This window comes from Peromyscus californicus, unplaced genomic scaffold (genome assembly GCF_007827085.1).
Source record: "Peromyscus californicus insignis strain IS unplaced genomic scaffold, ASM782708v3 Scaffold_21__1_contigs__length_65335640, whole genome shotgun sequence".
NCBI lineage: Eukaryota > Metazoa > Chordata > Mammalia > Rodentia > Cricetidae > Peromyscus > Peromyscus californicus.
The window spans coordinates 11,165,505-11,236,725 of record NW_026294514.1 but is presented as its reverse complement, the minus strand read 5'-3'; the positions used below and the strand labels follow the sequence as shown (position 1 = coordinate 11,236,725).

At 42.1% G+C, this 71,221-nt stretch overlaps 4 protein-coding genes across 5 annotated transcripts; 1 reads left to right on the top strand and 3 right to left on the bottom strand.

The window, feature by feature from the left end:
• Positions 1-21,860: 21,860 nt before the first annotated feature.
• Positions 21,861-30,194, bottom strand: Maip1 (matrix AAA peptidase interacting protein 1). Of its 2 annotated transcripts, none has more exons than XR_008220836.1 (5): positions 29,731-30,194; positions 26,166-26,237; positions 25,702-25,828; positions 24,198-24,299; positions 21,861-22,115 (listed from the first exon to the last, which is right to left on the bottom strand). XR_008220836.1 is itself a non-coding variant. In XM_052749491.1 (5 exons), the coding sequence occupies exons 1-5, from the start codon at positions 30,181-30,183 to the stop codon at positions 22,037-22,039; spliced, it is 879 nt and encodes a 292-aa protein (XP_052605451.1). In that variant the 5' UTR covers positions 30,184-30,194; the 3' UTR covers positions 21,861-22,036. The 2 variants fall into 2 exon arrangements, 1 of the variants encoding a protein (XP_052605451.1); XM_052749491.1 differs by having other exon boundaries at positions 24,198-24,345.
• Positions 30,195-30,461: 267 nt separating this feature from the next.
• Tyw5 (tRNA-yW synthesizing protein 5) lies at positions 30,462-48,226 on the top strand. Its single transcript, XM_052749489.1, has 8 exons — positions 30,462-30,575; positions 34,995-35,149; positions 39,467-39,536; positions 42,169-42,213; positions 43,010-43,147; positions 44,923-45,010; positions 45,676-45,792; positions 47,875-48,226. Exons 1-8 carry the CDS (start codon positions 30,498-30,500, stop codon positions 48,129-48,131), a joined length of 948 nt encoding a protein of 315 aa, XP_052605449.1. The 5' UTR covers positions 30,462-30,497; the 3' UTR covers positions 48,132-48,226.
• A 4,620-nt stretch (positions 48,227-52,846) lies between these two features.
• On the bottom strand, positions 52,847-60,397 carry CUNH2orf69 (chromosome unknown C2orf69 homolog). Its single transcript, XM_052749487.1, has 2 exons — positions 60,061-60,397; positions 52,847-53,973 (listed from the first exon to the last, which is right to left on the bottom strand). Exons 1-2 carry the CDS (start codon positions 60,361-60,363, stop codon positions 53,149-53,151), a joined length of 1,128 nt encoding a protein of 375 aa, XP_052605447.1. The 5' UTR covers positions 60,364-60,397; the 3' UTR covers positions 52,847-53,148.
• LOC128117534 (cytochrome c oxidase subunit 7A2, mitochondrial) lies at positions 54,783-55,227 on the bottom strand. The gene has a single exon (XM_052749488.1). It carries the CDS (start codon positions 55,183-55,185, stop codon positions 54,934-54,936), a length of 252 nt encoding a protein of 83 aa, XP_052605448.1. The 5' UTR covers positions 55,186-55,227; the 3' UTR covers positions 54,783-54,933.
• Positions 60,398-71,221: the final 10,824 nt, after the last annotated feature.

Here is a 71,221-nt window from a genome sequence, read left to right as displayed (position 1 = left end):
TCGCCTCTACTTCTATCATTATCTTTTTATATTCTATATAAATATATATTTGTGTGTGTGCCAGCCAAGATCCCAGTAAAAAGAACGACACTGGTCCAATTATTTCATCTGTGGGAATCTAGTATAAAGACACATTAACTAGGCAATAAAGATTTTTAAAAGGCAGAAGTCGGTCACTGCGGTGTCAAGAAGAAACAACGGCAAAAAACAGTGACTGCCTCGGGCCAGGGGCAGGGGTTGGGACCCCTGAACTGTAGGGGCCTTGGAGGATAGTCCACCTAGTTCCGGTGCATCCTGGGCTTAGGAGAGCATCAGTGCTCTGGTGTGTGTTGGGGGGCGGGGTCTGTAAGCACTGCAATCTGGAATACGCTGCCTCTGCTGTGTCGGAACAGGAAGCAGTTCATCCTTCCTCTTCCTTCCCCCACTGTCTCCTGTGGCACACTACACCCCATACCCTCCCCTGCCTCTCCCCCCCACCTCCCCGCCTCTGCCACCGCCACCGCCGCCACGGCCACCTCAATGGAGGCTAATGACTGTGTTGCTCTCTCAGTCCCAGGGACACGGATACAGTGTGTCGTGTGTCATAGTGACCCATCCAGTTAAGCTGTGCTGTAAACTCCGCCAATGTTGGCGATGACAGAGACAATTCAAACCGGGTCCAGCAGCCCACGCCAATAATCTCAGCCACCAGGTAAACTGAGGACGGGAAACCTCAAGTTGAAGGCCTGTCTGGACTACATAACGAGTTTGAAGCTATCTTAGGCAACCTAGTAAGACTGCCTAGCAAAAGAAAAACCTAGGGGCTGGGAAAATCTCTCAGTAAAATGCTTGCTCTGTAAACACAAAGACCTCAGTTCAGTGCCCAGAATCCTTTTTCAAAGCCTGGGTATGCTGGCAGACTTTGTATCCTAGCACTGGGGTGGATCCCTGGGGCTTGCTGGCCAGCCAGCCTAGTCTACTTCAAGAGTTCCAGGCCAGTGAGAGACTTGTCTCAAAAAAATTAAAAAGTGGGCTGGAGAGATGGCTCAGGGGTTAAGGGCACTGGCTACTCTTCCAGAGGTCCTGCGTTCGATTCCCAGCAACCACATGGTGGCTCACAACCATCTGTAATGAGATCTGGTGCCCTCTTCTGGCCTGCAGGCATACATGCAGACAGAACACTGTATACATAATAAATAAATAAATCTTTTTTTCTAAAAAATGAAAAGGGTGGGCCGTGCCTGAGGGAAGACATCCAAGGTTGTTCCCTAACCTCCACAAGTATGTCCATACACATGCATATGTACCCTCTCCCCACATGATACAAATTTAAATTTAAAAAATGGGCAATAGATACAGCTTAGTGGTCAAGTACTTGCTTGGCATGTGTGAGGCTTTGTGTTCAAGCCCCATCGCCACGGAAATAAACAGGTAAGTCCTACACAATAGAAGAGGAGCAGAACCAGCTCATCACAACACAGCATCGGCAGTCGGCATCAAAGAAGCTGGCCCTCAGCCAGTCATGCCTGTGTGTCCAGGTACCTTGGTTTGGTAGAACCTGTTCGTGGTAATGAGCCAAATGTGTTTAATTCCTACTCTCTTACTAACTGGCCACTCACATTAAAAACCACAAAATCTCTTCTAAGCAACCATCAGCTGTGGTGGTATTGTGTTCCCCAAAATATTGTGCACCCTAATAAACTGTCAGAGACAGAACGGCCACAATATTAAACATAGAGGATAGGCAGTGGTAGCACACACCTTTAATCCTAGCATTCCAGAGGCAGAAATCCATGTGTTCAAGGATACAGCCAAGCATGGGGACTCACGCCTTCAATCCCAGGGAGTGATGGTAGAAAGCAGAAAGGTATATAAGGCGTGAGGACCAGAAACTAGCAGCATTTGGCTGGTTAAGCTTTTAGGCTTTGGAGCAGCACAGTTCAGCTGAGATTCATTCTGGATGAGGACTCAGAGGCTTCCAGTCTGAGGAAACAGGATCAGCTGAGAAGTTGGCCAGGTGAGGTTAGCTGTGGCTTGTTCTGTCTCTCTGATCATCCAGCGTTCACCCCAATAACTGACCTCAGGTTTGATCTTATGAATAAGACCTTTTAAGATTCCTGCTACAATCAGCAAGTACTGACCAGGTGCCAGGCCTCGAAGGCTTTGTGTGCAGTAAGTGATTTAGCCCTTTCAGAAACATGTGAGGAGCAAAACCACTGAGAGCTTCACCAGCACCACAAAATAGCCCCACAGTCTGAGAGTCTCCTCAGTACCAAGCCTGGCTGCTCACACACCGACATGGGCCGAAGTGCCAGGTGCCATTCTACATCCTTAAAACGCAGAAGAAGGAACGGTGGGGGACTACCTGGAACCCCTGTCTACAGGGGTGGGGAGGGAGACCTAGCAAGACATTCCTAGCCCTCTGCTTCCTCCCTGTCAAGAGGAGAAAGGAGACTAGCCAGTGTTGCTTGGTGGCCTCTGCTGCTCCAAGACGCTGGCACGCTATGACACAGCACAAATGCCTTGGCTCACCCACTGGAAATAAGCACTCTCTCATGTGCTCATATGTCCCTGACTGCATAAGATTAATATAAAACAATATTATGTGATGTACTGTAAAATGCTGGCTCAGCATAGACTTATCGTCTCACCTTATATTTTCCCGTTAAGCATTAGATAGGAACTGGAAAGAAGGGAATCATTGAGTTCTTTTTTTTTTTTTCCTCATTTAGGAAAATCTGCTGCTTCTTGTTTGGGGAAGGTAGCTCTCTGGTCACATCCACATCCAATTATAACCCTTTGTATTAAATTTGGAAAAAGACAACACATTTTTTTATTGCCCTGCTTTCTCTCATTTTTATTGTGTTTCCTGTTTGACTGAAACGTTAGGTCTTGAAGAAGCCTTTGAAATGAGCTAATATTGTCACAGTAGAAGCTCGGGTACTTGCCAGAGGACACCCACCTGGTGAGACCTGAGCAGCCATCTGAACTGGAACGAGCTTTACCTAAAGTGACAGTCTCGGGGACTGCTACAGCAATCACTGATCTTGTCGCAGAAATCCTATTTTTTCAAATGAAAACCCCGCTGTCAGTTTGAAGCAGGTAACTTTTGACAAGCTGGGGACAGGGACATTGATAGACTGCCAGCCCCTGAGCTGTGTGACCTGACATCATTGAATCCCTGACACTCTTACCACAGCAAGTCACAGGCCAGCCATACAGCGTGTGGCCATGGTTTGAAGTTGACTGTAGAGGGGACTCTCTGGGACCCAGACACCAGAGGGTCAGGCATGTGGTATGAGTAGGACCGACCTGAGCCACAGGGAATGGAGTGATTTGATAAGGACGGTGCTTCATTCTATTAGAAATGTCCCTATGAAGAGAAAGAATTATGCACCTGGATTAAGCAGCACCCTCCACTCTTGCAGAGTAATGCCTGTGCCAGCACACCGTGGAGCCACTCTGGCTTATGAAAATGCTCCCGATATGCTCGGCTGGGGAGTAGGGGGCTGTCTCTGAAGATGAGATGTTTGCCTCAGAGCGGGCTCTCTCCCCTCATCTGAACAGCTGTGGGTCCTGGCAACAGCCTGAGCAGGAAAGACAGCGAAGAGAAGAAGAGATGACCCTGGGAAGGCACTGGCATGCAGAGCCCTGTGGCTAGTGGGACGTGGGCGGAGCTCCCTTTTTCAGTCTTCCCTCCCACAGGTAAGCGGTCGGTCCGTTGGAATTCCTTATTCCCTTGACAGCACAGCGGCCATGGGCTGTGTCAAATGAGCCCCTCACGCTTGAGTATGAAGCAGTTTAATCAACATGCACAGTCAACAGTGAACTAGATCCAACACCCAGGGGCAGCGGAAGGTATTAGGGTTGTTCAAATCCTGCTACTCCAAGCGCTCAGCCTGACTGCTTGGGTTTCTTCTCTTGACAGGTGGGAAGGGTAACCGTTGTCTATCAGTTCACTGTGTTCGTGTCACTGTGTTAGCTCCCCCCATATGCTGTGACAAAGTACCACGAATCAGTGGCTCATGGTTTGAGGGCCTGGGAGTCCAAAACCATCATCTGAGCAGGGCCATGTTTCCTCTGAATCCTCCTTTGCCTCTCCCAGCTGGTGCCCTCCCCCGCTCCCCCCCCCCCCCCCCGCCCCCGCCTTCTCGGCTCACAACAGCATCACTCCAGTGACCACCCCATCTTCTTAAGGTAGCCTTCTCTCTGTGTCTTCTTCCTTTCTCACAAGAACCCCAGTCACTGGACTCAGGACTCACTCTAATCCAGAATGCTCTTTTTTTTTTTTTTTTTTTTAAATGTGATACATATGCAAAGACCCAAAAAAGATCAAGTTCTCCGGTTCCAGGTGGATGTGGATTTGGCAGGCACTACCATTACGCAATGGCTGGTTGAGAGGATCCGTGGAAAGGGACAGTTAAAAATATTCCATGCGGTACTTGCTCCTCATCAGTCCGCAATAAATGAGACGAGATCTTGCTGCTTTTGTTACTTTGCTGGTGTAGATGCTGTTAGTGTCTTTTTAGGGAATATGGGGGTGTATTGGTTTGAATGAGAATGTCTCCCATGATCCTAAGCATTTGACTACTTGGTCCCCAGTTGGTAGCACTGTTTGGGGAGGTTTAGGAGGTGTGGTCTTGCTCCAGGAAGTATGTCACTTTGGGTGGACTTTGAAACTAGGAGCCTCACCCAGCCCCGTGGGCCAGGGTAGCAGGTGCCACTGTGATAAACAAATATATAATGGAGAGATGGGAAAGACAGAGTACATGGTGGAGAGATGGGAGATGGAGGGAGGTGGAACTGAGGATGCAGTGGCGAAGAACAGGTCGATCTGAAGAGCCTGAGCTGACACCTAGGGCCACGGCTGGGTCTGTGGCCCTTATGGTGGCTGGAGTCTGTGTTGATGACTGTGTCCTGTGTTGCCACCAAAGGCCAAGTGGATGCCTGTGGTCTGGGCTGCCACCTGAAGCCCTGTTGATGTCCAAGTGCCATGCTTAGCTGGTCCCGCCCCTCACCGGCCACAGGAGAGCCTCTCCTGCTGCATGATATGGGTGTGGAAGAGTTGGCCCTGCCCCTCATCAGCTGCAGCACCTGGGAGAATGGGCCACACACCTCACCTGAGTGGCACAGTAAAGCTGGCCCTGGTGGCATGGGCACTGGAGAGCCAGGCCCAAGGGCTTGAGAGTGTGAGAGCTGGCCCTGGTGGTATGGATGCAGGAGAATAGGCAGACTGACCAACTCAGCTACCACCAGGCCCAGATCCAGTGCTTTGAGTTGGCCCTCCCCAACATCTACACCATCTCTGAACTGCTGGAGCACATGAAGGGGCCAGTCCTGCAAAACCATAGCCACAGGATCTCCATGACACAGGGCAACAACAGGATGTCCAAGAGGAGTCCCACTGACGACCCAGTATTGATAGCGCAGCAGAAGCCAGAGGCTTTGAACCAGACCAAAGGCTCATTGCAAGAACATTTTCAAGTAAAGCTGTTCAGGCAAAAGGGTATATACACTGTGTGACACACCGAGACACACTGCAGCTTCTACAGCATGGTTGTTGTTGTTGTTGTTGGAGGTTTGCAAGGGCCAAGGGTGGATATGGAGGGATGGGGAGATGAGTTGGATTGGGGTGCATGATATGAAATTCACGAAGAGTCAAAAAAAAGTTTTTTAAAAAGTTACACACACACACAAAGAAAGGAAGAAAAAAGAAAGGAAGGAGGGAAGGAGAGAGAGAGAGAGAGAGAGAGAGAGAGAGAGAGAGAGAGAGAGAGAGAGAGAGAGAAACGCCTAGTGAAGTTTCCAGTTTCCATCTCTTGGTGCTTATGGTTGCAGTTCCGGATGTGAGGTCTCAGCTTCCTGCTCCTCCGGCCATGCCTGCTGCTTCTTGCGTGGCTCCTCTTTGCCGTCTGGGACTGTTATCCCTCTGGAAGCCTGAGCCAAAACAAACTCTGTCCCTTAAGTTGCCTTGGTTGGGTACTAGATCACAGCAAAAGACAAGAAGCCAGGAGCTGCCTTTGAAGCGGGAAGGGCAAGGCTGGAGAGCAGCAGGGGACAGAGACCGTAGGAAGGCCGGCTGGGAACAGGTTCAGAAAAAGGGAAGATCACAAGAGTTAGGTAACATTCCTCCAGTGGACGTGTTTGGTTCCTGTAGTCTCCATGACAACACTCAGGATAAAGTTGCTGGAAAAGAGACCCTGCACCTGGCCCCTGGCTGGGCCTGCCCGATCAGTGTGGTTTTCCTTACTTGGGAGAAAGGAAACACAGAGACAGGAAAAGAAAGTGTGTTTAAGATCTCACGTCTTCCTCTCCTGTTAAACACATTTCAGAATTTCTTCAAGGAGGAGGAGGAGAGCAGATTCCTGAAGCAACGCCGCCAGGGTGCCCAGGGCTTCTTGCTGAAAAGGAAGCGGTCCTCTGTGCCTTTAGGAGATTCCTGAGTCGTGGCAATAAATCAAACGCAACAAAAATGTGGAAGCAACTGCCAGAGCGGGGCCTCTTCCTTCCCAAGGCCAGACTTTAGTTAGTAATATGATCTGAATATACCCAGATCTCCACCTGAGGTAAACTGTGCTCTGCCAGGCATCATGGCTAGCAGTTTTGATACAGGTATGGCACATGCTGTTGGAAAAGACAGAAAGATAAGATCTGAGTCACAGTTCCTTCTCCAGAGACCAATCGGGTAGCCTGGTGACTGGATGCTCTTGATACTGTTTGTAAATTTTGGATCTGTTGACAGTGTGGTGAGGTCCATGGATTTCTTCCCATAGAAATGCTTCAAAGTAAATACACTTAAAATGAAATAAAACAGCTCATAACGATTCAAAGCGAGCCAGTGATATGAAAAGGTAGTTATTAAAATGTCAAAACAAAACCAACAGATTTGTGATACGGTTCTACGTGTACTTCTGTATTAATGTCCTAAATAACAAGAACCAGCAGCGAGGTTTACAGCTACTGCAATTTTAAAGCAATGAGAAGTGCGAGCAGTATTTCTTGCTGTCCAGAGTGGATCTGCAAATATCTGTGACTTGCCACATTCACAATTGAATCAAACTCTAAATTTCAACTGGAGGTGAATGAAAATCAACACGGTGTTTTTCCCCATGTGAGTACTCAGAATTCTATCCATGGAGATTTGTGCCTCGCCCCGATTTAAAAGCTGCCCCATGGTAAACTTCCCAGGCAACCAATTTTTGGTGGAGTTCTGCCAGAGAGGAGAGCACCAATCATTATGTTAGCAAAGGCTGCCTCTGCTGGCTAAAAGATTCAGGCTGTGCATTTAATTGGCTGTGTTAGAAAACAATGGATCGGGCTATTAATTCCCATCAAGAAAAGGAGCGGGGAGGCAACTTGTCAAGCCGGCCCCATGGCATCCAATCAGTACAGATTTAAAAGCTCCCTTTGGCTTAACGGGCAAGTGCTGATGGCTGGTACTGCTGGTCATTAGCAAAGTGAGCCAAGGTGCCAGTTCGTCGGGCTGTTTCTGAGGAGGCCGCCCTCCTCAGTTCTGAACAGTAACAGTGAAAGCACAGCTTGCTATAAGGTTAGATTTCCCAATGGGCTTGTCTGACCAAGGTCTTCAGGATCTGCTTTCTGTGCTTGGGGCTTGGGGCCATATGGAGAGGAAGGAAAATGAATTCCAAACTAGCCGAGTGCCAGAAACCAGCTAAGTATTTTCACATGTGCTGTGGTGCTTAATTCCTAACTGAAGGCTGCTTGTTACTGTTATAATGAGGGTTGAGAGTGGTAACGAAGGCTTAAGAAAGAAAGTGGGCACAATCACTCTCAGTGGCTGCATAGGTTAGGGAGCCTGGCTGCTCCCCAGTCTCTGCACTAGTGGGTAGACCAAGATTCTCACAGCAATGCCCACTCCTATTTGCACAGTGTTCTGCAGCCTGTGGCCTGGTTTGAACCCCAACTTTACCAATGGCACGAACCTAGACAAGTTTATAGATCATTTGATGCTCCTATTTCCCTATCTGTAAAATTAGGATAATGATGACCCCTCTGTAAAGGTTGTTGGAAATAGTGAGTGTAAGTCAATAGAGCACTATAGGCACTCTCTACATGGTGACGATTATTATTATAAGACAATGTTGCTCCCTAGTATTGGGAAAAAGAGTAATCTCCCTGTCATATAAAAGGAACACACTGACCCAGCAGAGTAATTCAGCAAAGTAATTTCTTTTTGTAAAAGAGGGTGCTAACTAACCAACACTCTCGGCCAGAATGGCTTCTGTTACAACAAACTTTTATCCCCAAAGTAAGTAGTGACTGTGTCTCACCACATTGGTGGAAGCTGGGCTTCACAGTCAGACATGATTGGCTAATTGCTACAGAGAGGAAGGGGGAGGTTGAGGAAATGTGAGTCCTTGTTTGGGCTGACTACCTCTCTTTTGGTTTGGTTTGGTTTGGTTTGGTTTTTCGAGACAGGGTTTCATTGTGTAACTTTGGCTGTCCTGGAACTCACTCTTTAGACCAAGCTGGCCTTGAACTCATAGAGACTCACCTGCCTCTGCCTCCCGAGGGCTGGGATTAAAGGTGTGTGTTACCATCACCTGGCAGGGGCTGACTACCTTTAATAGAAAAAGAGAGTTTCTATTAACAGCCACAACAGCAGCTAATGTTAATTTCACTGATCCAGAACAAGACCATGGGGCTGGAGAGATGGCTCAGCAGTTAAGAACACTGCTCTTCCAGAGGACCCAGGTTCAGTTCCCAGCACCCACATGGCAGGTCCCAAGTGTCTGTAACTCCAGTTCCAAGGGATCCGAAAACCATGGCAAAACAATAATGCACACAAAATAAAATAAAGTAAAATAAAATAACAAAGAGAATAAGAACACTACCATAGTTTAAAGCCAAATTTGAAGCAAGCTTTAATTAATACTGGCCAGGTGGATGGGCTCTGGCCAGGTCCATACCCAGGTTCCTGGGAAATGGCCTAGATTCACAGTTTGCATTGGCGTAAGAAGGAAACTCATAATTCACAGTATTTCCCATACATCCTGACATATTTCCTGCTCATGTACCTCTCGCCCACATGTGATTAGGCACATTCAGTCTAGATGGGTCAAATAAACTCGTTTAGGGGAATTGTGGGAGCCCACAGAGGTGTCTTAGTGAAATCTATGCTTGCTTTACCCAGCAGGACTGCATAAGAGAATGATTGGCCCACAGGCCTGGGTACCAGGTGTCTGGAAGGGTCAACACTTGGTTCTGTCAAGCAAGGGGGAGGTCTTTTGCCTTGTCCTTTGGCATTGTTATAAAAAGCCCTTTTGAATAAAGTTCTGGGCCAGTGGATAAGGATCCAAGCCCTCCCAAGCTGTCCTGTGTTTCTATCTGTCTCTCTCCCCTCTTTCCTTCTATATTTCTCACTTATCTCTCCTCAAGAGTATCCTGGAGTGAAAGTGGGAGTGGGTCTCCCACAGGAAATGAAGACATGTGATAACATATTTTATCTCCCATAAACAGTAGCCTCAGGCATTTCAGGAACTATCTGTCCTTGAGCAAGGGGCTTGCAAATCAGGAGCATTTTTGTTTTATCCATCTCTAAAGTAATTAAAACTTAACATGTAACTTTGGCTCTCATACTAACTGTTCAGACAAACACTTCTTAACATTTAGGACTGTCCGGTCTGGAGGTTTTTGGTTGTCGATAGAAAGGTATCTAATGGTCAAAGACTAGAACACTGTTAAATATTCTACAGTGCACAGGACAGCACTCCCTGAAGCCCCCAGTGAAGATTTATTGAAGGCTTCTAGTAGGCCTGAGCTTGGCAAACATGGCTCTGGCAGGCCTTGCCCTCCCCCATTCCCTCTCGCTTGCTAAACCATAGATTACATCCCTAAAGGCAGCCACCAAGGTCTCTTTCCTTATTTGTCCACTTCCTCCTCCTGAAGCTGACCACTAAGGTCCAGCTATCAAAGTACTGAAGTCCAGCAATCAAAAGTCCCCCTTTGGCTGCCCTAATTAACATGCTCAATTAAAACCAACCAACTCATCCTAACACAGGTTTCCCTTTATAAACTGCCATTTGCCTATGGGCCACATCAGTCTCCTTTCTATCCAAAGACAGACCTTTGTCCCTCTGGGGCAAATACTCTTCCCTCCCTCTCCCCTGTTCCTTTTCCCTTCTCCCTCATCCGCTGTCTCCTGCCTTTGTCGCTTATTCCCTGGCCTTTGTCCCTCTAGGGCAAATAAATCTCCTCTGCGCTGAGAACTTGGTCTTGGGGTGTCCTGTGCCGACTCTGGTCCTTTCAATGACGTATTCTCAAATGTCAATAGTCTGAGGCCAGGTAACCCTGCCCTGAATGGAACACTAATGTAAGTAGGACATATACAGTGAGGCACTAAAGTGAAACTCTGATGGGCACAGGGCAAACAAGGATAGATAACAGATAGAAAGGACAGATAGGTGGGAAGTGCTTCTGTGTGTCAGAATGGAATGATGGCTGGGATTGCTTTCTCTTGGATGACCAGGAAGGTCTTCTCAGAAGAGGTGGAAGGACAGGAAGTGACCAGCCCTTGAAGCCCTGGACAAAGGGCAAGAGGACATAGTTCCCAGCCAAGGAGCCCAGTAGGGACCCGATATGATTGAGGCCCAGAAAGAGGGAGATGAAAAGTCAAAGACACTTCCAACAAGGCCCGTGCAATGGCATCCATTGGACAGCACTTCTGCTTGACGTGTGTCCAAAGACAGAAAGTGCCTCAAAGTAGTCCATGCTGACTAGAATATGTGGACTTGATATAACTGTAAATTTTTTTTAAGTTTTTTCATTTTGGTTTTTCTGTTGTTTTGCTTTAAAAGGCAATCATCAGAAATCTCTTTCCTAGCAATGGATTGACTGACAAGGTCAGTCTTTGAACTACTCGGTTGATTCTGGATTGAGATGAAATCACGTTGTCTGGAATGCACAGGGCTATCCAGATACTGTAGGATAAGAAGGATGTTAAAAAGAGAGGGACCGGACCACAGTCTCATTTGCCCTGTTGAGGCTTCCCAGCGGTCACGGGCAGAGGCGATACTGCAGTGCACACTGGAGACTCGGCAAGACCGGGATGGAAGCCGGAGGACAGGCCAGGACAGGCGTTCTCTCAGACCCGTAGAGCCTTTGCCATGGCTGCTCGGAAGAGCAAAGGCAGCCTTCCACCACTGTCACAGATTCCCAAAGCAGGAGGAAAGACTAACTTCGGCTCATCGTTTTGGAGGTTTCTAGCCGCTGTCAGCTGTTCATTTCTATTGCGGCTGTGGTAAGGCAGATCTCACACGAAAGTGAGCGAGAGATGCAGTTTACCAAACAAGTAATTAAACCCTGACAGATGTGCAATACACTGAAGAGTGAGGTTTCCTTTTCTGTTTGTTTGTCCCTTTTCTTCTTCTTCTTCTTTTTTTTTTGAGACAGGGTTTCTCTGTGTGGCCCTATTTGTCCTGGATCTCACTCTGTAGACCAGGCTGACCTCAGACCCACAGAGATCCCCCTGCCTCTGCCTTCCGAGTGCTGGGATTAAAGGCGTGCGCCACTGCCACCCAGCTGAGGTTTCCTCTTCTGAAGATGGAATGAACTATATGGTGCATTTCCAGCCAAGAGGTGTTCTTGGTGGGAACAGAAGAATATGAACCCCCAGAGCTCTGGTTCTGACACTGGGAATGATATTGAAACAGCTCTGGAAGGAAGGGGCTCTCTTTGGGTACTCTATTTTATCTGAGCTTTACAAATTATTTGGCTATATCAGGACTCTGCCCAGACTCCAGCTAGAAGACACCATGGGATCTCTGCAAGCTGCTCTTAGTGAAACTTACGGACACAAGGCTGCTAGCCAGAGGTCAGGATCTGCACTCACTCATGATTCAGACAGCCCAGCCAGCTGTCAATGCCAGATAACTAATCTTTTTCCTACCTTCCTTCCTTCCTTCCTTCCTTCCTTCCTTCCTTCCTTCCTTCCTTCCTTCCTTTCTTTCTTTCTTTCTTTCTTTCTTTCTTTCTTTCTTTCTTTCTTTCTTTCTTTCTCCCTTTCTTCCTTCCTCCCTCCCTCCCTCTCTCTCTCTCTCTCTCTCTCTCTCTTTCTCTCTCTCTCTCTCTCTCTCTCTCTCTCTCTCTCTCTCTCTCTCTTCCTTTGTTTAGTGTGTGTGTATGTGTGCGTGCGCGCCCATGTGCACCCATATGCACATGGGGTAACCAGATGAACAACATTAACTATAATTCTCATAACCAGCAGGATTTTCTGGCATATGACTAATCCCTAGGATTAATTATGGAGATTAAGTATATGTTTTTGGATGGATTCTAGTCAGTATCTTATAAGACAACTGGTATCCTTTCTTTCCTTGCCTCTGTTATACACCTTGGACCATGGGGTTCTGTCTGTTGTTTTGTACTATGAGAACAGGGGTCCTACCTTAAGAAAGACTACAGTTACTAAAGGGAGATGGGGTCCCTGAGGACTCAGTGGAGTTGGTACACCAGCCCAATGCATCTTCTCTCTGGACTTGCCCTAGTACCAGAGAATGACTTCTATGTTACTTAAGTCACCATTGTGTGTGTGTGTGTCTGTGGTGGCGGTGGTCTTTTGAGATCAGGTCTTGCTATGTAGCCCTGACTGGGCTCAAATTCAATATGTAGTCCAGGCTGACCTTGAAGTCATAGCAATCCTCTTGCCTCAGCCTCCTGAGTGTGGGATTCCAAGGATGAGCCAACATTTCTGGTTTCAGTCACCAGTTCGAAAAGCTTCAGTTTCGGGCAGTCACAGCTAGCACCAACTCTTTGTACAATCCGCCCATATCGGGAGAGTAAGTGACCAAGATTAAGCACTCGCATAAGGTCTAATTTACCTCAGTTTCTCAAATCATTACTTTGAAACAATGAACAATTCACGATCAGATTGACATTATGTAAGGTGTTACATGAACAATTTTTGCGTCATATGGTGCTCCATAAACCCAAGGGTGGGATTCAAGTTGCTGCGGCCTTTTCTTCAAAGCGTTGAGGAACTGTAGTGCCTACAAATTATCAGCTGGAATTACCTAACAGATCTAGAAGGTTCCATTTGTTCCCAAGACTCCTGCTACACCTGGGGCAGTGGTAGCTTCCCAGGAATGTGGTAAATTGTTCTTCTTGGAACCTCCTGGTTGATGGAGTCATGCTCTAGTCAGGGAACTTCCTCACTGCCCAGTTCAACACGTAATAGCTCATGGGAGACCCTTCAGAGCCGGATGTTTCATTTACTGTGGTGCCATGTGGTGACTGTCCTTTAGGCTGTGTTCACAGTGGCAGATAACTACTGTACATGAGCCCAGGTGTCTCTTCCCAGACATACAGTATGGCAAAAAAATAAAACTTTACTTTTGTTTTGATCCATTGGTTATTATTGTATGTGTACTGTTCTGACATGCTTTACAGTCCAAAAATAGCTTTCTGAGAGGGGGTGCACTCAGAGAGATGGAATGCTATAGACTTCGTTTCCAACCACCACAGAAAAGGTGAGGAAAACCTCCTCTACTTCGCCTCCTCATGCTAACCTTTTCACATGAAGTGAACTTTCATCAAACCTTTTTAATGAAACAATTTATTACATATCTTTGATACAAAAGTCTGTCAATAAGCAAAGCAAGCCTCCATTCTTCAGTGACTTAAGATCTTACCAAACCCAGTGCCAGTGTCAATATTTAGATTCCACACACAATTAGCCCCACCATGTGGTTATTTGGAATAAATGACATTTATTACCAATCACAAAGGCAAGATCACATATTCAATACCACATACTCCTTGAGAAGGGATTACACATAATTTTTAAAAATCCCATCCAATTTTCTAGGACACCAAAGCAAGAGTGAGAGGGAAATTATTCCTCTCATGTGAACTAGGATGTTCAAGAAATGAAGGGTCATAATCTGTACACTCAGCTAGCATCTACTGAGTTCTACTCTGTAGGGCCTGGCAAGACAGCGGCTTACAAGTTTCTGCTTCTCAGTTAAATAGACAATGGGATGATAAAATCAGGGTCAGAGTATAGGGAACGATGGAGGAGGGGTTATTCTAAATAAAGTTAACAGAAATACCATCTGTCAGTCCACATTTTCTCTCCATGTGAACAGTCATTCTCTTACAGACTTAAGAGATTGAAAGGCATCAGGACGTGTATATCTTGTTTTTCAAATGTTCTCACACTGAACAGAACCCAGGACTCATTAGAGAAGTCACCTATTCCAGGTCTGTGACAGAAGGAAAAGAAAATCGTGGGATGTGTTTATCTGCCAGAAAACATAGTACCACTCAAAAAAAAAAATCGACATCAGTTCACATCAACCTTTAATTTGTGTACAGGGAGGTCCCAGGGGCTCCCACTTGGAAAACTGGGAAATATGTAAACATCAACATGAATAATAACTATAATTGATACTTTGTTTATTTAAAACATTCAAAAGTTTATAGTAATAATTAAGAAAAATCAAGAGATAGGGCCCTGTTTTATTAAAAAAAAAGACCATGAGTCATTATTTTGCAAACTATAACTGACACTGATCTTGTATACTGATTTCTCACTGCTGAGGCAACAAAGTCTCCCAGTGTGGCCATTTATCATCACATAAACCTATCTTTTTGCTGCTCTGGAGGCTAGAAGTCCAAACTAGGTTAGCATGTTGCTCCCTTCAGGAGTCTTCAGGGAGCATCCTCTTCTATCTCAGCAATGACGTCTACATGCCTTGACTCTCGATGTTCTACATCTTTCTAGCTTGCGCCTGGATCATCACACGTCCTTTCATGCTGATCCTTCCCCTTCCTCTTGTAAGAACACCACTGATAACACTGAGCCCATAGACATGAACCAGGATAACACAAGACAACTAATGTAATCACACCCTTGAAGTCTCATTTTTCAATGGAATGCATCACAGTCATGAGTACCAGGGATCAGATGTGGATGTCTTAGGGTAAGATGTGGGCATTATTCCCCCAACACAGCTTTGTCAAAGGTTGCCAGCGAGTCTAAAAGATGTCAAACTAATAATTACAGACTGTTAGTTAATTGCAAAAGAGAAAAATGGCTTTCACAATTAAGGATTCTCACTATTACCACCTTAAACAATGCAATAATGAGAAATTATGTAGCACTTAACTTGATCTAGTATAAGGTGCACAAATAGCTTGCAAGATATTCTTGCCAGATTTTTAAATGTACAAGTTAGCTTTAGGTCTAACTTCCAAGTAACAGAAATGGTTTCATAACAGAATGATCATGTGCACTTATTCAGGAAGTGAGGCATGCCGTAGGCCTGCAACTCCAGAGTCCTCAAAATTGTAAAGTCATAGAAAGAAAGATGAATATTCTGAACTTGTTAAAAGGACTGAAGGGACATTGTAATTAAATGCAACACGTAAATCTTCCATTTTAAGTCATTTTAAAGATAGTGTAATTTTAAATGATTTAAATATTAGGGAATATGGGATTATTAATTTTCTTATGCTATGCAGGATACCACCCTATTCTTGGGAAATACAGGTCTAAATATTCAGAATTGAAGTATTTAACAAGATTCTATTGAAGTCAGGCAGTGATCAACTGTGAGAAATCCTATTGTTCTGGGAATTTAATCACAGTCTTTTCTAGTTAGCATAGTCTGCTCTATTTGATCCACTGAGGCATCCAGGAGAGACCTCAGAAATGCTATTTCTTAATAATGAGACCATCTTAGTTTCTTTTCTATTGCTGTGATAACACATGATGACCAAGGCATTTATTTGGGACAGGGGGGCGTCACCATTTCAGAAGACAGTAGAGTCCACGAGCATCATGGCAGGGAGAACGGCAGCAGACATGGTGCTGGAGCAGAAGCCAAGTGCTTACGTCTGATCCAGAAGCCGGAGGCAGGGAGAGCAAACCGGGGATGGCCTGAGTTTCTGAAATCTCTCAGCCCACCCCTAGTGACACACCTCCCCCAGCAAGGCAACACCTCCTCATCCTTCCCAGACTGCTCTACCAACTGGGACCAAGCATTCAGACATGCTCCCATAGGGGCCATTCTCCTTCAAGCCACCAGAGAGATTAAAATGCACAGGGTGAGAGCTGGCTACTCTAGACCCTAACGAACAAACCGACTCAGATGCCTAACGGGTGAGTAGGATGAATGGTACAGCCTTAAGTGTCTACAACACGGAGCTGTTATGTGTGATGGTTCGCGCTGTCAGTGTGATAGGCTCTGGAGTCACCTCTGAGGGATTGTGTTGCCAAGTTATTAGGGTGGAAATGCGCATCCTAAAAGTGGACAGAGTCACTCCCGGCTTGGGTCCTGGAGCGAATGAAAAGGAGAAAGTGAACTGAGCGCGGGCGTTCATTCTGTTGGCTTCCTTCTTGTGTTTGTACTGAGACCAGCTGCTTCAAGCTCCCACGAGAGTGATAATACCTGTGATTGTGATAAAATATTCTGATGAAAGCAACCGAAGGGAGAAACGGTGTAGTTGTTGGTTGTTTTTGTTTGTTTGTTTGTTTGTTTTGTTTTGTTTTACTCTTTGGGGGCCCATCACCTAGCTCCCAAACAAATACACTGAGTCTTATTCTTACTTATGAGTGCCTGGCCTTAGCTTGTCTTATTTCTACCCAGCTTTTTTTAGAGTTATCCCATGTACCTTTTGCCTCTGGGCTTTTACCTTTCTATATTCCCTATTCCTTTCTTTCCTTTTTACTCCGTGGTAGTGTGGCTGGGTGGCTAGCCCTTGGCATCCTTTCTTCTCCCTTTTTCTCCTTTTTCTCTCCCTTTTCTCTTATTCATTCTCTCCACCTGCAAACCCTGCCTACTTCTCATTCCTGCCTTGCTATTGGCTGTTCAGCTCTTTATTAAACCAATCAGGTGTTGTAGACAGGCACAATAACACAGCTTCAGAGTTAAACAAATGCAACACAAAAGAATGCAACATATCTTTGTATCCTTAAACAAATGTTCAACACATAAAGGAATGTAACACATCTTAAGCTAATATTCCACAACAAAAGGGTTTATTTGGGTTCACAGTTCAAGGGTATGCTTCACCACCATGAGGCTGTCAGGAAGGCAGAGCTCCCGGCTCCTGGTTACATTGTATCCATAGTATGAAAACATCCCACTCTCTTTATTCGGTCTAGAACCTCAGCCCAGGGACTAGTGTCTTCCCACCATCATTAATGTACTTTAGAAACTCCCCTACAGGTGTTCCCGAGGCTTGTTACTTGTGTAAGCCTAGATTCTATCAAGTCCACAACAATGTTAACCACCACAAATGCTTCTTCATTCTGATCATTTTCTATAGTGAAATTAAATACCAGTGGTGTCCCAAATATTCAAAAAAAAGTTCTTATGTTTGAAGAAACTAATGGTTTCTAAAACTGATGTGTTGTGGTCCGTGAGATCCCTGATCTCACTGATGCTCACACTGGCCCATCTTATCCAGTAGCAGCCCTTTCATGTCTGTCCTTTGAACATCATTCTAGGTATCTTTGATGTTTTTCTCATACAAGACTATCTCGGGTAATCTTGTTTTCTGCACACCAGGAATTTATTGATCCTAAAGAATTCTTCATTTTCTTGAAATCACAAAGACCATGATCTAAACATCAGACATTCTCCCCACCCTGCCTCCAGCTTTACTGAAGTATAATTAACAAAAAGAAACACATGATTGTAACTCACTTTCCTCATCCATTTTAAAAATCTTTGGGGATATATCTTAAAACTTGATAGCAAGTGATAATTGGCTGCAATTTTAAGTCCTATCTACTTTAGCTATTATCTTTTCCATTTCATCTAGGTGTATTTCATCTATGATGTATTAAATGAAATTACATGAAGATGAGATCTAAGTTTAGAGGGAATATAGATTAGGTTTTTAATACTTAACAAAAATAGAATCATTTTATCTTAATTTTGCATAAAACACGTTCTTTCTATAGACTTTAGTTATAATCTGCACAAACATAAAATAATATAGCACAATTCTCCCATTTTAAGCTGACTTTGAGTCATAATTGTATAAAATCATGTAACCATCACTAGCTGATATACAACATTTTTAATCACATTCCCAAACCTCCTTTGGATACATTAGCAATCAAGCTCCACACTTACCCTTGCACCCCAACTCTGACTTCATAGTTCCAAGAATCCACTGAGTTATGTTTTGTTTTTTTTTAACTTTTTGCGGGGCCCAGCTCCAAAATAAATACATGGAGTCTTATGCTTACTTATGAATGCCTGGCCTTAGCTTAGCTTAGCTTGCTTCTAGCCGGCTTTTCTAAACTAAAATTACCCCATCTACCTTTTGTCTCTGGACTTTTACCTTTCCCTATTCTACATGCCTTCCTTTCTTTCTTACTCCAGGGCTTGCTGTGCAGCTGGGTGCCTGGCCCCAGGAGTCCTCCTCTTCTCCTCCCTTTATCACTCCTTCTCTTCTCTTTTTTTTTCCCTATTTATTCTCTCTGCCTGCCAGCCCCGCCTATCCTTTCTCCCGCCTAGATGTTCATTTCAGCTCTTTATGAGACCAATCAGGTGTTTTAGGCAGGCAAAGTAACACAGCTTCACGGAGTTAAACAGATGCAACATAAATGAATGCAACACATCTTTGCGTCATTAATGTTCCACAACATAAACCAATGTAACACATCTTACACCAATATTCTACAACCCTGTCATTATAGACTACCTTTGCTAAAATTCCTCAGAAATACAACCATACAGTTGAGTAAGCAGTCCTCTTTGGCTTGTGTAGCTCTCCACTTGTTGTATACTTGAGTATACAACACATTTGTATACAAACTTTCCAGTGTGGAGGCAATAAGAAAAACAAAACAAACAGAAAACCCTATACAAATCATTGTGTAGGAGAGAATCTGTTTTCACTTTTCTGGGGTAAATGTCTGAGAATAGAATTGAGGGATCCTGCATTACTTTTCGTTGTTGATATGAAGCACCAGGGCCAAAAGAGACTTCTACAGGAGTTTATTCTGGCTTACAGTTTCAGATGGAGAGTCCATAATGGCAGTCCATAATGATAGGGGGCATGACAGCAGGCAGCCAGAGCAGGAAGATGAGTGATCATTTTCAAACACGAAGCAGAGCGAACTGGAAGTGGAATGATGTTATACTCTCAAAGCTGGCCGAGGTGATGTACTTTCTCCAAGGTTCCACACCTCCCTTTGTTCCATGGTCTTTACAAGCATCACCAATCAGGGACCCAGTGTTTAGTGTGTGAATCCATGGTGGGGAGACTCCTCATTCAAACTCCCACAGATCCTATGGTAAGTCTGTATTTAATTTTATAAGAAGCTACCAAGCTCTCTTCCAAAGTACCTGCACTATTTTTGCCCATTGATCAGCAATGTACAAGAACTCCAGTCACTCTGTCTTCAACGGTTGGTAGCAGTTTTGTTAGTTGGCACATGGTCTGAATACTCGTAGGTTGTATGTATGACAACCCCATTGCTATTGTGGTTTATGAAGAGAGTTTAATCTCTAGTGTTTGGAGGTAGGGCCTTGATTAAGGACTTTGGGTGGAACCCCCATGACTGCCTGGTGGCTTGTAAAGGATCCACACACACACCTAGGTGCTTCCGTATATCTCGACAGGTAAGGTCCTCTAAGCAGGCCATCACCAGGTGCAGACACCTTGTACCTGCCAAACTGACCCCAAAGTAAAGCCTGAGGACTCAGCCAGTCTGGTGGCTGCCACCCACATATCAAGACTGAAGGAACAGTTGTCACTAGCTATCCTGGGGAGTTTGTGGTGGTTTGTGTCTTTTTGTATTCCCAGTGCCTGGGGTGCTGACTTAACTTTCATAGAGTAATCCACTTCAAACTGGCCAAGCTGTTCAGCGTTCTGTTATTGAACTCTAAGGATTATTTGCTCATTCTGGTTACGCCTTTGCAAGACACAAGTATTCTGAGTATCTCACAACCTGGGAACTGCTTTTTGATTCTTACTGTCTTCTAAAGAGCAATGTCAACTTTGTTAAATTCCAGATTAAAAATTTCTTTCCTGGTTATGTTTACTGTCACACACTCAAGGAAAAAAACCCAAAAACCAGAACAAAACAAACTCTTCCTATCCCAAAACAGCAAAAATTTCTCCTGCTTCTTACTAGAATTTCTACTTTTGGCTTTTTAGCCTATCACCCATTTTTTAATCTGAACTTTGCACCAAAATTATGAGCCAAGAGCTTAAGCTCCTTTCCTTTTTCCATTTGTTGAAAAGATCCTTTTCCTTATTGATACTTTTGTAAAATCAGTTGTCTAAGAATGTGTGGTTCAGTTTCTGAACTCCATTTTGTCCAATGGTCCATAGCAATTCTTATGAATTGTGTCTATGAGTAACAAAGTTTGTTCATAGTTTCTCTCTGAAAGCCTTTTGTCACATTTTCTATAAAGGTCGCATGTGTGTCAGTGTTTAAAGATTTTATCCAATATCTACCACTGCAATTTGAGAGAAGTCTGTATTCACTTTCAGCTCGGCCTCTGTGTTAGAAACATCCATCCCCAGCCCCCAGCTTCTGCATTCCAGATGTTTCTGCAATATTGTCTGGCTTCTGATAATTTTATTGGTATATCATATGAGGTTTATAAATATATACTATCTCCTACTCAATGATATACAAGCAACTGAGAAATGCTGAATGGGAGAAACAGCCTTCTCCAAGGAAGAACCCATTAACTGGCTGTCCAGTGCCAAATGGTCAGCACTGAAAATATACATACACTGCAAGTAACAACAATTAATGAAAAAAAAGACCGTGATTTGAAAGAGAGCAAGGAGGGGTATGTGGGAGAGTTCAAAAGGAGGAAAGGGAAGAGAGAAACAACGTAATTCATCATAATCTCAAAAATAAAAGAAAAAATCATTTAAAAAATGTGTTATCTTGCTTGTTGAATTTCTTGGCTCTGTTGGTTTACAGTTTTCATTAGGAAAGCCTTTAGCCATTTTTTTCTTAACATGTTCTTTTGCCCCCTGACCCAGCCTTCAGGAGTTCAAAGTCAGGCATGTAAGACTGTCTTCATGCAGTTGGCTGGAGCCCTGCTCCACTCCTGATTCTTAGTTCATCCCTATGCTTCAAGTTCCCTAAGGAACATTTAGTTCATTTTTTTAAAAATTAATTTTTTAAGTTAACATACCAAGTACTGAGTTTCACTATGGCATTTTCACACACACACACACACACACACACACACACACATTTATTCGTACTCATCTCTGTCCCCCACTACCCTGATGTACCCTCTCTAGCCCTTTTTTCCCCAACTTAAACTTCCCTTTCAGTATATCCCACGTCATGTGTGTTCTATGATCCTCCTCCCAACACCTCCCTCCCGTCTGTGAACACCCTTTCTACTTTCATGGTCTATGCTGACACACACAAATTTCAATATAGACTCTGCATATAAAACATCCAATTTTTTTTGTCTGAATCTGACTTATTTTACAAGACACAGTGGTCTCCAGTTCCATTCATTTTCTTGCAAATGTCATGAATTCATTCTTCTTTACAGCTACATAAAATCCCACTGCGTGTATGTACCACATTTCTTCATGTACTCTGGTGTCGGTGGACATCTAGGCTGGCTCCATTCATCACTGGTGTCAACAGGAACAAACAAGGATGTTCTACAGAGGGCAGACTGCTATGGTTCTACCCAGTCTTTCTTATCCGGACAGTGATGGAAAGAAGTCAGGCAGCAGCAACTTAAAATCTCCTAGAAACTTGGATTGTTAATTTAGAGATATATAAGTAGTTTCAATAATTCATGTCTATAAAATTAGTTCATGACATATACACATATAAAACACGAGAACAACACCAATGCGGTGCTATAGTTCTGTTTTACTTTGACCTCCTTTAAAGAACACTATCAATCTGTGAAAATGCTTTATTGTATCATGTTGATATACTACAAGGAATATTTCTAAATAATACAAAAGTAATCCACAGACTTAATTAAGTGAAAATCAAATGATCCAGAAACGTTTCTTCCTTAGTTTTTCACAGCAATTATTAAAAGTTCACACCCTGATTTTCTTCCAAGAAAGATTATTCTAGTAACTTTGAGTGTTCAATCCGTGCAATAGTCCAGTCAGGCTTTACTCCTTGTGTGAATTCCCTCTGAAATCTAGGAAAAACATAAATACTGTGATCTTCCACCAACTCAAATATTCTCAGATAACTATATAACTGGCAAGCATGAATTACAAGCAGTACTTAAAAAGAACCTAATTCAATGGTTAATGGTTTACTCTTTTAATTTAATCAGAATACCATAATACTGAAGGACACTCTTAACTCCCAAATTTTTAATGGTCTGATCTATATTCAACACCCACTAGTCCCTGAAAGACACCTGATCTTGTTACTAACTACTCACTAAAGTGCATGCCCACTATGAGCAGAAGGGAACTGGACTCCGGGTATACAGATAGCACTTTAGATATCAGCACACAGGGCAGACTGTAATATCACAGTTACCAAGTTAGTGAAAAATCGTGGAATTTGGTTCAGTTCATATACATTAAATCAATCTTTTAAGTATCAGGTTTTTGAAAAGGATTTATTTTTATTTTTAATTGTGTGTGTGTCTGTGTGTAAGTATGCGGATGTGGATGTGGGTGCACATGGGGGCCAGAGACATTAGCTCCCCTGAAGTGGATTACAGGTGGTTGTGGGGCCTAGAAACTGAACTTGGATCTTCTACAAGAGCAGTATGTGCCCTTAACCACTGAACCATCTCCCCAGGCCCCAGTCTTAGCATTTTGAGCCACCCTGGTCTTACAAGGAATATTAGAAGAGACAAAATTTAGTATTGATGATACAGCTCTTAACTATAAACAGACATTTTAAAAGAGGCAATTAATAGATTTAAATTAAACAAGTATTGAGTATCTAGAGAATATTTTGGATAATTATAATCAAAGCATAAAAACAAAACAAGAACAAAAACCAATGTTTCCCAGGCCAGAAATGATGGCAAGCTAATCCCAGCACTCAGGAGACAGAGGCGAGTGGAGCTCTGTGAGTTCTAGATCGGCCTGGTCTACAGAATGAGTTCCAGACTAGTCAGAAATACATAGTGAGACCCTGTCTCAAAACAAACAAGCACTCACAAACAAAAAACTTTTAGACAGGTGAAAAAAAGAGGATATGATTCTTGTGAGACAGAATATATCTTCCTTCCTAGGACATTTTGGTATTTGTTTTGTTACTTTAAAACAAATTTATATATTACTGGCAAAATAACAGCAGTATTCTCTTACAAAGTGTGTCTCCACTGACTTGCTTTAGCTGCTCATCTTCCCCAAAATTACAAAATAATGTTTCTTCTAAGTCTCTTTAAGGGCAGGCAGCATCCCTTCAATTCTGCATCTGACTTGGAGTGTGTAGCATATGAAAGGTTATAAATAAATGTCTTCTGAATGAATAATACCTATGCCAACTATGGCAGACCTGAAGTTCTAAAGATGGGGGCATCTTATGTTTCCTCCCATACACACCTCTGTAATGTGACACTGCTATTTATTGTTCATCAAAATGGGGACTGGGGTGTCTCTAGACACCCTTTAAATTGAACAAATCCTGGGACTAAATGTTGCTTTAGTTCTGTTTATGGGCCCATCACTTTCCAAGTTCTACCTCTTGGCATCCAGTCACCAGGCAAATGGTGTCATAAGCTAAACTGAAGCTGCAAGCCAAGCTGTGAAAGTCCTGGAGAAAGAGATGCCAGAGAGAACAAGATGCCACACAGGCCAGCTGAAGCCATTGTGGGAATCCATCCTCCTGTCCCCGAGACCCTCCCTGATGCCAGTGAGGGCAGAGGAAGCCCAGATCTCATACAGCAGTGAAGTACAGGCAAAAGAATGGCTGTTAGAAGCCACTGACTGCGGGTTATTTTTTTTTTCTGAAACAGTGTGTAGTCCTGTGTAGCCCTGGCTGGCCTGGAACTCACTGTATAGACCAGGCTGGCTACGGAGATCCACCTGCCTCTGCCTTCTGAGGGTTAGGATGAAAAGGCTGAGTCACCATGCCCAGTGAAATGCTACCACTTTCTACTTTTAACAATTGTATTTCATATTCAGTTTTTCTTCATAAAGAGCTTGTCAAATTTCAATCCTTTTCTTTCTAAAGCTCTCTTCAGTTTTCATACTTTTCCAGTGCCTTCCATTTTCTGGACAATGGAAACAAACCACACGATCATACTTACTCATAGCTTGCACTAAGCAGTTGTTTAGTCTCCACGTTCTGGTCCCCCAACTTCACCTGAAACACACTGGCTCCACTTAAAGTCTCACTGGGGATGTCGGCACTAGTCAGATACCAAAAGCACATCAGGATGTTAACGAACTTCCTTCCTTAGAGAGAAAACACACACATACACATACACACACATACAAATCAGAATCATCTATCAGCTCCATATCCAAAACAAAATCAGAAACAGGCAGTCTGCTTGTCACAGATCAGCCTTTGTGCATATTCCAGAGTAACTGAAAATACATGAATTAACGCCATTTTCTTCTCCAAAAACTGACTTAGGGCTCTGTCCTCTTTGCATCTCAGTAACCATCTACTGTTTGTTAGACACAGACTTTACAGAGTGTACCACATGGATTAGTCTCCACTTACACCATTTCCTAAAGTTGAAACACTCTTAAGGCAAATACCTGCCCCCCCCCAACAAAAGAGAGAGGCCACACCCACAATTCTGCCCCTACTCAACTGTTCCAAAGAAAGGCCTTTCTTCTGTTACTATTGTGCCTTAAGTCTCACAACGTAAGTATAATTCAGTTAATAACTAGGGTGCTAAAATGGACTCGGAAATGTTAGGGAAGAATAAAGTATCACCCAAGATACCTTCCAATATTTCAAAGTAACTCACATGTGAGCGTATCTATTCAAAGTCCTCCACTGTCACGGCCTTAAGGATATAAGCAGAGGCTACTGCTCTTGTGTGCCCGCCTTGTGATGCACACATACGAAAATCTGTAAATGGACTGAGTGAGCAATAAACTTTTGGTGTGCTACTGGAAAAGGACCAGATAACCAAAGTTCCTTCCAGCTTTACACCGTTACCTAATGCAACCTGGGAGCTTTGTAATCTTCTTTCTTAGCCATCTTTATCTGATACTGTTCTGGTTTTCTTTTATACTTTAGTCCTTCTTTGTACCACACAGCTAGGAATGTAAAATACTCAAGTTTTCTACACTTCAGGAAATCTGATATATAAATATTTTTATTTGAAACATGGGAGCAGCCTGTTCTAAACAAACTATTTTCATCAACATTTGTGAGAATTTTCTTTTTGTTTTTGAGATAGGGTCTCTCTATGTAATCCTGACTGGTCTTGAACTCAAGAGATTCTCCTGCCTCTGCTGGGATTAAAGGTATGAGTCATCACACCTGGCCTTGAGTTTTCCTGCTGTAAACAGTAACCAGGCAGAGATCAAGCCAGAACTCACTACCAGGCACCAACTCTTGCAGAGTTAGGTATTTAAACAGCAAATATGGTATATTTTTCTTTCTTTTTAAATTCATATTTTTTATTTATTATGTATATTGGGCTGGTTTTGCAAACTAGAAAAAATACAGGCTTTGAAGGGCTACAAACGTCGGCTCACACAGACATAACTCCTTTATCCTGCGGTACTCACTGCTTTGGTTTATTTGAACAATTAATGGTCATGTACAGTTGCCTCGGCCAGCATTACCTTTCTCATCATAGTAAATGGAGATGTCCCCTGTTGATGTATAGACAATGTCATCGATGTTCGCAGCAAGGGCACTTTTATGGTTATCAGACAGTGAAGCGACCTTTTCTTTTAATACCTGTAGCACCTGAGTAGGAAAAAGAAAATCAGCAATTTACCCATTCAAGTTTTTAAATTATTTTATTTTTTATTTTTTCAATTATTAATTTTTTCATTTATTTTGCATACCAACCAGTTTCCCCTCCCTCCTCTCCTCCTGTTCCCTCCCCTTTAAAGTATTTTAAAAAGTGATGTTTATCATGGGATTTTCTAAGACCTATTTTTAAAATATTTTACCTTATCTACTCATCCTAAAAAATAAAAGTTATTCAACTAGGTAATTCCTGACAGCACATAAGTGAGACTATGTTTGTATCATTCTATTCCAAGAATCATACACTTTTGAAATGAAAAGAACACTTTACCTCTTTGGCTACAAGTTCTTCCAGTAGATCAAATTTACACTGTGACAGCAACTTAGATACATGAGCAAAAGCCTTGAAAAAAACAGAAGGGTAAAGATGACAATTATACCATACAACATACATATGTCAACAGTTAATTTAACAGTGACCTGCTTTATGGCAAATGTGATATTAAAAACTATTATAATAACGTTGACCACGACTGCTTTTAAGTTGGTTGACTTTTTTCAGATAGCATGACCACATATACAGCTGCAAACGAGCCAACTACTAATTATGAATCCATTTTTAGGTCCTGGGGAATGACAGTGTGCGGCATATATAGACTAGATACTGCAATAAAAAATTACTGTATATTTTATTTTGAAATGATGATGTAAATAACTATGATCTACCTCTTAATCATTTCTAGACAACAATTAGAAAGGAGGACACTTGGGAGGAGGGATGAGAGGGGGATCTGTGGTTGGTATGTAAAATGAATAAAAAAAATTTTAATAAAAAAAAGAAAGAAAGAATGTAGGACAATCTAGAGTCTAGACTGTACTGGAAGTTTAGAGAGCTGGATTATAGACAGCACCTCCCTAAGAGATATAAGGTAGGTTTAGGAAAGTGGGAGAAAAGAGGAAGAGTTTATCATCAACAGTGATCTCCACCTGAAGTATGATGTATTATTTTAAGGAGAGGGAAGAGAAAGCACAATTCTCCACATTCCCAGCAATGAGGAAAAAAGTTAGTACATTTTAATCCTGTGTGTATTTCAGGAGCTCTCAGTCTGTTGAGAGAAGACAAGTTCAATAAGCACTGGATGGTAAGAACAGTGGGGTAGAAGAAGTGCACAAAGAGCCATCTACTCTAATCCGATAGGACCACAGAGGGTTCCCTAAAGGAAGTAGCTGAGATCCAAAGAACTGGCCAGAGAAAGAAGATACACAGGCATGTCAGACAGAGAACACTACAAATCACTGGTTCAACTGTCCTCTCTGTCATGCTTATGTTAAAGCCCAAAACTGCTTTGGAATGTGATTCCATTTGGAGACACCCCTTTAAAGAAGTAATTAAATGAAAAATGAGGTGGTTAGTGTAGGTTCTAATCCAGTACCACTGGTACCTTTATGACAGTAGAGATGCCGGACATAAACAAATGCAGAGGCCTCGGGAGAAAGCAAAGCTTCGGATACCTAGACACTGAAGTACTTGTGTTTAAGCTATTCGATCTGTGGCCTCTGCTCTGATACCTGGCACACGACTACAATACAAGGCAGAGGACTTTTGAGAGAATGCGCATCTACAAATGGATTCAAGGTCTCCCTGAACACTTACAGAGGTGCTCAGGGTCACAGATCCTATAACGTGTGGTGAGCTCTCACATGCAATAGGAGGGACAATCTGGACAGAAGGAACTATAATCACTATGCAGAAACTGCATCTCTAGTTTGTGTGGTTGAGATCATACCTGAGAAAGTTGCCCTAAAAAGTAATCATCATGAGGCCACCCTGCTAAGATCGCAGTGACATAGGAATGTCTACCTCAAGACACTTCTGGAAACAGCCTTCTTTTTTCACAGAAAATGCTGAACAGCTGTACAAGAAAGCTCTAAGAAACAGTACATGGCTCAAGGGTAGTTAAGAAGATAGTTATACATACCAATGGCAGTGGGTGCATTAGAACATGTACGTCCTTATCTCATGATAAATATTTGCCTAAATTATCTGTACCCATTTCAACTGCTGGTGACTCTGGAGCACCAAGGCTGCTTTTATTATTAGAAATTTATTTCTTATTTTATAAGTGTTTTGCCAGAATGTATGTCTGTGTACTACATGAGCACAGTGTACCTCCTGAGGCCAGAAGACAGGGTGAGATTCCCTGGAACTAGAATCACAGACATATGTGCTGCCATATGGGTACTGGGGATGGAACCTAGGACCTCTGGAAGAGTAGCCTGTGTTCTTTAACCACTGAGCTCTCTCTCCAGCACCAAGGCTACTTTTTATGGTTACTAGAACACTAAATTTAACCTTTTAAAACTTGACTTCATCACGTCTAAAAGAGGATTAGATAAGAGGCCCTTTCAATTGCATGTGATACGATGATTTCCATTCCTGACACATAAAGTAGTGTAGTCATGTACAGATGACAAGGTAGACTCACACATGGGCACTGCAGAGTGTAGGATCACACCAATTTATCTCTACAAGCACAAATGACACAGAGAACTACAAGCAGTAAATTTACCCTTCATCATGACACCGAGGTAGGCATGATTACTCAAGCTTGCTCCTTTCAAAAAAAGATTTATTTATTTAATATGTATACAGTGTTCTGCCTGCAGGCCAGAAGAGGGCAACAGATCTCATTACAGATGGTTGTGAACCACTATGTGGGTGCTAGGAATTGAACTCAGAACCTCTGGAAGAGCAGTCAGTGCTCTTAACTGCCAAGCCATCTCTCCAGCCCATATTTTTGTGAAAACACATGTACTGGCCAAGAGTTGACTCAAGGAAACAGGAGTTAATACTGACACTTGATTACATGAAGTTGAAAACACTAATTTATAACTAATATATCACATGAGTTGATATAAATGGCTACAATTTGGGGGAAAAAATCTGAAATAAGCCAGGAGTAAAATTATAAATATCAGCATATAGTTAATTATAGTCAATGTTATTAAATTATTACGCTGATGGTCTTTGGTGATATGAGCTGGGGAAATAAACTATGACTTATACCTTTGTTTCAGTCAATAGTTCTGAAATACTAGGGATTGACAAGGAAAACTGAAGGGGAAATTAAAATAGCCTTCCATCTTAGAAAGATACATGGACACACGAAGTCTGTAAATAATCTCCGGATTCAAAGCGACCACTCTAAGGTGGTATCATTTGTCCTTCAGCAAGGTCATGACTGGCAAAGTCAGAGCTAGGAATCACAAACACCCGAGCATCCCAGTTTGCTGGGTCTGGGTACTTAGCAGACCAGCAGCCTCAGCAAACTCTTTGAAAGGGTACAATTGCTCAGTCCCATCTCCAGCCTCATGATCCTTGAAGGAACCTGCAGGTAGAGGAGGAGGAGGGCAATGCAGCTCTGTCAGAGAGCTCATACCTAAAATGATATTATAGCACTCGGGCAGTGTTATCTTATTCCTCACATACCTTATCCACTCAGTTTCACAAATACTTATGAAGTGCCTACTCTGTGTGCTAGGCTCTGTCTCTGATTTTCTAATTCTGGGGGGAAAAAAGTCAACCAGGAAAAGGCTACATAGCTTTCAAGTGGCAGGAACAAACAGGCTTTGAACTTACTTCTGATTCAAAGCCTGAAGTGAAAAATACTGGGAGGCCACCTTCACCCTGGTTTCTTACTTGAATCCCTCCCTCTTGACGACCATGCAAACACAGCTCTATGCTTATTAATGTCAAGAAGTGGCTGACAGACTCACTGTCTGCGTCACTACCATCGTTGAGTAACTTGGATCGTAATGATGAACTTCAAAACTTAACACCTGAGCATGTAAGCGCTGAAACGCACGAGGCGAACAGGTTAGAGAAGCCAACCAACCTGCTTCGCCCCCTCAGAGAACTCAGCGATACTGAACTCCTTGTCGAAATAGGCCCAGATAAGGAAGGCGTAAATTCGAGTCCGGACCCAGTTGATGGGGTTGGAGAAGCCCAGAATGATCATTCTGGTTTTCTGCCGTTGCTGGGGCTGCTCCTCGGTGCTGTAGCTGCGGCTGGGACCAGCGGGGAAGGAAGCGAGGGCTGGAAGAAGTTCTGCCCGGCCGAGCAGGGGCCGCCGGGGGCCCCAGGAACGCAGCGCCGGGGTCGCCCAGGCCCAAGTGCAGCGAGGGGCCGGGACCGCGCTGGAGCCCAGGCAGCGGCGGCGGCACAAGCAGCAAAATCCAGTCAGCGACAGCCTCACCTCGGTGGCACCGAAAGTCCAGAGTCGGGTGGCCCGGCCGGGCAGCGGCCGAGAAAGTAGGGGCAGAGGCAGGAGACGGGCGGCCAGCGCCATGTTGGTGACCTTTCACCTCTGCATAGCTGTGCAGTACCGAAAGGAGGCCGGAGGGAAACCAGCGCGGCGGTGCCGGGGAAGCGGAGCAAAGGCCGCCTGCTGCTGCCACCTCTGGTGGGTCCCCCCATCGCGGCTGTGCCACACGCCGCCCCGGCAGCCGGCCTCGGGCTCCTCGCCCCGCGCTTCGAACCAGCCGCCCTCTGGGGTCCGTCCCCGCTCGCGGCCCTTTTCTTCTGGGGTTGTGTTTACGGGAGGATCGGTCGTGACGGACACGAACGGCTGCCCAGGCCTGTGCAAACTAACCTGAGCCCGGCATGGCGGAGCAGCGCCTTCCGGTGCCCCGGCTCCGGGGCGTCTCGCGGGAGCAGTTCATGGAGCATCTCTACCCACAGGTGAGGAGGCCCGGCCGCGGGAAGCCGGTGGGGGGGACACCCCGGAACCTCCGGGAGCTCCCGTCGGTTTTCTTGGGTCCCCGAGTGTGGGAGGAAGAGACGGCGGCGGACAGCCGCTGCACACCGGGTGGCTTGCCGCCCGCGGACAGGGCGGAAGGGACCTGCAGACCGGCTTGGCAATTCAAAGCCCTGGAGAAAAACGGCCCCTCGTGTCTGGGGAGCAGGATGACCCCAGAAAGCTGGGTGGCGTGAAGCATTTTCCCAAAGCTCTGAGATGAGCGGCCTTGGAGGGAGTCCTGTTAAAATGACGAGTGTGGCTGTTCTGGCCTCGCGTGCGCCTCTTCCGCGGGGTTTCCTAAAATTTAGTACAGGATCCCCCCCCCCCCCACACACACACACCCTCCCACCCCCGCCTTGGTCCTCGCAGTCCCTGTCTATTCCGAGAAATAAATTTTTGAAGCGCAACATTTTAGTCCAGTGAGAGATTACTACAGGGAAACCAATGGGAATCTATCTTCCCGTGCGTTTCCTCTGGTACAGGTCTTTGATTTTTAACTTGGACCGTAATTAAGGCATTATAAACCCTTTAGTTTTTTAAGGGGAAAAAAAACTAGCAGAAAGTAGGTTTTAAAAAAGAAAAAAGTTTGCTTTCAGGACTTTGCAAGATAGTCCAAGTTTCAGGACAAACAGGAAGGAAAATTCGAAGGGAAAAGGTCTCTAAGGTTGTGTTAGTGGCATTGGGGTGGGATCTGGAGATACAGCTACTCCACCACGCTGCTAGTGCAGCCTGAAGTGTACCTTTGAGAGCTCCTGATTGCACTACAGATAAAAATTTCTGATCAAGTAAATAGGAGGCAGAGTTTACTAAGAGTTTTTAAGGCCATGCTTCAACAGAGAAATGCTTTGGATAATATTACAGTTTTATCGGATAAAACCGTGGGTCACTAAGGTTGCACCAAGAGATTGAGACCTGCCCTTTACTGCAAGTGGAGTTTTAGTCTCGCTCATGAGAATCTCAGAAAATGGGTGGTTTACAGGTTCGGGAAAGGAGAAAAGCCAGACTTGGTTGTATATGCTTTGGCCTTAGACATCATTTGTTGCTATAATATTTTTACTTGAAGTATTTCCTTATAAAAAGGAACATTGTCTCCATGTAGGCAATCTCCCAGCAAATTTTGTTAATTGTGCTGGAATTTTTTTGGTGGGGGGGTTTCTCTGTGTACCCAGGGCTGTCCTGGAACTCACTCTGTGGACCAGGCTGTCCTCGAACTCAGAAAACCACCAGCCCCTGCCTCCCCAGCGCTGGGAGTAAAAGTGTGCACCACCATACTGGTTAGTTGTGCTGAATTCTTACCTCTCAGCTGGTGAGAAGAGACTTGAGACTGCAGGGTGAGGGTCTCCCATCCTTTCCCGTGTATTTCATTCTCCCTGTCTCTCTACCTAGCCTCATTTACAGTAAGTCTGTTTGAGATAGAGCACAACGAATCAACAGAAAAACACAGCAGTTTGTCATCAACGTTTGTGTCTGTGAACCAGGCAGGGCTGCCCGCTCCTGCACTGAGATACTAATTCAGGCCACATACCTTGCCTGAGAGTAAGACACTGATAACTCGCCCTTGCTGAGGATGTGTTGAAATAGCAGCCAGGTGATTTATACCAACTGATTCAACCATTGGTACAGCTCACAAACTATGTGTTTACTTTATAATCCAGCAGGTTTTAAAATTGTGTATTGTTGTTCTCTGACAACTTTGTACATGACATAATGAATTTTGCTCATTTTCACTCCTGTCCTGAAGCAACCTTTCTTGTCAACAAGTCTCTCCTACTTCGTGTCTTTGTGAGTAGTGTCCCCCTGAGTTTAATTATAACCAAACAACTTCTTATTTAGGATTTTACTTGGCAGATATTTCTCTAAATATATGATAATATTTACAGGGTTCTATTATACTATTAATTATTAGAAGTAAACTAAGTATACATGAGAGGGAAATTAGATAAATTATAACTCATTTATTCTTTGATACACTAAGCTATAAAAACGAGTAACATGGAAACTGATAGCAATAATTTTCAAAGTATATGTTTTTAAACTTTTAAAAAGAAAATATGTAGTCTTGGGGGGAGATCAAATGTGTGTTTGGGGGCACTTTGAATAAAAGAAATACAGGCAGTGGTGGTGCACGCCTTTAATCCCAGCACTTGGGAGGCAGAGGCAGGCCGATCTCTGAGTTTGGGGCCAGCCTGGTCTACAGAGTGAGTTCTGGGACAGCCAGGGCTACAGAGAGTACAGAGAGAAACCTTGTCTCGAAAAACTGGAAAAGAAGGAGGAGAAGAAGAAGAAGAAGAAAGAGAGAAATTAATTGACTGTCTCTAGAGGATGAGTGAGGATGAGATGGAAGGATGTGGTAAGGTAGCTGGCTTTGAGGGGAATACAATTAATATTTTACATTCTAAGGTAATAATTAAAAAAACAAACAATAAGGAGGCTGGGAAGAGGCAGGTGGATTTCTGTGAGTTTGTGGCCAGCTTGGTCTACATAGTGAGTTCTAGGCCAGCCAGGGCTACATAGTGAAACTCTGTCTCAAACAAAACAAAACAAACACAAAAATTCAACAAAAGGGAAAAGTGATTAAAAAAAAAAAATCCTAAAGTAGAAATAGCTGGGTGGTTGGTGGCACATGCCTTTAATCCCAGCACTTGGGAGGCAGAGGCAGGCAGATCTGAATTCGAGGCCAGCCTGGTCTACAGAGTGAGTTCCAGGACCACCAAGGCTACACACAGAAACCCTGTCTTAAAGAAAGAAAGAGAAAATGAGCAACAAGTGAGCCTACTTGGGGGTGAGTTACCTTTAAAGGATGGAAGGACTGAGCAGTTCAAGCTAGGAGACTTGTGTTGTATGGCCCTGTTAATGAGCAGTTAGGAAAGTGTTTGCTGGAAATTCTGGAATTTGGCATATGATTAAATATCAATGACGGGAAATAAGTTTTTCATTGTTGAACAAAAATAGTTGCAAAGATACAAACAAAGGCTAGATTTAACCTTGACATATGTATTATTCCTAGTACATTAAGTTTATGTGTATGTATACATAGTACATACACGGGGAGAGGTAAAGGTAAGTAATTGCATGTCTAGATTTGTCTATTTGGGAGTTACACACATGTCCTTACATGTTTCTCAACTCTCACCATTGAGAAGGCAGAAGTTAGGATACAGCACTGAAAGAGCCCCTTTGGGGTAGATAAATATAATAATTACACACATAAGTAAAATGCCAAAAGAAAAGTTTCCACTTAAAAGAAACTAAGGTTTCTTAAAGAAATGGTGGTTTGCAGGGCTGGGCAGGGAAATGAAAAAGATACTTAGATTGTTTTATTTTGTTATAAAATAAGGAAATGTTTAGTTTTAAAAGTCACAGGAACCAGCCCAAAGAGACCTACTAGTCAAATCTGTGATAATGTGAGCATTAAAATTATGCCAGTAAACGCGGAGGCAGAGAGACTGAATAAATGTCAGGGCAGAATATCACGTGGCACTTGATGTGACTGGAGGACCACTCCATTCCTTCTGTGGAACATTCCTTACTCAAATTGCATAACCTAAAATCTAATCATGAAGAAACTAAATAAACCCAAATCCAAGGGTATCCAACAAAATAATTGGTTTATGTGCTCAAATATTAAGGTCAGGAGACAAAGAAAGCTGATGAACCATTCCAGATGGAAAGAGATGTGATCACTGAATCTGAGTGGCATCTCAGCCTGAATTCTGGGTCAGGGAAAGAACTCTAAGGGAAATTATTGGGATAATTAGTGAAATTAAATGTGCATGGTGGATTACATAATACTGTGTGAGATACAACTTTGATAATTCCTCTGTAAGAGAATAACCTTGTTTTCAGAAAGGCTACTTCAGTTTTAGAGATGAGGCCATGTTAACAATTTAACTTTGAAATGGTTCAGAAAAATGAGGTTTAATAAATGTCTGTCTCTAAACACTGAGTGTGTGAGCACGTGATAACACAAATGGGACTACATATTGAAAAGTTGGTGAGTCAAGTAGAGAGCAGATGGAAATTCTTATGTTCTTGGATTTTTTAGAAAGCTTAAAGTGATATCAAAATTAAAAGCTACAAAAATGAAGTAAAATTTAAAGATATTTCTGCCATAAATAACATGAAAATACTTTAATATTTGAATTTCTTGTATCTGTTGATGAGACTATTTTGTTTTCCTAATCTTGGGTTTGTTCTTGGTGTATGATGGAGGTAATCTGCATGTTTTAGTCATAGCACAAACTGTCAGATGCTTTTCGGTTGGAGCATCTTAGGCTAGCTCAAAGCCACACTCCGGTTCCGGGTGGCTCCTGATGGACTGTTCGTTTTCACAGTTGTGCTGTGTTTTCCCTTCTTTATAGAGAAAGCCTCTTGTGTTGGAAGGACTGGACTTGGGATCTTGTACAAGCAAATGGACAGTGGATTACCTGAGCCAAGCTGGAGGGACGAAAGAAGTGAAGGTTCACGTTGCTGCAGTCCCACAGATGGACTTCATTAGTAAGAACTTTGTGTATAGGTATTTTCTTCTGAGGTTACTCTGGGGACACAAATAACTTTTTAAACCTTTAAAAATATTTTTACATCATTATATAAGACCATCTCAGCTTTAGTTTATGTAACATGGAATAGCTTACTGTTTTTTAATGAGTGGCTTAAAGACAAGAATTCTGAGTTTACATAATTGTACAGAGACATTTCCACAGTCTTATTCTTTAAATATAGGGTGCACTCTGTATCCTTTGGAGTCATGGAACAGAGCATCTCTACTCTTGGAGTCCGGTTGCCTCTGAAGTTGTGTGCTGTGTTCAGTCTTTACTGACCCATTTCTGCTGCCATTGCCCGGCGCAGGTCGGTGTCCGCAAGGCTGATGTTTGTTTCTGCCTCTCAAGAAGCACAGGACAGCCTGTGTCTGGTGTGCAGTCTTCCTTTTAGTAACATGTCAAACCCGAGCTGAGCTGTGAACGCCCATAGCTTCTTCCACCCCTGTGTATGCTGTGCAGTCTCTGGCAGGTACATCAGCTGCTGAACGTTTGAATGCATTTTATGGCATCTTGCAGATCTCATGTGTTATTTATTCCCATGAGAGTCACAAAAAGTGTTAGATTAAAAAACAAACAGCTTTCACATTCTGAGCATGTGCAGTTCCCAGCAAATTAAATTTATTAAAAGGCCCTGTTATTCACAGGAGATTTAGAGATGAGCTAAACGAGGTTTCTGGTGTAAGGCCATTCCTCTCTCCAGTGCCTTCCAAGCTTGTGTGGTGATTGCCAAAGCACTCCTCAGTTTCCGGTTGAGTGGTCACCAGTATAGTTTTGGGTGACTTCACAGGCCATGGATTGAACTTTATTGCCGTAAGTTTTTCCAAGTGTAAGAACTTTGCACCCTTTATTCAATCAGAAAAGTGGAAGAAAGTGCTGGAGGGATGAGTATTTTTCAGCCTGTAGTTAATAGTATTTATTTTCCAGAATCTAATGCCATAACAAGTGGGTATTGAAATTTCATCTTCAATGGTTTGGATTTTTTTCATGTCTTTCAAACTTTTCAGAACTTGCTTTTAAAACACATATTATGTAATAGTTTCTATTCCAGCCTCTTCAAAGCCTTTCACTAGAGCTACTAAAAACATGAAAAATTATTTTTGTGCAAAGAAAAAAGTAGACGTAGTTTGAGGGTTTTTTTTTTTTTAAGCATTTACTAAGCAGTAGGAAAGAAGGAATTTAATCTAGAGATATTGAAACATCAGAAATCCTGTAGCTACATCACATGCATTGATATATAATCACTTCAGTTTGAGTTGCTTTTATCCTTTCTCAGATGTCTATTGGTCGTGCCTGAACAAGCATTAGTGTTTCCATTTCTCTTGTTTGCTACCGCTAATTCCTAATCCTTCCCAGTCAGGATGTTCTCAGCAGGAGCACCACGTAAGCCGAAGCCTAGCTCTGGAGCCTCCACTTACTGCACCACCTAATTCTGTCTCCATCCTCCTCTTACCCTCTCAGCAAACCTGGTGTTGCTCTCCTAAAGCAGCCATTCCAAAAACAGGACCCGGCGATGTATTGAGGGATTTTGTTGTCTTTTGTTTTTAACGATAGCTACTTGTATGTTGCTAAAGGTATATTGTCTCTGTTGTTACAGTGTCTTAGGTACTGTGGCAATACTAGGTTGTAGTTCCCATTTAAACTATAAGATGGTCTGTAATACAGATGTTGTTCATAATGATTTTACAGATGAGAAAACAAAGGTTTAAAAAAAGTAGCTTGGGGGCTCATGACATGGCTCAGGGGATAAAGTGCATGTTGCAGCTTTGATGACCTAAGTTTGATGCCCTGCACACTCATGGTAGAAGTACCGACTCCTGCAAGTTGTCCTGTGACCTCCACACACATGTCCTGGTGTTAATACACCCACCCGCATCCAGGCCCCCCCACACAAATAAATGCATGTAATAATTTTTTAAATTAAATTAAAAATGTTAAAACTATTTGTTGTGGCTTGAGTTTTCTCTCTGGGTCCAGCCAAGCCCCAGCTGTCCAACAGCCCACTTATAAAATAAACACACAGACGCTTATATTATTTAAACTGTTTGGCCTAATGGCTCAGGCTTCTTGCTAGCTGTTTTTATATCTTAAATTAACCCATTTCTATTAGTCTGTAAGTTGCCATGTGGCTCGTGGCTTACTGGTACCTTACATCTCGCTTGTCATGGTGGCAGCTGGCAGCGTCTCTCTGACTCAGCCTTCCTGTTCCCAGAATTCTCTTCTCTGCTTGTCCCGCCTATACTTCCTGCCTGGCTACTGGCCAATCAGCATTTTATTTATACAGAGCGATACCCACAGCACTTCCCCTTTTCTTTTTTTTTTTAAAGGAAGGTTTTAACTTTCACATAGTAAAATTACATATAACAAAACAATTATCAAGCAAGAATTACAGTTACAATATTAAAGAAGATATCCTATCTATCCTCCTATATTGTAGCTGGAGTTTTTCTGGTTCTGCCTGGTCCACGGTCTCTCACCCGCCAGTCCCGCAGCTGCTCAGACCCAACCAAGTAAACACACATAGACTTGTATTGCTTACAAACTATATGGCCGTGGCAGGCTTCTTGTTATCTAGTTCTTCTATCTTAAATTAACCCATTTATATTAGTCTATACTTTGCCACGTGACTCATGGCTTTCTGGTACCTTACATCTCGCTTGTCATGGCGGCAGCTGGCAGTGTCTCTCCGCCTCAGCCTTCCACCTCCCAGAATTATTCTCTCTCCTTGTCCCGCCTGTTCTTCCTGCCTAGCTACTGGCCGATCAGTGTTTTATTTATTAACCAATCAGAGCAACACATTAACATACAGAATATCCCACAGCACTATATTTGTGAGTCTAAGGTTTTATATCTAACTTATCTTTTATCATAACTGAGGAAATTTATAACTATCTAGTCTTCAACTACATCAAAGACCTCAGAAAGATATATTACCTGAGAAATGGGAGAAGGACACAAACAACTTTTGGGAGTCTTTCGAGAGTAGACAGAGACAGCTGGCAGCCTGGACAGTCATCCAAAGTTCTTTCGTAAAGTTGGGTCATCTGTCTTCAGCCCATAGGCCTAGAGTCTCTCAGTCACTTTTCTCTGTGTCCTGTAGAATGTCTGGCAGTTTCCTCTGCGAAGCAGGAACCTGAAGGACCATTTTGCCAAGCAAAGTTCAGTGGTCACCTTCCTGTGGGTCCTGCATGTCCAGTCGATCAAGCAGTCCAGGCAAGAACAGTTTCTTGCCCAAATGGCTATTTTTACCAAGAACAAGATAAACTCCATATAGAGTGTCTTCAATCCCAGCCTCCTCTCTGAAGTAAATCGGTGCTGCCAGGAGCAGACATGTCTCACTGTCCAGAAAGTCTAAATTTTTAAAACATTTTAAATGCCATATTCTGTAGGTCTTTGAAATCCCTCAGTCCCTGAGCTACATCTAGGAAGTGCTTTTGGTTCTAGAAGGTACTAGGATAACAAGAGCAAAGGTAACCCTCTAACCTGAAGAGTATGGCGTAATGGAAACAAACATTGTTTCTAAAATGTCTGACCATTTTCTCCAGAAGCTGTACGATGGCAGGTAAAGCAGGAGGGGAGAGCAGTATTGTTGCCTCCTGTGCTGAGTGGTGACAGGCAGGAGAGGGGCTGGACTGTCTTCACTAGTCATCTCGTCACACTTCATTGCTAGTGTGAGACTAGGGGTTGTCCCTTCACGAGAGTTTCTTGGCCACGGCCCATAAGGACAGGTGGCAGTCAGAACCTCAAAGTTGGTGTTCTTCATTCTTTTAACTGTATTTTGATTTTATGTGTCTGAGTTGTCCGCCTGTATGTAAGTGCACTGCATGTGTGTCTGTGCCCATGGAGGCCAGAAGAGGGCATCGAATCCTCTGAACCTGGAGTTGTGGATGGTTGTGAGCCACCACGTGGGAGCTGGGAGCTGACTGCCCATTGTCCTCGAGAGTAACAAGTGCTCTTACACACTGAACTCTCTTCAGCCCCAGTTTGTATTTTCAGAGTACTCTGATACCATGGAAACATCTCCCTTAGTAACTTGGAAGGAAGGATATTGGCCTTTGAAGATCCATCTGAACCATAAATTTAAAATCTTTAAGTCTAAAAATTCAGGTAATAGGTCAAATTTATGTATTGCTAAATGAATTTTGAATATTCAGAATTCCATCCACATGGATTATACTAAAAACTGGATATTTCAAAGCACATGGCACTCAACTGTGCCAAGCCTACGTGCATTATGATGGCATCACTAGTTGGTATGTTATTTTTATGTCTAAGGATTCTGTTGTTTATTGCAGAACATTACCATTTAACAAGCTGGTCCAGAGAGCAGCCGAAGAAACGCATGAAGAATTCTTTATTTCAAAGGTAATTTTTTTTTAGAAGTTGTTAATAGCCATATACTAAATGGATTTTATGTGTATGTGCATGTGTGTGTAGGCCAGAGGTTGGCACTGGATGTCTTCCTCAATCACACTCTACCTTTTTTTTTTTTTCTGTTTTTTTCTTGGAAAGATCTCTTGGAACCTGGAAGGCTGGTTGACCAACAAGCTCTAGGGTGTCTCCTGTGTTTGTCCCCAGTACTGGGATTATAGGAATATACCGCCACATGCGGCTGTTTTTATGTGGCTGCTGGGTGTTGGAATCAGATGCTCATATTTACACAGCAAGCGTTTTATCAACTGAGCCATCTTCCCAGACCTCCCTAAATGGACTTCTTTTGTTTTGTACAAAAGATCTTAAAAACTACATGTCCCAGAGCTCTAGTCCTGGTACCCTTCTTCAACTTTGGGCAGCTGTTCTACAGGCTGTAAGCTCTGATCATGATCAGCTCTCAAGCCTTGGCCAAACTATTCTTGCTTAAATATATTTATTTCTATGTGAAGACTAAAAACTACTTATTTCATAAAGATTACCCAAATAAAATAATCATTACTTGTAGTGTGCCTGACACAGGAACTACTCTTCAGCTATTAATCATTAATCCTACTCTCTTTGAAAATACTCTGGTGTTGTACACCAAATACAAATGTTAATAGAAAACTTTATTTTCATATCTTATATTAGAATTTCTATGTTTTATTGTTATCAGTATTGTTTCTTTTATCTGTGTAACATTTGTTCAAAATTAAAGCAGTATTCTTACATTAAAATGTGCCTCTGAGTAATTCAGTTTAATACCTTGATTAGGGCATTAAGTAGGGCTTACCCATAAATAACAGTTTCAAGTTAATTACGTTAGCGTTGGAGTGGTGTTTCAGTTGGTAAAGTATTTGCACAGCAAACATGAGGATGCAAGTTTGGTCCCCCACATACATGTAAGAATGCTGGGCATCCTGGCATACACTTGCAGTCATTCTAGTGCTGGGAGGCAAAGACAAAAGGATTCTGAACTCACTGGTCAGCCAGCATAGCCAAATAGGTAAGCCTATCTCAGAAAACAAGGTAGATAGCCATCCTGGGAAGCAACAGTGTTGACCTCTAGCCTGACCATGATTATAATGTCTCTTAAAACCCATCTGCATTAGTAGCCATTCTTTGGATGTATACTCATTGCTTTTAGGGATTTTTCCCATCAAAAGTTAATGAATGGCATAGATTAACTAGCCAGTGAAGTGTGCAGTAAAATAGACAAAGGGTTAAATTGAAATAATTATGGGATGTGTGTGAAAAGATCAACATGGATTCTCAGTTAAGTCATGGGAAGCTAAGACTGAGATGGAATCAGAGCATCAGGGAGTAGTGGCTGTGGAAGGAAGGAAGAGGAATCTCGGGAGAAGTTGGCGTGTGCGCGCGCGCGCGTGTTGGGGGAGCCATCAGATACATCTATACACACCTGGCGGTCTACCAGTTCTCCGGAACCCTGAGCAAAGAGTCCATCAGAGGACTTCTGCATAGGTGGCAGCTTCTAGACCGCTTGCCCTCTTTGGCTGTTGCTTGGGTCTACCCTGTGTGAAGAATGTAATCCTGGGTCAGATGCTGAGGTGAACCTGAAGAAATCGACAGCTATAGCCCTGGATTAAATGCATTCTTTGTAAATAAGCAAAGAGCCCTTTCTTGATGAAGAGTCTGAGTAGTGTGTCTTGCTGAATGACAGTTCAGATTTTGAAGAACATACTTTGAAACCTATTTAAAGAATCATTTCAATGTGTCACTAAAGTATGAAAACAACTGAGTTATTAATTTATGAGTGTAGATTAATAGTTTATTTTAAGGTTAAATAAAATGCAAAGTTTATGTTACAATAGTCTGTATTGGTTTCTGGAAGGCAGAATTCTTGAGTTGGATTGTGCCTTTACTTGACCTGCTAGATCTCAGTTCTAGGAAATGCACACAGTAGTGGGTGGTTTTGTGTTGTTTGTGGAGCTAGGGAATAGAGTTCCAGGTGTCGCAGAGGCAGGGCCAGTGTTGGAACAGAGTCTGACCCCCAGCCCTGTGGTAACTGTTTCATAATCAGTTCTCTTAATTAGCTACTCAGGTAGTCAGAAGTGTAAATGATAGCTTATGCAATTTTGCTCTCATAAATTGATGCATTTCTAGATCGTGCATGAGCTGACTCTTAAGGATTTGGTGTGGAAATGTAGGTTGTTGGGGGTAGGCATGTTCTGGTGTAATGCAGTCTCCCTGTTCGTTTTGTTTTTTAATGTGCCAAAGGATAAGGGTTTTATTTATCTCATTTCATAGCTGCATTCAGTTTGTTGTTGGACTCATATTGATTTATCAGATGTTAAAACAGTGAACATTGAAGTATCAGTTAATCGGTTGGCTTCACGCTTGCTTATTGTTGCCTTTAGAATGTCTTTTATTTACTGGATCTAGTCATGAGCAACATATAAAGACATTTCTTTATGTGGCCACCAGGGAGCATCAGTAGAAAGGGTAAGACAATTGAACTTTTTAGATTAGACTTAACTAGGCCATATTTTAAGATTTACTCCATTTCTTATTTCTTACTATTTTTTAATGACTACTGATGCTGTTTTTCTTTGGGGTGTTTAAGGATGAGAAATACTACTTACGGTCACTTGGAGAAGACCCGAGGAAGGTAAGAATTATGGATTTAAAGCAGTTACTTAAAATGTCTGTGAGCATTTTCACATTAGCACTATAAATTTTCTATTATTGTTGGATACATAACCCATTTCATCCTCTTCTGTTTCTTTAATGATTTGTGTCCCTGAATGAGGAATCTTTAAAAGTTGATTATTTAATTACTCTGAACTATAGAATCTTAGAGTCATCTAATTTCTATTCAATAAGAATTCCTGTTGCTATATTTTACAGATGGTAGTTCAGCTAATAAAATACTTACCTAAAATTACTGAAGACTTTTTAGATGAGCCTTTATGTGTATTCAGAGCCAAATGAATAAGGCTAGACTGGATATGAATTATGTGAGTCTTGCTGTGTTGGTGAGTCTATTCAAGATGACAGTAGTGATACTTTAGTCTGTTCCCCTTCACTCGAAAGGTCACAGCAGTGGTTCTCAACCTTCCTGATGCTGCGACCCTTTAACAGTTCCTCATGTTATGCCCCCAGCCATAAAATTATTTTTGTTGCTTTTCATGACTGTAATTTTGCTACTGTTAGGAATCGTAATGTAAATATCTGCTATGACCCCAAAGGAGTCGTGACCCCCAGGTTGAGAACCACTGGGTGGGCTGTTGGTGGTTGGTCACGTCACTGGACTTTAAAGCCCTGAACAAACACTTGCCTCTCACGTCCTTACTACTCACTATGCTGTGCCTTACAGTAATTGTTATGCCAGTGTTGCTTATTACTGAAATTCTTTCCAGATATTATTCTGAATCTAAGGATGTTTTGTATGTCTGTCAATGCAGGATGTTGCAGATATCAGACAGCAGTTCCCATCGTTAGGAGGAGATATTAAGTTTCCAATATTCTTCGAAGAGGAGCAGTTCTTTTCCAGCGTTTTTCGAATTAGTTCACCTGGATTGCAACTCTGGACTCACTATGACGTACGTTACAAAATAAGAAATGGGAAGGTTCAGAAATCCATTGCTCTTAGGGTCTAATGTTCATAGAGTGAGCTTTATGGCTCCTTTAGAGATCTGTGCAGTGTCATTGACTGAAACATGGAGCCGTGAGAATAAGCCATCTGTAGGACAGTGGTAATATGGAGTCAGCGGATAGCAAAACCTAGTTTTTCTGTTTCTCTGTGGTCTTGTTCTTGACTATAGATGGGAAATGAGTTATGGCTTGGTGGGGGGAGATGTGGAAACACAGTGTGGTAGAAAGTGTCTTAATGAAACATTTGACTGGCCATCAAAGTTGTTAGTTAGGGGAAAGGTAGAGATTGTGGGAATGACTTGCAAGAATAAGAATTTGGGGTACCTGAAGGCCCGAGGATATGTATCCCTTGAGAACACCAAATGTTTGCTGATTTGTAGATGAGTAGGATGTATAGACTGATCCTGCTTCTGTGTTCTCATTGGCTTTATTTGCTGACTATGTGTGTAAGCATAGTAAAAATTTAAATGATGTTGTTTATAGTTTGGTATTGGCAGCTGGAGAAACAAGAAGCTATGCAATACCTGTTATATTTCCAAAAGCTTTTGCTGTTTTGAAATAGGAGTTGTGTGTTAAAGCCCTGACTGGACTTGACCTTAGATCTTTCTTTCTCTGCCTCCCAGCTGGCAGGAATTCAGACAGATGACAGCACACTAAACTGTTATGCCATGTACGTGGTTCTTCTAGAACATTTTAAAATTTACAGGGGATTTCAACATAGTAACTCTATAGTTAGATGAGACATAGATGGAATCTTAGCATTTTTTCAAAGCTTTATCTGAATGATTGGTGAGAAATGATGTGCTTCATAGGTTTTTAACTTTATAGATTATGCTTTAAATTTTAAGTAGTTTACTTTGACCTTGAGTTATAATAGAATATATAATACTTAAGAAAAAGTCAGAGGAGTAGTAGTTATAATTACAGTTAGTGCTTGCTAAGTAAAGGGTTACTGCTAAAGGAAGCAATGTGTCAGTAGTGATGATTGATACCTGAATGACCGTGCACACATCTTGCTCAGTGTATGTCTTTATTCTTTAACTGAATCATGTGCCTTTTTGGCTTTTAACATTTTTCACAGTCTGTACCAAGAGAGGATTCTCTTTGTATACACAGGGAAAGTTAACATTGATTCATTGTAGAGCATACTATGGGAATTTGCCTGATTGTAGTCCTATCTAAATAGTCTGATAATGACAGTTTTCATAACCACGGTGTGTGTGGGTGGACGTGTATGCAGTGTTGAACAGTAGCTACATTGGTGCTTTGTCTGGCCCAGGGCATTTGTGACCACTTAGTAAGACAGGGTAACCTGAGGTGTACTGACACTCTTACTCTACTTCACGTTTTCCTCATGTGCTGGGCTTTCCCATGTTGAGAAATATGGGAAGAAATGTCTTTAAAGATAGTTGTGTATGGAGTACAAACTTTTCATTGTTAGGTTTGAATTACAACTCTAAGAGTCTTGTGTGGGTCAGATCTCACAAGAGGAATAGGGTCTAACATGCAGTGACACATACCTGTGATCCCAGCTACTCAGACACTGAGGCAGGAGCATTAGAATGCCAGTTTGAACAACATAATGAGACCCTGTGAACCCCACCTCACCCCCCCTCCAAAAAAGAAAAAAGGACAGAATAGGTTTGAAGTTAACTATTTAGAATGCCATTAGTTCTGTTGATTTGAATTTTAGATACTGCTTACACATTTTATTGATCTTTAGGTAATGGATAACTTTTTAATACAAGTAACAGGAAAGAAGCGAGTTACACTGTTCAGTCCTCGAGATGCACACTATTTGTATTTATCAGGTATGATATAATTTTGTTTCTACAGTTTTATTCTATTATTTTTAAATAATATAAGAAGATCACGCCGGGCGGTGGTGGCGCACGCCTTTAATCCCAGCACTCGGGAGGCAGAGCCAGGCGGATCTCTGTGAGTTCGAGGCCAGCCTGGACTACCAAGTGAGTTCCAGGAAAGGCGCAAAGCTACACAGAGAAACCCTGTCTCGAAAAACCAAAAAAAAAAAAAAAAAAAAAAAAGAAGAAGATCACATTGTAGGATACTTCTTCCTAATTATGTCCCGTATTCTCATTGTATATGTGTCGTGATGGTAGGCAGTATAAAGAATGTGTTTTCAAAGCAAGGCATGGTGGTGCTTGACTTTAATCCTAGCACTGGGAAGGCAGATCTCTGAGTTTGAGGCCAGCCTGGGCTACAGAGTGAGTTCCAGGACAGGCTCCAAAACACCGTTTTCAGATTCTTTATTTTATTACACGGATGATAGATGTCAGTTGTTATGTTTAAAGAATGGTCATTGAAAATTACCTTAGGTTTCAGAAGAATGGTTAGTTCTCAAAGTGTGAATTCAGTAATTGAAAAGAATTTTAAGTTTCAAGTTTATATTTGTGATTACTTTTTAAAAAATGCAAACTTGGTTCAATCTGTATGATATCTCTTGGGAACTTTCTAGGTTCTAAATCAGAAGTGCTGAATATTGACAGCCCAGACCTGGATAAATACCCACTCTTTGCTAAGGCGAGGAGGTATGAGTGTTCCCTTGAGGCTGGTGATGCTCTGTTCATTCCTGGTAAGGTTTCTAGACCACACTTATGTGTTTTCTGTCTTTATTTGTGTCTAGATATACTGGACATACATTGTGGCACAGCTGTCCTCTGTCTTGTCTTCAGGACAGTAAACTGCTGTACAAGCATATACCCTGCAATAGGCTGTACCATCTAGTAGTAATTCCATCCGTGTTACTAACACAGTGATGTATTCTCAATGTATTCCTGTCATAACCTATTAAGATAGTATTCTAAGTTATTTTACGAAATAACATGAAGTGTAATATACCTTGTATTGGGGGAAAGTTTTTACCCAGTTGTTTTTTAAAAATCATTCTATTTCTAAAGTATATAGGCATTTCAGAAATGGTCAAAATTTTCTAAGAAGACTATAGATTTGTATTAAATATGAAAATATAATATCAACATCTGAAAACTTTTTCTATATATAGTTTCTATGTTCAATAAATAAGCATTAGTTTGGATGCTCATAAAATTTCCATGTTGTTAGTAACATGGTGATATAGTTATTATCTGTTATTAACACTTAAGTGAATACCTTAAGATTATAAAGATCAGCTGGGCGGTAGTGGCACACCTTTAATCCCAGCACTCAGGAGGCAGAGGCAGGCAGATCTCTGTGAGTTCGAGGCCAGCCTGGTCTACAGAGTGAGTCCCAGGACAGCCAGAGCTGTTACACAGAGAAACTCTGTCTCCAAAAACAAAAGCAAAACAAAAGATTATAAAGATCATAAATAATGGGGTTTATTGACCAATTTTACTTATGTAATTCTATTTGCGGTAGTTCATAAATTTGTTCATAAACTATTGATACTTTTATTCAGTGATAGAATTAACTTTTGAAGCATCTCTAAACAATAAAAATCAAGTGACATACTTGAGGTTAGATTGTAAATTCCTTGAGCACAAGGATCACATTCTTGCTAATCTTATATTCCTCAAAGGGCAGCGCCCTTCATATAGCTGATCAAAGCCTGATGCACTGACTTAGTACTGTACTTTGTCAGCAACTGCTCCTTTATCTTAATCTATTGCCATTGTATACATTCAGTTTTTGGTGTTTGTGTCTTTAGAACATGATTAGAGCTATGTAGTTTTCTCTTACTGTATTCATTTTATCTAGAAATTAAGTATTTACATATATTTTAATGCAAAACAAGATTTCCATCTTTTGAGTTAATTATCAGAATGGCTAGCTTTTTCTGATATATTAACAAGTGAATAAAGATTCTGAAAGACCTTATAACTAAAACAAGAACATTGAGGACTACTTTTATAAATAAAAGTATTGTTCTTCCATGAACTCCGTTAGAGTGTGTGTCTCTAGGATTTAAACCCCCTTTCATAAGACTAACACTTCTGGCATGATTAGCATTCCATCTGTTACATTGAGGTGTTCTTTAATATTCTTCCAGCACTTACATTTTGAAAATGTTAGTTGAAAACAGTAAACTTTCTAGTGAAAAGGAAAGAAATAGCTAAATAACATGATCAAGTTTCTTCTGTACCACCACCGAAGGATTTGCTGTAGTGTTTCCTGACTGTGGTAAAGGAGCTGAAGCAGAGACTGGATCTAAGAGGCTTGGAAACCTAAAACCTGAAGCTACAGTGTGTGCTAGCTTAAGTAAGGGAACCAGATTGCCTTTGGAATAGGAAGTTTCTGAGAACAAGTACTGTATTGAATCACAAAGGACCAGGCACAGTCTTCAAATAATTAAAATGCTCTGTGTACAAAGATACTCCATGTTCTGATGTGGTTGTGTGAGTCAGAAAGCGGAACGTGTAACACAAAAGACTGCCCCAAATCGGAGAATCACAAAGCTATTACAACTTTATTATGTCTTTCAAGCTAGACGGGAATAATGAAAATTCCTAAGGAGTTTAGAACGAGGGCAGTGCTCTGGCACTGCACTGGCTGGTCGTTCAGAGTGACTGGAAAGCAGGGATGGGCAAGCGGCAAGCTTGCTGCAGAGGATGTTTCTTACATTGGTGTATGCAATTCGTGGTATTTCACTGACATTTGTTTTTTTTTTTTTAACTTGAGGTTTTATTTTTAACTTGTTTTTTTAAAAAACTTCCTACAGCTTTATGGTTCCATAATGTAATTTCTAAAGAGTTTGGCGTGGGCGTGAATGTCTTTTGGAAGCACCTTCCATCGGAATGCTATGACAAAACAGATACCTACGGCAACAAAGACCCTGTAGCAGCATCCAGAGCTGTGCAGATCTTGGACAGAGCTTTGAAAACACTGGCTGAACTACCGGAGGAATACAGGGACTTCTATGCACGCCAAATGGTCTTACGCATTCAAGACAAAGCCTACAGCAAGAACTTTGAGTAAAAAAAATGAACTAAATGTAGTAAAAATTTAAAAATAAATAAAAGCTTAAGTATTTGAAACCTATAACAAGATATAAACATTTAAAGATGTTTTTTCTCGAAAAAACCAAAAAAAAAAAAAAAAGATGTTTTTTAAAAATAGGATAAATCAGTCTCAGATTTATTGTATAAAAGGAGATGCATATTTGATTTCTACTTGGTACAGATTGAGAATGCTTAGTAGACCCATTCTTTAGCTCTAAGATGTAAATAACTAAAATTCTGACAATAAAAATATGTATTGAATCACACTACATAAAGTCTACTGATGGAGTGACCTTCTTTGGTCTTTGCAGTGATTCAGTAGTGCCACCAGAAACTTTTGATCACCCCACCCCCACCCCACTGTCTTTCAGCCACAGGATTGGCATTATCCTAGGTCTAGCTCCCCTCGTGGTCATGGGATGGTTGCCAGTAGCAGCTGGGGCCTTGTGTGTCTTCATTTGTATGCAGTGGAATCGTCTGGCTGGAATCCACAGGCACTGTCTTACATGAAGCCGCTTTCCAGAATTCCCTACCAGGCCCTTAGCCTTAATGCTCTGAAATGGCTTAGCCCTGTCCATCAATGAGCCAGTCATCATCACATGCTATACAATTAAACACGAGTGGGATGCTCTTCCTTGGGGCACAGAAGTGTATGAGGGAACAGAATAGATATTTAATAAAGCTTACAGGATGCTAAAAATGGTAGATTTGATGGTGTGATGGATCCTGAGTTCTGGATTTACCCAAATGTCTGACCCTGGCCTTTCCTGCCCCCCAAATGTTGTCAGCCTCTCTTTAGTTAATACTTACATCTAAACTTTAATAATTTTTTCCTAGCAGATACTTCTGTACTATTTCTAGTTTTTTAAATAAATACTTCCTTTAATGATGAAAAAGCCCACTAATGTAATCTCTGAAGAGAATGAGCCGTGTGTGTGTGCGCGCGTACGCACTATTCTTTGACCCTACTCACTCAGTGTCATTGAAGAACAACTCTTTACTGACCATCTCATCTACAGAGGAAATAGTTACTCTTGAAGGTGACTCACTCATTCATGCCGTTTAGAGTTGCATTCATTTCAGGAATTAAACAAAAGGAAAAGTATATAAAATTATGGCTTTTCTTAGAATCTTTGGAAGATAAATTGAGATGAACAAAGGGTAAATGTGTATTGGGAAAAATGTTTTAATATGCTAGCTAGGTCTAATCAGATTTTATTACCTTTACTTCTTAGCCTTAGCAAAGCACTTAATGATTTTTCTTAGAAAGGAAAAGATGTAAACCCTTAGTTCATACAGTAATTAGCTTTGAATAACCTAACCAGATCACCCAGAGGGTTGGGAACACAGTGGTAGAGCACTCACCCAGCATGGATAACTGGGTTCAGACCACAGCACCAAGAGGGTCATGTAGAAACATTATAACTATAACCAAATTGACCTACACAAAACTCTTGTTAGGTAGCCTAGAAGGAAACTGGCAGATCTGTATTATCTTCATCTTGAAAGTGTAACTGATACTTAGAACACACACTACAAAAGCCAGTTACAGACCAGCACACAATGACTGATGCTAGTCACTCTGTATTCTTCTAAGACGTGTTAACTCCCTTGAAGTGTGTTTGCAGCACTGCAGTGAAGCCCTGGAGTTTTTAGACAGTCTCGGTCATATTTTTAAATGAAGACATTTTAATCTTTTAAGGCCAAATGAATAACAATGTTAACTAATTCATTGGATTTGAAATATTTTATTGAATGAATGAATGTTAGAAATTATATAATCACCCTGCTACAGAAACTGAGATTATAGTGGTAGTGACAATATTAGTCCGACCCCATTCTTCCAGCTGATGCGAGGCTTAACAAACTCGTTTTCTCCCAACAAAACTTCTGTACAGCTCACTATATACAGAAACGGACACAAATGAGAACAGTCAATGGGAAGACGGCAGAGTATGGTACAATATCTGCAACCCAGGAGTCTGGCAGTTACATGAGTTGGCATGGGATTTGTCCAGTTCAGTTACATAAAAACCTTAAAACTCTGCCGCCATTGGTACAATGTATGCTCTGTGTAAACGTTTACATAGACAGAATTAGCTCTGCTAGGTACACAACCAACCTAGTGATAGCAATTGCTGAGATGGGGCTGAGTAGTCACAGGAGATACATCTGTGGCTTTGTACATTTTGTTCAAAAATATATTTCACAACACTATTAGCTTTTCATGATAATGTTTGTCTTGGCGTATTTCATTAAGAGTACTTACCCCATCATTTCAAAATGTATGTAATACCAAGAGACGGCCAACAAGGCTAAATTTCTTCTATCCTTTTGTAGCAGCTATGTGAACATTTGCAAAGAATCCAATACAAGGCATATCTCATACCTATAAAAAGGTGAAGTTAAATCTAAGGAGTTGTAGAGTAGGGTGGGTCATTTCAGGGAGGTGAAAGGCAGGTTGTGATAGAATTTGGGACTGTGCCCACATGGCTCCTTCCTCCAGTGTTAGGAAACAGATGGGTCAGGAGAAACTGACAGGCTGGCACTCTGGTGTTAACCTTGTTTCAAACGTAGAAGTCGTCAATGGGTGTCTTAAACATACCAGGAGACTAAAATGATTCCTGAGTACCTGTCCCCACCACTGACTCAGACTGAGAGGCCCACTTCAGTTAAAGCATTGTGAGTCACAGCTGAGGCCACTTATCTCTTATTCCTTAATTCATGTTTCTCTAAAAGGCCTTCAAATGAGATACAATACTTTGTTTCAGGTGTTCCTAAGTTCTAGGCTGCTGGCTATTTCTCTGCTAACATGGGGGGACTTGAGTTAGATCCTTGTTGCTTAGATTCTCCTTATACAGGGGGTTCTTGGACACTGCATAAATGAAATGAAACAAATCATTATATTCCAATGGTCTTTTATGGGGATAAAGGAGTATAGACAGCTAAGATATCAGCAAAGAAAAGGGAGAGGTGGACTTCCTCTAGGAACCCAACAGAAGAAATGAGTATAATGCTGGCAGTTATGAGGTGTACTCAATGAAAAGGAAAGTAGTTCACTTGAAAAAGACGGAAGTAAAAGCAGACACACAAAATGGCAAGGTGTACAGTTTCCTTTCCAATGATCTAAGACATAAATCCAAACACCATTTCTGTGGATTATTATTTTTAATACAGTTAGATGTTCATGCTGTGGTGGTAACAACTTTCCATTTGTAAGACTACTTCCCCAGTGACTCTTCACAAAGGCTCAATCAAGTAGGACACACGTTTACAATAACACATTTAACATACACAGTTTTAAAGAAATGTGGAAAAGGACCAATTTGTAGTATTATACAGAAATACCTGTGTGTGGGTTAACAATCATTTCCACTCCAAAGTATTTGTATTATTCAACACTATCTCCAGAAGCGATGGCAGTTTCTGGTGTCCCTTGGATCAGTGTCCACTTTAACATGTAACAACTGAACATTCACATGAATGGAGAGATGAGGAACTAACTCAGACATTTAAAATGAATTCTTAAAAAAACCCTTCTCTTTCCACTTGAGTTAATCCTGTGAAAACAAACGCCTTCCCTCTGTATGACCACTCAGGAATTCAGCTGTTTTACATTAAGTGATACATTTGACAACCATTAAACAAATTGAGTGTAGCCATCCAATCCTAGTACTTAAAGTTAAGGAAATGCACAATGAGGTAGAAAGAAGCCAGGTGACTTGTTTCTACAATGGGAAGTGCTGGTCTTAAAACATACTCAAAGAGAAACAATATAAAACTATTTAGGAAAAAAAAAAGTACAGACACTTATCTGTAGTTGATAGAACCACGTTCATTTTAAACATCTGGTGTGAAGGAATCCTTTCTAATGAGCGAATATTGGGAATATATTTATAGGATGATTAAAATGTAATTTTGGAAGAAACCAAGAAATTAACACTTTTCATACACTAAGATACTAATCTTTAGTATACATTTTCTTTTTGATCCCAAAACAGCCTGTTATTTCCATGTTTGGTTATTCCATGACCTAGAAAGCTTCATTTATTTATTCATAAATAAAAAGTGCCACTTTTATAACCACACAGCTTTGTTCCAATATTGTTTGAAATTCGTTAGATTTTGGTTTTTCAAAATGCATTTATCTAGTGAAGAAAAATGGGCAGAAGGAAACTTCACCCAAATTATGTAGCAGTGTTAAGCAAATTCAGTTTCTGGGCCAAAATTTAAATTATTTGTGTCTTCAAACTTTCCTTTGTAACCTTTCTTATCTCAATGTAATTTTACATTTGGCCAAAGAAAGCTATTTTCTCTTGGCAGACAAAACCATGCTTCTGAAGAAACGCTGATTTAGGTCTGTGGAATCTGGTTCCTTCTGAGAGCACACTACCAGATAATTAAAAACTGTCAATTAAGAATTAAGTTACAGCGCTTAGTGTAATATGTTTTAAAAAACCAACTACACAATCTTACGATCTTAAATATGAGGGAATAAATAGATTTTGACTTTAAAAAACAAAACAAAACAAACACTTGGTGGAACACAGAGAATGAGTCCAAGGGATCACAAAACTTTCCCAGGAGGCAGGAGGCAGGGTGCAAATGTCCCCCCAAGAACCCTGGACAGAGAAAGAAGTGAAATGACTATAGCCAACAGCTGAATGTTAGTTTAAAAGAGCTCTCAGAAAATCAGCTCTTTCCAACACCAATTTTATTACCTTTTAAAAAGACTAACACCAAGTTTCTTTCACTTTTAAAGGACATAGAATTATCACACACTATCCTTCTAGACTTCAAATTAATTCTAATCCAATCAAAATTTAAAGCTGCGCACATTTACAAGCAAGGAATCCTACTGTATATGACACATATTTTTGGAATGTGCATCTTCTTAGCCCACAAACTGACAATGCATCTAATTACTCTTACATCTCGTCATCTGTGTTTTAACGAAGTCCTTGGTTCTCCCACTTAAGCAAACACATGAAGTCTCAGAACACTTCATGAACCCTGAAGTGATTCTCTATGGAGGGAGTTTCCTTCGCAAAATGAATTTGGCTAGTCACCTGCATACCCAAATCCCCAAGTATCTGAACAAATTTCTTGTGCTCCTTTCCAATCCAGGATCTCATTGGATCATGTACTTGATAAGGTGTTACATGAGTGTGAACAGTAATCCCTGTTTGAGCAAACTCTTTCAAGACTTCTGGATACGTGACCCAAGTATTGCTTCCTCCAGAATGACCACCGTCCAGCCAGTACATCGTTCTTATACTTTTGATGAAAGTGTCTAAGTTCTTGTCTTTCTTGGCTTCCTTCAACTCAAACAGCAACTGATTCAAAACAACACAGCCTTTACTGAATCCCACCAAAGTAAACGATGCAGCATTCAATGAGAGCTGAGCAGAACTCCCGGCAGACTCCTCCAGGTTTTCACAGGTCCTCTCTTTTTCCTCCTGGCCACCATTACTAGTAGTAGAAGAATTAGACTCACAGTTAGATGCTTTACAATCCTTATTGCAAACACTCCTGTTCTTGGACAGAAAACCGTTCTGAGTTAAGCTAAAAGCATTAACTAATAACATATACAAGTGCTTAAAGGCTCCAAAGTCCGGGGTGTGTTCTGGTGCACCAAACATGTTGCTCTTCACAAAATTGTCATAGCAGCTGAATTTGTGCAAATGCATCCGGGAACACTTTATTACCCAAATGTAACTATTGGGAAAACGGTGGGCTAAAATGGTGGCAATGTTTTCTAGACTCCAATTTTCCCATTGATAATTCTCAGGATGACGAGTCATAATTTCATGGTAATTCTGAAAAGAAAGAAGAAATAAGCATTAAAAGTGTATTTACCTATAAAAAGCTTTACAGTATTATTGAGGAAGTTTTGATGACCTATAGTTAATATACTCGAAATAAAACCTAAAACCTGTTATCACTTTCTGGCTCTAAGATTTTGAATGAAACATTTCACTCAGCCTAAACATCATTAAGAGACAGGGTAATAAAATATACTTACACTAAGTATTAAGAATTTCTGAATAAAACAATTAGAAAAATAAATTTTAGTTTCACAAATTATTTATAATTTTTATTTGGTACACATGTAAAGAAGTTCCCTAATTCTACTGAAAATATACATATAAATTTGATTCACTCCAGGTCATAATGTAAAAATAGTTCCTTCTCACTGAGCTGCTGTCCCACACATCTGTAATGAAATCTACACAGGCATGTGGATTCTGCTAGCAACCTGACTGCTCTGCCTGACTTCACGTTTTTGCTACAGAGCTGGAGCATCTTCACAGAAAATCTTAGTGCACATCTGTACCTACATTCTAAAATTCCTAGAGGTGCGAAAACTAGAAAATCTAAATAATCACAATTTAAAACTGGTGATAGAGACTATAAAATTGTCTTCCATGGTTTTCTTTTTAATTTGTTCAATTTCACAGGCATGGGATAGCTCAAATTTAGATGTATTAAAATTAGGATGACATTGAAATTTTGTTCATTTACTTATTACTATTTAGATTTTTGCTCGTCTATCCATACTGTTTGCCTTTGTACATAGAATTTATTTGTTTAGATGCATGCTATATAAATTAATAATATATATATATTTTTTTTTCATGGTAAAGACTGCTTTATTGGTGGCAGTTAGTACACATCAATAAATATTGATCCCCAAAGAAGAGCTCAGTTACTCATCAGATTCCTGGTCCATTGAGCGCTGAATGAAACTGAACCATGTGAAGACTGGGATGATGAAGTCAGTTCTGCTTCTTGGGAAATGCAGCCATAACTAACATATAGATGGCATACGCTGTTCCACCAACTGTCAGACCCATTGTGAGTCTGTAGAGGAGGGCATCAGATGCTCCGCCCTTCAGATGCACTGGGATTCCATTATCCTCCTGAAACAGCTTTTGTTTCTCTGGAACTTTGTTTTCAAAATGCCTTCGTGAAGTAGTGCTGATGGTCCTCTGGGCAATCTGACGGAGGGCCAGCAGATTCCGCAACATCTTGGCTCAGTTGCTGCCCACCAACCGCGACTACTGAACCATATTTTTGTTTTGACCATATAATATATATGTATTTTACTTTTATTTTTATTAATGGTGATATTTGTTCTCCTGTCTCAGCTCCCTGAGTACTAGGAGGCTGGAGGTAAAAAGGTAAGAGACTTTCACTTTGAAACTTTTCACAGTTTGAGTACTGAGTGATATGTACATTTTTCCTATTTTATAATAAATAGACTACTACAAAAATTTATGTACAAAGTTATAAAGAAAAATATCCTAAGTTCACCAGTATTAGAAATAATTAAAATTTACGTGGCTAGCAGTTCAGAGTTATTTAATACACATACACATATGTAATTACATATATAAGAAAATATTCTTTCCTTCTCTACTAAGCAACCATTAGCTGAGATATAATTTTCCCTTAAAAATATGCTAAAAGGGGGCTGGAGAAATGCCTTAGCGGTAAAGAGCACTGCCTGCTCTTCCAGAGGACCTGGGTTCAATTCCTAGCACCCACATGGCAGCTCACAACTATATGTAACTCCAGTTCCATGGGACCCTTGCTGTGGGATGGTCTGTATGTCAAATCTGTTGCTCTGATTGGTCAATAAATAAAACACTGACTGGCCAGTGGCCAGGCAGGAAGTATAGGCGGGACTAACAGAGAGGAGAACTGAGAGAACAGGAAGGTGGGAGGAGACACTGCCAGCCACCACCAAGACAAGCAGCATGTAAAGATGCAGGTAAGCCACGAGCCACGTGGCAAGGTAATAGATTTATAGAAATGGGTTAATTTAAGATATAAGAACAGTTAGCAAGAAGCCTGCCACGGCCATACAGTTTATAAGTAATATAAGCGTCTGAGTGATTATTTTATACGTGGGTTGTGGGACTGTGGGGCTTGGTGGGACCTGGAGAGAAGCTCTCCAGCAACAGACCCTCATACAAACATACACACAGGCAAAACACCAATGCACATAAAATAAAAATAAATCAATAAAAAATATGCTAAAAGGCATGACTATCAATACAGATTTGCCTAATTGTTTTTAGACATCAGTAAAATACCACTGGACATAACAGTAAAACCTGCACTAGAAATATACAAGAATGAAAAAAAAAAGAAAAAGAAATATACAAGAATGCTCTGTTTTCCACACTCTTACTTAGCCTCAATGCTAATGGTTAATTTTTAAGATTCCTAAGATTAAGCAATGCTCTTGATTTAATTTGCATATTTGACTTCAAATTAAGTTAAACATTTTTCTGTCTGCTGGCAATTTTATTTTTTATTTTTGTTAACTATGTTTGTGTCCTTAGATAATTTTCTCATTAAAATGTTTAACTCCCTAATAGGTTTATTTCATTAATAATTTGTTATGTGTGTATATTAGTAGCTTGTTATGCATGTTTTAAATATATTCCGAGAGGCTCTTAGGTTGACTTTTTATGGATTTTGCCATTACCTTCTGCACACCCAGGGTTAGTATACAAAACTGTCACAGCATAAGCAGCTTGGATCTGGAAGGGTTTATCTGTTACTTTGTGTTATTGTTTTTAAACATCATTTTTTTTGTGGGCGCCCGCATATGTGTGGGTCAGAGGACAGCCTGCAGGAAGGGTTCTCTTCTTCTACCACGTGAGTCTTGGGGACTGAACTCAGGTTGTCCAGTGTGACCACAAGCCCCTGTACCCACTAAGCCATCTTGCTGGCTGGTTTTTATTTTATTTCTTTGAGACAAGGTCTCATGTAGTCTAGGCTGGCCTTGAACTCATTCTGTAGCTAAGGATGACACTGAGCTGCTTTTCCTGCCCGCTCCCCCACTTAATTCATTTTTATAAGCTAGCTGTGGTAGCACGTGCCTGTAATCTTAGCACTTAGGAGGCTGAGCCCAAGAGGATCCAGAATCCAAGATCAGTCCATCCATCGAGAAGTAATACATAATAGTAAATGATAAATAAATAAGCAAGCTTATTATCCTAGTGAGCCCCAAAGTCCTGAAACTATCCAATAACTACATTAATTATTTAATGAACCCAAGTGAAGCAGATTTTATGAGTCTCATTTAGGCCGGACCTCACAGAAAGTGCTTTAATTTAAACATCCTTCCCCCCATTAGCCCCAGGTTACATGATCGAAAAGGGAGAAAAGGTTAACCCTGGGGAACTGAGTAGCAAAATGAGAACTGGGGTTGTTATGGCTACATCAAAGCCCAGACCCAAGAACCATGGGTAAGAGCTTCCACACCCTGAGATGAGGACCAGACACCCCCTAGTCAAACTGATTCTGCACCAGGCTGTTAACTATAATTAAGCTACCGAATGGAGTTTTCACCTTACTGGGGATATAATGCACTTACTATGCTTGCAGGAAGTAAGGAGTAGAGGCCGTGCTTCTACTCATCCCCACCGAGGCAGAGGCCTAGGAGTGCTCAGCCCTGTTAGATGCTTGCCGACCTGCAGAAACCTGGTGGTCCGTCTCACATTACACTGAAGTGGGATCCAGAGAATCTTTTCAGAAAAGTTCATGTTTGCAAGAGTTTAGAAACATTCATGGTACGGGATATATTGTGTACCCTAATAAACTTTGCCTGAAGATCAGAGAACAGAACAAGCCACTAGATTAAACGTAGAAGCCAGGCAGTGGTGGCACACGCCATTAATCCTAGCACTTGAGAGGCAGAGATCCATTGGGATCTCTGTGAGTTCAAAGCCACCCTGGACTACATGAGATTGATTCAGTCTGGGAGAGAAACAGAGCCAGGCAGTGGTGGCACACACCTTTATTCCCAGCACTTGAGGTCTCATGCCTTTGCAGGATTTGAAGCAGATGGACTAGCCTCTGAACCAGCTGAGGAGAACGAGCGCTGCACTGAGGAAAAGCTACACTTCTCTGGAATGCACCAAGGGGACCTCTTTACAGAACATCAAGTACACAGCCCAGTTAAGCGGTGAGCAAGGGGCCAGCTGAAGGGAACTGCCTAAGAAAGTGCTCCAAGACCCAGAGAACAAGATCAAGACACACCCTCATGGACATTTATCCTTCAGGAAAGCAAGATCTGATGACGTCTGCACTCCTAGGACTTGAGGAGCTGGCTCTCACTACCGAGGAACTGAGAAGCCATATGGAGGGTTTTGAGAGGGGTGGTATAAGGAGACCGATGCTTTTAAACCACTGTTCTCCTCATTTCAGATACACAACGAGGGTGGGGGCACTTCATGTGTTATTAGAGATGAGGTACGACATCGATCTACAGGATGACTTCAGATTTCTAGATTGAGTGACTAAGTAGGTATTTTCATTAACTTGAATGAGGAAGACTGCTTAGGAGTGAACAGATGTTCAGTTTTAGGTGGCTACTAAATATCCAAAGGAAGTAACTGGCATGCAATTGGAGAATCCATAAACATCCGGCTTATGTCTAGACTAAATAAACGCCAAGGGCTGTCAGGGCATAAGCAATAGGTGAAGCCACAAGATGGAAAGAGGTCACTGGAAGAGAGAAGAAAAAGTCCAAGAACGGAGCACTAGAGTACCCAAAGGTGAGAAGGGGTGGTACCCACTGAGTTATTCCAGTATTTAACCTTGACTGATGCCCTGTGAACTACTACTACCCCATTTTATAACTGAGGTACTTCAATAGCGAGCTCTAACATCTTGTACAGACTTTAAGCTGGACAGCACAGGATGGGGTGTTAAATCTAGGCAGTTTGGTCTTGCAGCCTTGTGGTGTGCTTCCTTCCATCTCTTTTCCAGAAGGCCCAGGACTCTGTAAAACTCCACACTCCTCACCAATGACCAGTCCGTCGCTGTCCAAAGAGCTAACGGAACGGATGATGGTGATTCAGACTGTATACAGTACTTTAGGCCCCATCCGAAGACAGGTGGACGTTCTGTCTGGCACACTTAACCAGAAAGTACTCAGCCGCCATGACCACCACCACCGCTGGAATGCATGATGTGGCGGGTCGCAAACCTCTGGAAGTGTCAGAAACAACATGTTTGTTTTCCATTCTGAATACAAAGGCACCGACTAGGTAGATTTTCTTAAATCTAAATCCGAGTTTGTTTTTTTTTTTTCTCCAGTTTCCTTTAGCGGTCAACTAGTCAACTGATTGGTTTGAGAGCAAGAGAAGATTCTGAGTACCACTGTGATCTTTAATTTCAAGTACCAAGTTCAAAACAATCATAGTTTCCTAGCCTGAGGAAAACACCTAGCTATATCCTAACTTGCATGGCTACCCTAGCGCTAACAGAACTCACTGGGATGGCTGATTTCCTATGGAATGCTGTCCAACGTGGTACACACAAGTCCTCTGTGGTGACTCAACACTTGGGAGATACAACTAGTGAGACCGAGAACCCTGACTCTTCATTTTCACCAATTCAGATACCCTCACGTGGCTAATGTAGTCATTACACAATGCAGTACGTCGTCTGTCCGCAGCTGTAAAACCGGCAACACGAGTACACAGATGTGCTGAACTCAAACGGTCCTCACCGTCACGAGCACTGGTGGCAATCACATTCTTCCACTACCGTGTTTGAGGGTTACGGGAAAGGTCAACACTTTAGCAATGGGTGTGTTTTAGTCAGTCAGCGTTTTCTCAACACTGTCCTGTGCCCAGCACACACACACACACACACACACACACACACACACACACACACACACACACACACACACACACACTCTCGTCTGAGACAAGGCTGGAGCTGTGGACCCATCCCGGGTCGCGCCTCTCCTCGCACCCCGCGGCACCTGGATTGACAGTTGCCCTGGGAGACCGCGGTCCTTCCCAGCCCCTCCCCACCCCCTACCCCGGGGGAGAACCCGCGTGGGCGTGTCGGGGAGGCCGGGCCCGCGTTACCTGCACATCCCCGGGGAAGTAGAGGACGTGGTGCCGCGGCTGCTCCGGGGCGGCTTCCTCCCCGTCCCCGGCCGCCAGCAGGAGCAGTTCGTTGCAGCGCTGCGGGTCGGAGCCTGGCACGGTGGAGCGCTGCAAGCGGTGGCCGTCCGCCGGCGAGCCCCGCGCACCGCCGCCGCCGCCGCCGCCGCCGCCCGGGTTCATGGCTCGGGCCTGCGGGCCGGACGCGGGGTCTCCGGAAGCGAGCAGCGGCCGCAGGAGCAGCAGCACCAGTGCCGGGGACCGCGGCCGCCCGAACACCCTCATCGGTGGGGAGCGGGGGGGGGGGGGGAGGTCGAGCCGCCAGGGCCGCGCACCCGGGCGGCGAGGGCGGGGCCTCCGCAGCCCCAACGGCCCCCGGCTCGCCGCTGACGTCAGCGCGCCGCGTGCGTCGGGAGGGAGGGGTGAGCGCGGGGGCGTGGCCCGCGGAAGGACGTTTGCGGTTCGCGGACTCGGTCCTGGCCGGGAAGTTCGAACCGAGATCTGCAGAGCTTCGAGTCTGGAGCCGGCGGCAGTTTGGGCTCATGCGCAGTAGCCGCCGCTCAGGGTCGCTGTGCAAGCGACTCCTGTTTGAAAGTGGTGGTGGTAGGTTCATCTTCCTCACGGTGAGGTTTAGCTGGTGAGTGAAGGGAATCTCCTTCATCCTGAAGTTCCCAAGCAGGGGATCTGTGGTTCCACATCAAGGCTTCTGCATTTCTAGTTGGTGGAGGGAGAGGAACGCCCTACTTTTTTCTCACATTTACTGTAGTGAGTGTTTACAGCCAGTAGGATTTTCTGTTTAGGATTTTGAAACCAGTTTGAAAAGTATAGAAAGCCCGGGCGGTGGTGGCACACGCCTTTAATCCCAGCACTCGGGAGGCAGAGGCAGGTGGATCTCTGTGAGTTCGAGGTCAGCCTGGTCTACAGAGTGAGTTCCAGGAAAGGCGCAAAGCTACACAGAGAAACCCTGTCTCGAAAAACTAAAAAAAAAAAAAAAAAAAAAAAAAACTTCTTATTTATAATTATGTAGGAATAGGACTGGGCCAAATTTATGCTAAAGATGGGGAAAACGAGTCTGTTATTTTATCACTGTGTGTGCGTACACACTGCAGACACGCACATGTGTTTGTTTGCCGCTGTGGACTTCTGGTGTGGCAAGTGCGATTCCTGGAAAGAAGTCGAAACTTAAATTGAAGTTTCTGCAAGAGTGATTAACTGATTAGAACTTGAGTGACTGGGGAGAAATTATCATTGGTTGAAAGCCCAGAGCCAAATTATAATTTATAATATAATATAAATTATAATCTTGAGCTGCCTTTAGCCCCTTTAATTAATAGCCTTTCCTAGCCCACCTGTGTGCCTGAATGGCCAGCATCCTGGTGAATATCAGATGAAACCTTTGGAATGTATTAACTTAGCAGGGCACTAGCTTCCCCCAGCCCAGAAGCTAAGAATTTTATCAGGTCACATCTGGGGTCTGTAGCAGAGATCTTCCACCTGATGTTTCCACCAATGTATTTGAAATGTCTTTGTTTATAGAAGATTTTCTGTCTTGGTATTGTAAAATTTCAGCTCACTTGTATTCAGTTCTCCTTGGAGGTGAGAGCAGCTTCTTGTGTCGACAGTACATTTCCCCCCCCCCCCCCTCCATCTTGTTAGTGTTTTTGTTTAGTGACTTACTGTTTGACGGCATCTCAGGGAAGCTGGAGCTCTTGGAGTAGGTAGGCTGCACTGGGCTAGCCAAGGAGCCCCGAGGATTGGCCCGCCTGCCTTTCCAGCTCTGGGACTGCACACGTGGGCTGTGGGGTTCTCTGCATTTTGTGGGTGATGGAGATCTAACTCAGGTCCTCACACTTTGGGGAAAGAAGTGGGGCACCATGCCAACTAAGTCACCTCCCAGCCCTATTCTACCCTTTACAAATTCTTGTGTTTGTAGTCAGAACACGTTAGCAAATAATAAAATAGGATTGCCTTAGTGAATTTCACTAGCCACCATTTTCTTAGTGGCTTCAGACAGGTATAATTTGCCAATCTACTTTGATATAAACTATTGGATTCCATCTGACATAAATGTAACTGAGGTGTTCTCAGTGAGAATGACCCTCATAGACTCCTATTTGAACACGTAGTCTCTATTTGGTAGAACTGTTTGGGAAGGATTATGATGTGTGGACTTGGAGGAGGTGTGTCACTGGGGGTGGGGTGAGGTTTCAGAAACCCACACCATTCTCAGTTTGTTCTCTGCTCCTTCCTTATGGATCAAGATATTAGTTCTCGGCTACAACACTAGTGTAGACGAATTTCTAAACAGTCTTATTAAATAAGAAACACAGAGCCAAATACAGACGTGAAAGCTGTAGAAATCAGTGTGATAGCCACCAACTAACCTTAGCTTACCATGTCACTGTAGCTTCCCAAGAGAACCAGCTTTTTCCTGTCTACCCTGTGCCTTTATTGCCTTGCTGTTCTGCCTTCTCATTGGCTCTTAGCCCAGCTACCTCACTTCCTCGTCACTGCCTGTATATACAGACCTCCAGGTCTCTATGGTTGGTACTGGGATTAAAGGTGTATGTCACCACACTTGGCTGTGTCCTTGAATGTAGCTAGAGTTTTTCTGCCTTGTCCACAGTCAGGACAAATCTCTGTCTACCATCAGTCCCACAGCCGCTCAGACCCAACCAAGTAAACACAGAGACTTATATTGCTTACAAACTGTATGGCCTTGGCAGGCTTCTTGCTAACTGTTCTTATAGCTTAAATTAATCCATTTCTATAAATCTATACCTTGCCACGTGACTCATGGCTTACCGGCATCTTCACATGCTGCTAGTCATGGTGACGGCTGGCAGTGACTCTTTCCCCCTTCCTGTTCTTTCTTTTTTCCTCTCTGTTAGTCCCACCTGTACTTCCTGCCTAGCCACTGGTCAATCAGTGTTTTATTTATTGACCCATCAGAGCAATTTGACATACAGACCATCCCACAGCACTTGAACACATAGACTCTGCCTGCCATGTGATCAGATTAAGGTCATGTGCCACCACCGCCTGACTTCTGTTTATGGCTGGCTATGACTTCTCATCTCCAGGCAAACTTTATTAACACACAAATAAAATATCATCACATTTCAGCACAAATAAAATATCACCACACATTGCCTGCTGCCGTGCTCCCCACCATGATGGTCATGGACTCTAACCCTCTGGAACCACGAGCTCCAAATTAAAATTAATTTCCTTTTATAAGTTGCGTTGGTCATATTTTTTTTTCTAAATCACAGCAATAGAAAAGTAACAAAGATAGAAACCAAGACAAAAATTATTCAATTCCTATTACAAAGTAGATCGATAGCTTTCTAAAAATAGCTAGTTAAGAAGAAATAGAGGTTAATTGTACAATAATGATGTAATCCCACCAAGGAAGCCAGTCTTCACTGTAGTTCTGCAAATCCCACGTTGCTCTCACTAGGCAGAGGACTGTTAAGATGCAAGTTCACAGATGGACATGCCTTGCTAATGGAGCTTTTGATTCTTACGGTTTGGTTTTCCAGGTTGACCGATGAATGAAATTGTCATGTGTCGAAGGGAACAAGACTCTGTATCTCTAAGATAATTGAGACCTTTGGGAAATACAAAAGAAGAGCCGGAGAGCAAAGACAGGAGCTGAAGTGAGCAGCACTCCAGCTGCACGGTCACGCACATTTGCACAACCTGCAGGAGGCATTTCCTGGGAAGGCAGCAGCTCTCCCTCAGTCCGTTCTTACAGGTATGGATGTTGCTTATGTGCTATGTCACAGACTTAAAGCTCCCTTCTGTGTGTCTCCCTGTTATTACTGTGCTGTCTTCTCTCATTTCCTCTGTCTTCTTCCACAAAATCAGGGATGCTACCTTCTGACTTTTCCTACAACCATCCATCTAAGTGGACTCTACATTCTTGCCTCTCAGAACTCTCTCAGAACTGGACTTTTAGTCCCAATAAGAGGTCTTCAAAGGACCAAGTTGCTATACCCAGTTGAGTGAGTTTTCCCTTTTCCTAACTACTTGTGGGCATTTTGTTGTTTGTGTTGTGCAAACTGCTACAGCCCATGTCTGGCCACTTCTCAGTTCTCAAAAGGTTTACTAGTGAGTCCCCAGAACGTTTTTTTTCTGCCACTCAATATAATAGAAGAAAGTTTAAACTTTTAGAAGGAGTCTGAGAACGACTCATAAGGCCACCAGTGAGAACATGAACCCAGATACCGACAGAAGCCATGTGTCATTATCAGTAGGAAAACTGGCTATTTCTAACACAGCAGGAAGTGGTAAAGACTGGGTGGACTGAAGGGATGTGCCACAGTTGAAAGAGGAAGTCACTCTTTGTTGTGAGGCAGCTAAGAGATGAAGGCAGTGGTCTGCCGGTGTTTCAAGTCCTTATCTGGAGAATTCAGAAACACAGATGTTTATCATTTGCTAACCTACAAACATTAAAATTTAATCAAACTTACTTTGTATCAAATCAAATATATGCACAGGTAAGATTTGGCCGGTAGGCTACAAATATTCAACTTCTCTGCTAAATGAATATGTAAGACCAGGGGATGGAAAAAGAGACAAGGTCTTTAAATGTAGCTTCCTCTAAGAGACAGAGAAGGAAAACCTGCAGAAGGTAAAGATTTCATTTAAATTGAATCCCAGTTGATATTCTACCAAATACTTAATTATTTTCAATTATTTTTTGTTTTGAATTGGTAGTGGCGGCAGTGGCGGTGTGTATATGTGTTAATAGGTGGTGATGTGTGTATACTAACAAGCCTCCATGCTGAAACCAGACCCTGAGAAGACCAGAAATTAAATGAGATATGCCACTCTAACATATAATTTTGCTCCAAACACTCTAGATGAAATAAAGATACAGAATGAGTCCATTTAGGGGTTTGAAAGCTTATTTCAGCAAGTTTTGCTAGCTAAAATGACACATTTTACACTTCGCTTTCCTATAGCATGACTTGAACACTTTTCTAAATTATAAATCATGCATATCAAGATTATATAGATGAGTACTCATAGAAACCTTCTGCATACAATGGTTAACTAACAGTATTTGCATACATTACCCATTACTCACTGTCAAAATGTAAGAAAAATATAATCAATTCAAAACAAGTTAATTGTCAACAAAATATTATCATCAGGTGAAATCCAACAATTTGTAAAGAGAGTTATGCATCATAACCAATTGGACTTCTAGCTGGGTATGATGGTATACACCTATAGTCCCAGTGCCCAAGAGGTTGAAGCAGGAGGATTATGAGTTTGAGACCAGCCTGGCTACATAGTAAGACCCTGTCTCAAGAGGACACGACAAAGAGATTGCTTCCTCAATTCCTGAGATTCAGTCTAGGAATCTAAGATTGGTTTCACATCTGAAAATCAATATTCTATGCCATATGAATATCATAAAACTAAAAATACCATAGACATCTTAATAGATACACACAAAATTATTGGCAAAATCTAGCATACTTTCATGATGTAAACCATTCAGCAAACTAGGAATAGAAGAGAATTTCCTCAACGTAATAAAAGTCCTTATGAAAAACCTACAACTAATGTAATACTTAATGGTTAAAAGATTGAATATTTTCACTCTAAGAATAGAACAAGATGAAATGCCTACTCTTGAAGCTTCTAATCAGTATCATGTTAGAAGTTTAACCAGAGCAATTAAACAAAGAAAAAGGCATCCAGATTGAAGACATAAATCTGTGCAGATGCCTTGATACTGTATATGGAAAAATCCTAAGGAACCTACTGAAAGTAATAAATGAGTTGAGCAATGTTACAAAATCAATATGTAACAATCAAGTGTTTTTCAGTTCATTGGTAATGGAAAATCCAAAAATAAAGTAATAAAAGTTTCATTTACTCTAGTAAAAATACATTTATGAGTACATTTAATGAAAGAAATATAGAATGTGCATACTAAAAGCCATAAAGCTGTTTAAAAATTAAATAAATAGAAATAAATCCAATGTCTGTGCATCAGAAGATGTTATATTGTTAAATCTGCTACTTCTTTCAAAATCGATCTGTTAATTCAGTGCTACCCACATTAAAATCCCATCTGCCTTATTTTGCTGGTCCTAAGATGCACATTAAAGGCCAGGGATTCAAAATATACATCCTTCTTGGGGAAGACAAAAAAAGTTGCAAGACTCACAATTTTCCATTTCAAAACAGTAATGCTGTGTTCGTCAAAGTGATATCTACAGTCATAATGGTGAGGGTTAGGGTAACATGTCTTCTCGGAGCCTGGTGACTCCTTACAGCCCAAGTTCCCATGAAGCTGAGATGCCTGCTGTGAAGACCCAGGATGGCAGGATGCAGTTCCTGCTGGAGTCCAGCCCTGCCTAGTCTGACAAAAAGATGCTAGCCAGAGTTATAGGCCAGCCCATCCTCTTAGGATTCCAGTCTCAAGAAAATACAGCAAAAGAGAGTGACAGACCGGTCTTTGGAGAGGGAGCTTTGGTTTTGTGCTTTCTTGACTGAGAGAACAAGCAATGGTGTTGGCTCCAGAAGTCTCTAGAAGCCACCAAGCTCTCTGGACTAATGCTCACCAAAGGAAAGTGAAAGTTACTGAGCCCAGATAGCCAACATTTTTTAAATAATATGAAATGAAAAAGAGTCAAAAGGAAAAATAGACAAACTGAATTTTAGCTAAATAAAACAACTTATTTCAAGGGATATTGATTAAATGTGAAAAAGACAATCCCCAGAATGAATGAAAATATAGTATTGGGAAATTACATACCTTATAAGAAACATATCAAAAATGCATTAGAAATTTCTGGCACTCAATAATGAAGATAAAGCAGTTTTAAAAATAAGCAAAAGTTCTGCAGAGACATCTTCGAGAAGACGGACCAATGGACGGTAGTCATGTTAGCAGGTGGCTGAACAACATTAGTCATCAGGGAAGGGTAAGTCCAAACCATCACAAGTTCCACGTTTACAAACTACATCTACTCACAAGTGTTGACAGTGCTGGGGAAAATGAGGAGGCTCCTGCATTGCTACTAAGAGTGATGCAACTGCTTTTGATGAACATTTGGTAGTTTTTCAGAATAGTAAACTGCTTTTCCATGTGTAGTAAGGACAGGACACCAGACAGGCAGCTCAAGGACAGAAAGATGGATTGTGGCTCACAGTTTGAGGGCGACAGTTCCTCCAGGCCTAGAAGCAGGAGTGTGATCCAGCTGGTTACACTATATCCACAGTCAGGAAGAAATGCACAGGAGGAGGGGCCAGCCTGTAAAACCCCAGGGCCCTCCTGGAATAACCCACTTCTTCCACCAAGGCTTCATCCACCTCCTAAAGCTTCCACAACCTTTCAAAACAGCGCCATAGTCGGGAACCCAGTGTTCCAACACAGGAACAAATGCAGATGTCCCACGTTCAAACGGGAGCACTGTAGCCCTGGTCCCCAGCGGTGTACAGCTCTCTGATAATATAGAATGCATTCAGCAACTTCAAAAGTCTGCATTGTGAACAAGCTCAGCTCTGTCCAAAAGACCAGAGTCTCTTCTGAGACTCAAGGCAATCTCAGTGCTCCCTATTTTAAAGGCGACACACCCCAGTATACATTGACACAACATAAACCTTCTCATTCTGAGAGGGAGCAATAGAAGCATAGCAAAGAAACACAGATCAAAGCAAGACTGGCACCTAACGGGCAAGTGCCACATTCTTCAGTTCCATTTCTGACATCTGGGGCTTGTAATGGAATCATCTGGGCCCCAGTGAGCAGCCTTGTGAAATCCCGCCCTCCAGCTCTGCCACCCACAGTAAATGTAAGCTCTCTTAGTCTAGCTCCATACCGTGCATGCAGCTTTCCTCAACAGACATTCATGTTCCTGGTGTTGCAAATATCCTGGGGTCTACAACCTGCATAGGCTTCATCTTTCTGACTTTATGCAATGTGCTCTTAGGGTCTCCTTGCAGGGAATCCACCCCTGACACATATTGCATGCCCTTGTTGGCTTTCTGGAACCTTTGTGCAGACCCTTTACCCTCTCACTTTTTGATTGTTCTTGTCTGCAAAACATGGCCAACATTGCTGGGTTCTGCCAGCTGGAAATGTTGCCTGACTTCCTTGAACCATAGCTCCATCAGCCTCTCTCTGCCTTCTAGGATGACCTGGGAAAACATGTCTCTGGGGAGTTATTGTCCAGCAAGGAACCCCTTCAGCAGCATCATCAATTTAGTGTCTCCTTTCAAATGAACTTGTGTTTTTCCAAACTGGAGCCTTAGATAGGTGGAGCCTACTGTAGAGACCCACAGAGGTTTCCTAGTGAAAACTTACTCAGGGTCTGAGAATCTGAGCTTGCTTTACCCAGCAGGGCTGCATAAGGGGCTGATTGGACTACCTACTAGGTGGTTACCAGGTGTTTGGAAGGGTCTGCACTTGCCTGTGTGGTATGCTTTGATCTAGCAAGAGGGAGGTCTTTTGCCCTGGCCCTTGGCATTGTTATAAAAAGCCCTTTTGAAGAGACAGAAGGGGCCAGTGGATTTTGATCCGGATCCTCCCGAACCTGTCCTGTGTTTCTGTCTGTCTCCTCTTTGCTATCTTTCTATCTAAAAGTTTCTTATTCTTCTCTCCTCAATGGAACCCTTTAAAGGGTGGGAGCTGGTACCGCAGATGTTACCCTGAACAGGGACTTGGATTCAAGGACCCCCACAGCATCTTTTCCACTGTCGTAGTGCAGAGCGGAGGGGTTCCGTCTAATACTGCCAATCTCCTTAACAATTAGAGATGCTTCTGACCCCACGTTGTCTGTGATCTTAAACTAGCCATGCTCCTGTCTTCATCACGCTGCAGTTTCATATCTGTTCTCACTGTAAACCTGCATAAGAGCTGTGATTAGTAACTATGACACCACCTGAATGCTGTCCTGTTCCGAAACTTTCTCTACCAAAGCATTAGTACATTACTTTACAAATTGTGTGTGCGCGTGTGTTTTATATATATATAGGCACAGTGCACACATGCCATGTTGATGTGTGACGGCTTCTAGGAGGTGTTTTCTTCATACATCATAGGGATTGAACTCATGTTGCCAACCTTGTACAACAAGTGCTTTGACTCACTGAGCCATCCTTATATCCTGAGTCCATCACTTGTCAGGTGGGCTTCACTCAGTTCTAGGGACACAGGCAGAATGTAGCTGTGTCTGTGGCCCAAGCTAACACAAATGCCTTGTAGCCCACGTCCTAATACAGTTCTTGTGTATGTTTTGCCCATTTTTAAATTGAGTTGTCTGTTCTCTTGTTTCAATTGAAGAGTTGTTAATTCTTTTGAATGCCAGTCCTTGAGCCGAAAGTGTCTTGCAGAAACTTTGCTCCCAGTTGCAACTTCTTTAACTCCATTAGCATCTTTTGCAAAGTGGAAAGTTCTAACCCAACTCCTAGTCCATTTTTTTTTCTTCCATGTATCATCTTTGGGTATTGTACTGAAAGGGCATCGCCAAGCCAAAGGTTTTATAGATTTGTTTTTTCCTAGTATCTTCCAAGAATTTTATAATTTTGCATTTCAGATTTAAGCCTTTGATAGATTCTGAGTTCATGTTTCTGAAATGTATATGTCCTGTGTCGACATTTGCTCACGTGACTGTACAGCTGGCTAGTCTAGATGCTCAACCATGTGTGAAAAGAGTAGATTTTGTCCCCTTGTACTGCCCTGTGCCTTTGCCGAAGATCAATCACTACATTGGTGTGGGCCTGTATCTCTGTTTTGTTCCATTGACCTAGTTAGTAGTCTTGTAACAATGTATTTATTTCTGCTAATTTGAGTTGGGTATTTATTCCTTGCAGCTGAAATAAATCACTCATTTATTTGAACACTGAAAAATCTCATTATATAAATTTAATAAATGAGGAAGTGTAGACTTAGCAAGGTTAAATCACATGTTCAAGATCATCTTACTAATAACTAACAGAGCCAGTATTTGAACCCAATCTGCTTGCATGTCTACATGTTACTGACTATGAAAGATGAAAAATGACCTTGTTCTTTCTTACCTGGACTGGCACTATTGTTGAAATAGTCTTCTCTTAATGATTGCCTTTCGTCATACTGCAGCTCCTTCTAAATGAGATCTATCTCCGTAGCCAGCATTTAATGCCCAGCTTGCCTTGTCAGCTTTTTCCTGTGCTCTACTGTATGCTCAGTGGGACTGCTCTCTAGCCTTCCATTACACGCCATTTCATGCAATCAGTATTGGAGCCTGAAGTAGTCCTCCAACCTGGGGCATCTTTAAGTATTGAAATTCCACTTGTTAGTCTTCTCAATTGCCCTGTTTTTCTTGAACTTTTCTCAAGTTTGTGCCCCCATTATATCCTAAAACTGGAATGAAGCATTCTTTCCTTAAAATAACAACAAAATAAGAAGCCCTGGCATTCTTTAGGAGTGTATCCTGTGCTTTCTGTTTTGGTTCTATGTATTTGTTTATCCAGACTCTCCTCAATAGATACACCACATGGGACCTGGCTTTTATTTTTAAAAAAATGTTGATCATACAATATTTACACCCAAAATTTTGCTGTGTGTTGGAGTTTCAAAGACATAGCCATTGCTTTGCTAATAGCTTACAAGCTAGTGCGTGAGACAGGAGAGCAATTTCTTTCCCCGAGTTCCTCTTGTGCTGTGAGCCAGAACAGAGAGCACAGCATACTTCGTGTTGTTTGGATGTTGGAAGAGTACGGGTAGCCAACCCAATCAGCAGTGTGTGCACTAGCAGGAAGGTCTAAGGGAGCGTCACAGGTTAGACTTCCAAAGTTTACAGTACTTCACTACTGGGATCTGAAAACATTTTAAGGGATGCATCTGGAGAGGTAGAATGTAGCTGTATCTTTGAGAAAGTTTTGCTAGCAGAGGAGTTTGTTGATCTTAAGCAAGTAAGTTTCATAATGTCCAAAATAATTTCATAACTGCTAGAAGTCCTGATAGGGCTGAATTCCCAATGCAGCAGTGGCTTTGCTGGACAATGGGAGTGGCCTCGACCAATCTTAGTGTGAGTGCATCAGTCATGACAGCGACACTCACTAGGCCAGGTCTATGGAGATCTTAAGCATTAAAATGAGTAAGCCTATTGTATCACCCTTTGCTGCTTCC

Bases quoted from the DNA above. Each gene is read 5' to 3' on its own strand.
- Maip1 (XM_052749491.1), bottom strand. From the start codon at position 30,183: ATGGCGCTGGCCGCCCGTCTCCTGCCTCTGCCCCTACTTTCTCGGCCG. The intron at 26,238-29,730 runs GTTGGTTGGCTT...GTTTTTTTCAAG, and splicing joins TCTCTGAGGGGGCGAAGCAG to GCTTTTGCTCATGTATCTAA. The intron at 24,346-25,701 runs GTAATGCTGGCC...TTTCTCTCTAAG, and splicing joins CATTTACTATGATGAGAAAG to GAAGGAAGTTCGTTAACATC.
- CUNH2orf69 (XM_052749487.1), bottom strand. From the start codon at position 60,363: ATGAGGGTGTTCGGGCGGCCGCGGTCCCCGGCACTGGTGCTGCTGCTC. The intron at 53,974-60,060 runs GTAACGCGGGCC...CTTTCTTTTCAG, and splicing joins ACTTCCCCGGGGATGTGCAG to AATTACCATGAAATTATGAC.
- LOC128117534 (XM_052749488.1), bottom strand. From the start codon at position 55,185: ATGTTGCGGAATCTGCTGGCCCTCCGTCAGATTGCCCAGAGGACCATC.
- Tyw5 (XM_052749489.1), top strand. From the start codon at position 30,498: ATGGCGGAGCAGCGCCTTCCGGTGCCCCGGCTCCGGGGCGTCTCGCGG. The intron at 39,537-42,168 runs GTAATTTTTTTT...GGGGTGTTTAAG, and splicing joins AAGAATTCTTTATTTCAAAG to GATGAGAAATACTACTTACG. The intron at 45,011-45,675 runs GTATGATATAAT...GGAACTTTCTAG, and splicing joins ACACTATTTGTATTTATCAG to GTTCTAAATCAGAAGTGCTG.